This window comes from Pongo abelii, chromosome 18 (genome assembly GCF_028885655.2).
Source record: "Pongo abelii isolate AG06213 chromosome 18, NHGRI_mPonAbe1-v2.0_pri, whole genome shotgun sequence".
Lineage (NCBI taxonomy): Eukaryota > Metazoa > Chordata > Mammalia > Primates > Hominidae > Pongo > Pongo abelii.
The window spans coordinates 49,289,307-49,360,976 of NC_072003.2; the positions used below are offsets into that span (position 1 = coordinate 49,289,307).

Genomic DNA, 71,670 nt, shown 5'->3' on the forward strand with positions numbered 1-71,670 from the left:
GTAGGCCAGGCCCCAGGGGTTGACCATCTTTTGGGTTTATATTTCTCATTCTTCCCACAATGAGTCCCTAAAGCTCACAGGAACTGTAAGTGGATCAGAGACTGTGTACTAGGAGAATGGTGATGATTAACGCCAGTGTGAGTTATAAAAGCTTACCCAGCTCTACAGTCCTCCAGGCCTAAGGAAAGCAAAGTCCCACAGAGTTTCTGGGAAGACTGAGGAGGCTGGAGATGTGGTGTTGGAGGGACATGGCAGAGTGCTGTGGCCACATTGTGTATGTCATGTAAAAGGCTGAACCTGACTGTATAAGACCATGGGACTGTCTAAATGTTCCAGAAAATATTGATCTGAGTGTGTTGTAGGAAGGTTACATTATAAAAATTCGAAGTGGGAGGAACAGGAGTCTGGCAGAGCAGCTCTTTTTTTTTCTTTCAGATAGGGTCTCACTTTATGGCCCAGGCTGGAGTGTAGTGGTGCAATCACAGTTCACTGCAGTCTCGAACTCCTGGGCTCAAGCGATCTTCCCACCTTAGTCTCCTAAGTAGCTGGAACTACAGGCAAACACCACTGTGCTTGGCTAATTTCTAAACTTTCTGTAGAGATATGGTCTCTTGATGCTGCCCAGGCTGGTCTCAAATTCCTGAAGTCAGGTGATCCTCCCACCTTGGCCTCCCAAAGTTCTGAGAATACAGGTGAGCCACTGCACCCAGTCTAACCCCTTTTTTTTTTTTTTTAATTTGTCAGACCAATAATTGATGACAAGCTTATTTCCAACTTGTCTCAAGGGAAGAGGCTTCTAAGCAGTCTAATTCAAAAATTCCCTCTTGACAAAGATAATTTGCAGGAAAAAGGGATGGTTGATAATCATTACTTCACAGCATTTTAAAAAATGACTGGTGAAGGAAGATTAGACTGGTTAAAGATCACTGGGCTCCTTCCAAGACTGACAATTGACTGAAGGCGGCTCCCAGAAGGGCTCTTAAGCTCATTAAGTAAAGCTCATCATTCATTTTAGCAGCAATGGTAATTTATCACTGGAAGGAGTAACTAATGATAACAGACCACAAAGTTCTGCTCTAGCTATGGTATTTATATTTATTTATATTTTTTAAAGACTTTAGTTTTATTTTTTGAGACAGGGTCTCACTCTGTCACCCAGGCTGGAGCGCAGTGGTGTGATCTCGGCTCACTGAAGCCTCCACCTCCCACGCTTAAGTGAGTCTCCCACCTCAACCTCCCAAGTAGCTGGGACTACAGGCACACACCACCACACCCAGCAAATTTTTTAATTTTTTGTAGAGATGGGGTCACATTATGTTGCCCACGCTGGTCTTGAAATCCTGGGCTCAAGCGATCCAGCTGCCATGGCCTCCCAAAGTGCTGGGATTACAGGTTTGAGCCATTGAACCTGGCCAAAGACTTTATTTTTTAAAGCAGTTTCAGGTTCACGGCAAAAAGAGGGAAGTACAGAGATTTCCCACATACTCCCAGCCCCCACATATGCACAGCTTTCCCCATGATAACACCTTCCACCATGATGCATTTGTTACAACCATGAACCTACCTTGACATGCCATTATCACCCCAAATCCGTAGTTTACATTAGAGTTTGCTCTAGGTGTTATACATTCTAGACGTTTGGAAAAATGTACAATGACATATATCCACCATTATATCATATAAAGTATTTTCACTGCCCTAAAATTCCTCTGTGCTCATCTAGTTAAGGTTTTTTTTTGTTTGTTTGTTTTTGAGACAGAGTCTCGTTCTGTCGCCCAGGCTGGAGTGCAGTGGCATGATCTCGGCTCACTGCAACCTCCACCTCCCAGGTTCAAGTGGTTCTCTTGCCTCAGCCTCCCGAGTAGCTGGGACTACAGGCATGTACCACCATGCTTGGCTAATTTTTGTATTTTTTGTAGAGACGGGGTTTCACCATGCTGGCCAGGCTGGTCTGGAACTCCCGACCTCAGGTGATCTGCCCGCCTCAGCCTCCCAAAGTGCTGGGATTACAGGCATGAGCCACAGCGCCCAGCCTGAGTTTTGAACCACTTTTTTCTTGCTCATCCCCACAGTGAGAGAAAGAGGAGGAATCTGTTTCTGTCTCATCTAAATTCTCGTCATATTATTCCATCTAGATTTAATGCCTTACTCTTTCCTACGTGGTCTCTCCATTCATTCAAGAAATTGCATGACTATCTTGTGCCAGGCTCTGGACTAGTGTTGGGGATACCATGATGTGTGAAAATGGGCACTGTCTTGTCTTTATAGGTGCTAGTGTTCAGTTGGGGAGAAAGGCAATTGTATAACTGTTCACAAAGAAATTGAAAATTACGACTGTAATTTTGATATGTGCTTTGAAGCAAAGAAACGAGGTACATGCTGTCTCAAGGGAGACCTGTCTCTCAGTATGAAGTCCCTGTCTCTGCCTATGAAGACTGTGTTCATTAGTTCATAGGGTAGGGGCTGGGGTTTGTGCAAACCCCTGAGGCCCCATAGATGTTGGCTAAAAGAGCAAAATGAAAAGGTAAGGCTGGGGGCCGGGGTAAAACCCTGCAGCCCTGGTAAGATTTTGATCTTTATCCAAAGAGAAAGGGAAGCCACTGAAAAGTTTTTTGTTTTCTTTGGTTTGTTCTTTTGAGACAGAGTCTTGCTTTGTCACCCAGGCTGGAGACTAGTGGTGTGATCTGGGCTCACTGCAACCTCTGCCTGCTGGGTTCAAGTGATTCTCCTGCCTCAGCCTCCTGAGTAGCTGGGATTACAGGCCCACGCCACCACACCCAGCTAATTTTTGTATTTTTAGTACATACGGGGTTTCACCATGTTGGCCAGGCCGGTCTTGAACTCATGACCTCAGTGATCTACCCGCCTCGGCCTCCCAAAGTGCTGGGATTACAGGCGTGAGTCACCATGCCCAGCAGCCACTGAAAGGTTTTAAGTGAGGAAGTGAATACAATATAAGGAGAAAGGTGGAGGGATATTTTGAGATCATGCTAGCTGCTCAATGGATGGGGGACAGGCAGGGTGGAAATGGAGAGACCAGAAAGCCACGTGCTCAAGATAAAAGACAGTAGCCTAGGCCAGGCGTGGTGGATAACGCCTGTAATCCCAGCACTTTGGGAAGCCGAGACTGGTGGATCACCTGAGGTTAGGAGTTCGAGACCAGCCTGGCCAACATGGTGAAACCCCATCTCTGCTAAAAATACAATTTAGCTGGGCGTGGTGGCGTGCACCTGTAATCCCAGCTACTCAGGAGGCTGAGGCAGGAAAATCACTTGAACCCGAGAGGCAGAGGTTTCAGTGAGCCGAGATCATGCCATTGCACTCCAGCCTGAGCAACGAGAAAGAGACTCCATCTCAAAAAAAAAAAAAAAAACAAACAAACAAAAAAAAAGACGGTTGCCTGGACTAGGTAGGTGGCAGGCAGATCGATGGCCCAATAAGATATACAGGAAGTAAAACCCAGCCACATGTATTTAGTGGCTCCAAGGTTGATTTTTTTTTTTTTTTTTGAGACAGAGTCTCGCTCCATCACCCAAGCTGGAGCACAGTGGCGTGATCTCGGCTCACTGCAACCTTCGCCTCCCAGGTTCAAGAGATTCTCCTGGCTCAGCCTCCAAGTAGCTGGGACTACAGGCACACGCCACCATGCTTGGCTAATTTTTGTATTTTTAGTAGAGATGGGGTTTCGCTATGTTGGCCAGGCTGGTCTTGAACTCCTGACCTCAGGTGATCCGCCCACCTTGGCTTCCCAAAGTGCTGGGATTACAGGTGTGAGCCACAGTGCCCAGCCCAAGATTGATCTTTGATACGCCCAAATGCAACATGAGCTACACTTCTGTTACTCTCTAAAATTTGCCATAGTAATTAATGTTATTTCCCTTATTGGACAGCCAACTCTTTGACAGTAGGGTTACCATGGAATGGAACTTTTCTTCAGTAGAATGTTGACCTGAGCCTGGGAGTGGTGGCTCATACCTGTAATACTAGCACTTTGGGAGGCTGAGGTGGACAGATCATTTGAGATCATTTGAGATCTCTTGAGATCAAGAGTTCGAGACCAGCCTGACCAACATGGTAAAACCCCGTCTCTCCTAAAAATAATAATAAAAAAAAATAGCTGGGCATGGTGGCACATGCTTGTAATCTCGGCTACTTAGGAGGCTAAGGCAGGAGGATTGCTTGAACTCCAAGGCAGAGGTTACAATAAGCTGAGATCGCACCATTGCACTCCAGCCTGGACAACAGAGTGAGACTCTGTTTCGAAAACAAAAAGAAAAAAAGAAAGTTGACCCAAAGCTATGCATATATTGAGTACTCACTCGTTACATGTCTAATTATAAAGACCACCTAAGATTATCCTGTACTTTTCCCTCTGCTTAGTATTTACCACAATTATAACCAAAGTTATTCATATAATTATATATTCAACAGATCTCTCCCTGGACTGTAAACTCCATAAGGACAGGGAGAGAGCACAGGAAGCAAACTGTCTTGATTACTGATTACTGTTTTATTCCAATGCCCAGCACTGTACCTAGTACTCAACAAATATTTGCAAAAGAATCTCTTTGTTAAATAAGTTTCCAAACATTTACATAGTGCTTATTATCTGCCAGTCTCTGTTCTTAGCACCTTAAATATATGAACACATTTAGTCTTCGTAACAACTCCATGAGGTATATACTATCGATGTCCCCACTTCACTGATGAGGAAACTAAGGCAGGGAGATTAGGTTCTTAAGCGATTCTGTTTTATCAAATATAGACACACATTCGTTCCAAAACATTAACTCGTCTCTGTCTATGACTGGAGCTACGGGAGCTGCTGGGGACACAAAATAAAATCGTGGTTAATGCTTTTTTGAGTACCTACTATATGTCAGGCTTGGTGTTAGGCACTTTACATAACTTTATGAACTTTACAGAACTGAAAATAACCTTGCAATTAGGTACCCTTAATCACATTTGATTATTTGTAATCAGTGTTACTAACTTATTGATTGCTTGATTGATTGATTGAGACAGGGTCTCGCTCTGTCGCCCAGGATGGAGTGCAGTAGCAGGATCACGGCTCACTGCAGCCTCAAACTCCTGGGGTCAAGTGATCCTCCGGCTTCAACCTCCCAAGTAGCTGGGACTACACACACAAGCCACTATGTCCAGATAATTTTTAATTTTTTTGGTGGGGAGGGCAGGGAGTGGAGTGTTTTCATATGTTGCCCAAGATGATCTCGAACTTCTGGCCTCAAGTGATCCTCTCGCCCGGGTCGGCGTTAGTATTTTAGTCCAGCCTCCTTCTTCCCCGGTAAACCCACAAGACTCCGCCCCTTTGCCGAAGCTGGCCCCGCCTATGCCCTCTTCCACGCCTGCGCGCTCCGCGCGCCAACCCCCCCCCCCACCCCGACCCGGCCAACAACGCGCCGTGCGCCTGCGCACGGCTTCCCCATGTGTGCTCCAGCCGTCAGCCGGCCCAGCTGAGCAGCAGCAACGGACCTTGTTACCAGCGCAGCAGCCTCCACCGCTTGCTGTTGCCCTCCTCTCTCGGTGGTCTGTCCGCACAGCGCACGTCACCATGGGCAAGAGCCGGACGAAGCGCTTCAAGCGACCTCAGTTCTCCCCTACGGGCGACTGTCAGGCCGAGGCGGCTGCGGCGGCGAATGGGACCGGAGGCGAGGAGGACGACGGGCCGGCGGCGGAGCTGCTGGAAAAGGTGAGGCGAGGGCTCAGCCGGGCCGGGAGGGCGAGACTAGGTTACCCCGCGCGCGTGCGCACTGCGCTCCTTCTGACCCCGCTCTCATCCGCAGCTCCAGCACCCGAGCGCCGAGGTCCGCGAGTGCGCCTGCGCAGGGCTGGCCCGGCTGGTGCAGCAGCGGCCGGCACTCCCGGGCCTGGCGCGGCGAGACGCCGTGCGCCGCCTCGGGCCGCTGCTGCTGGACCCCAGCCTGGCCGTCAGGGAGACTGCAGCCGGCGCGCTGAGGTGAGCCGGGAAGGGTCCGGGGCGGTGCCCACCGCTGGCCTCCCCCGCGTCTGGGCTGCGGGCGGTCGCAGCGGTCAGCCAGCGCCTTATGTGTGCCACCAGGCACTGGCCCGGTCTCCCGTTTGCAGAGATTTGAAGCCAGTCTCCAGGCTCCGGAGAACCCCAGTATCCTCTCATCTGTCCACCTGGCTGCTTCACCTGCAGCGTCCATCTGCTCAGGCGTCCTGCCCTCACGCTTTGCGCACGTTTTACCCTCTCCAAAAGCCCTCCTTAGGGTCCGTTGCTTGGATGAACTCTTCAGTTCATGTGTCAGGGATCGTTCTAGATGCAGGGGATTTTGAGCAGCCAAGACTGTTGAGCGAGATCTGTTGACAGCCAAGATTCCTGTCTTGGCACAAGTCATGTTGATGGGGAGACAGGAAGCTAGTAAAAAGGTAAAACATAATATTAAATAGTGAGAATTGCTGTGGGAAAACGAGATGATGATGAGTTGGGGGTGGGAAGTTTGAATTGGGTGCTCTTGGGCCGGGCGCGGTGACACACACCTGTAATCCCATTGCTTTGGGAGGCCAAGGAAGGAGGATCACTGGAGGCCAGGAGTCCAAGGCCAACCTGGGCAACATAGCAAGACCCCGTGTCTAGAAAAATTTTAAACAAGTAGTCGGGCATGGTGGTGGGTGCCTGTAATCCCAGCTACTCAGGAGGCTGAGGTGGGAGAATCGCTTGAGCCCAGGAGTTCGAGGCTGCAGTGAGCTATGATCACACCACTGCACTCCAGCCTGGGTGATAGAACAAGACCCTGTCTCAAAAAAAAAAAAAAGGTGCTCTTTAGATGACTTGTGAACGGAGATCTGCAGGGTGAGAGAGCCAGGAGGCATGGGAAAATAGGGGGAAGAGTATTCCCCACAAAGGGAGCAGCAGCAGCAAAGTAGTGAAGCAGCAGGCGGCTTGACGTGGTTAAAGAGCAGAGAGGGTAGGTAGGTGGCTGAGAAGAGCAGGGGTGGGTAATTACAGGAGGTGAGGCTGGAGAGAGGGATGAGCTGTACAATGGTGTAGGGCTGATGACTTACTCTAAGCGGGGAAGTGACATGCTGTAACACATTTTGTGAAGGCCAGTCTGCTGGTTGTGCAGAGAATGGACTGCAGAGGGGGCAAGAGTAGAGATTAGTATTTGTAGTTCTTACAGCTCTGTCTCTGCTTGTTATTTATATTTCATTCACTGATATAGCAAATATGTATAAAGTGCCAACTGTGTGCCAGACACTGAGCTAGGCTGTGGGCATGGGGTAGTGAGCAAGGCAATGTCTCTTCTTAAGAAATCTTAAAGTCTATTGAGGGAGACAAGCATTAAGCAAACAGTTACATAAGTGTATGATTACAATGAATGGTAATGACAAAGGGTGCTACAAGAGGGTACAAACAAAGGGTTCAGGGAAGAAGACTCAGTGAGTGGTGCTTGAGGTGAGTTCGGAGGGATGAATGGGCATTCACCAGTTGATGGAGGGGAGATAGACGCTCTTCTTCCTTTAGGGAGGAAACAGCATGTGGAAAGCCCTTCCCTTCCTCCCACAGCATACACAGGCTGGGGGATCCTGGCCCATTGTGAGGGCATCTTCTGACTATCCATATCCTTAGGGACTAGCACAGTGCTGTGTACTCGGAAGTCATGTCTTTCCAATTAAAATTTACCCAGGGCTGCTTTAGGGGATGTCATTCTCAGTAGCCCCACCTTGCTGCCCTTGCAGTTCGCTTTTTCTTTTAGAAACGGGGTCTCCTGATGTTGCCCAGGCTGGTCTTGAACTCCTGAGCTCAAGTGATCCTCCCACCTAGGCCTCCCAAAATGCTGGGATTACAGGTGTGAGCCACAGCACCTAGCCCTGCCCGTGTAGTCTTGATTCCAAGAAAAGGTCCCTTCATACATAATGTGATTTATTCACATGAGAAAAGTCTCCCCTCTCCCCTTCTTGTAGCCATACACCTGTATACTGTCTCAGACCTCAAAACTAAGTTGTTATATGACAGCATCATCTGTTTATATCTTGTAGAACATGAATCAGAACAGATGGAAATCTCTGGATTGGTTCTGCAGCTTATGACAGAAGCAATAAGCTATTTCCTCTGGGAAACCTTAAATATGGCTAAAAATAGAAATAAATGTGAGAGGGTAGAAGTGTTCTGTGACATGTGATGTAAAAGTAAAACATGTTTTAAACTTCTTGTGTAGAAATCTCAGTGCTTGTGGAGGTTTTGAAGTTTGTGATAACATGGTGACTAAGGATATCATGACCCCTCTGGTTGCGCTGCTAAAAGAGGTATGCAATTTTTACAGTATCTTGATGGTAGCTTTTGGGATGCAAACTTAGACTTTTTTTAGTACTTTGGTGTTGGTGACTTTGTCTTCTATCTAAACATCTTATGGAAATTTCATTCCTTTTCCTGGAAACACCAATCTACTCTCATTATTGATACTAATCTCTATTATTTTGTAGCTTTATTTTTATGATAGTTGGAAAAGACTTTCCTAAAACTGTACAGACTCACTCCTTTAGATGTTAAACTTCTTAACAATAAAAATAATTAGTATTTAGTCATTGCTTATTTATGTGCCAGGTATTGTTTTCATGTTTTGGATATTATATAATTTAATCCTCACAGTATCCTATGAGGCAGGTATTATTCCCATTTTACAGATGACAAAGCCGAGGCACAGACATTAGGAACTTGTGAAGATTACAGTAAGTTCTCATGTTTGATCTCATTCCAGTCTTATTGCATGACGTAGTTAAGAGGTTAAGGAGTTCTCTCTCTGGAGTGCCTCTGGTCCGCTATTGTGTACTGATGGGTAATTTTCACTTAAGGCTACATAAAGGATATCCAATTTTGATGAGAGGCATCAGTCATTTTAGAGCAATGATTCTCAACTGGGTATGATCTTGCTTCACAGGGCGTAACTGGCAATGTCTGGAGACATCGGTTGTTACAGAGCTTGTGGGGTAAAGGTTGCCACTGGCATCCAGTGGGTAGAGGCCAGGGATGCTGCTAAACATCCCCAAATGCACATGATAGCCCTTCCTTCCCCAACAAAGAATTTTCTGGTGGAGAATTTCAGTAGTACCTGGATTGAGAATCCCTGCTTTAGAGGGTCTCCTTGGCTGTACTAGAGGGGCTTAAGAGCACCAGCTTTGGAGCCAAATGCTAGAGCCTGAATCCCAGCTTCACCACATGCTAATCTAACACCTTCAGCAGCCTCCCTGTACCTCACTTTCCCATTTGCAGCTGGAGATTGGGGATAATAATAGTTCACCTACCTCATAGGTTTATTGTGAGGATTAAATGACTTGATACATAAAATGCTTAGAATAGTACTTTAGAAGGCACTATGTAATAAAAAAACAGAAGGCACTAGGTAGAAGCTCTTATTTCATCTTTTGTTGCCTTCTTACTGTCTTTTATTACATTTACTAGGTAAAATACTTTGTATTGATTTTGTACTACTGCTTGTAAGGATTCGATTGGCTTGTTAACCACGGTAATTTCTGATGTCTAGCTTTTGTGTTTCATCACCATCATTACCCTATTTGTTTAATTCTTCTTAGGAACCAGGGTGCTAATCATGATATTTGGTTACAGTGTAGTGCTGGACTGGATTCAAATGAGATGTCTCTACAGGAGAAAAAAGATCAGAACAGAAATTCTATTGAGAACATAGCCAATGAGGCTGTGAACGTGCTGTGGAATATATGGTAAGATGCCTACCGAACACAGTCTCCTGCTATAGCAGTACCCAGGCTGCTATTCTCTGTTATACTGTGTGGGAATCTCTGTTCCCCTTGGTAGGCCTGTTAATCTGGGATGTTAAGACTTGGTAGGGGCTGGACATGGTGGCTCATGCCTGTAATCCCAGCACTTTGGGAGGCCGAGGCAGGTGGATCACTTGAGATCAGGAGTTTGAGACCAGCCGGGCCAACACTGTGAAACCCTGTCTCTGCCAAAAATATTAAAAAATTAGCCGAGTGTGGTGGCACATGCCCATAATCCCAGCTACTCGGGAGGCTGAGGCGGGAGAATCGCTTGAACCCTAGAGGCAGAGCTTGCCGTGAGCCAAGATCGTGCCACTGCACTCCAGCCTGGGGGACAGGGCAAAACTCCATCTCAAAAAAAAAAAAGACTTGGTAGGAGGCAGGATCAAGTGACCTAAGATCAACCCTCCTTCCCATCCGTTTTCTCACTTCGTCACTACATCTTTTGTTTTACGGCTTTCCTCTCCAGTCATTGCATCTGACAAAAGATAGGAGGAATCATGACCATTAGCACCTATGGCTCCTCCTTTCTCCCGACTTCTTGCACACCCTGAGCAGAATTTGTCTTTAAGCTGGTCAGTCCCAGATGCAGGTGCAGCTTTGGTTTGGCCTCTAGACTGAGATGGGGACCACAGACCTTGGCTGGTGTTTTTCTTCCTCTTCCCTGGCACTTACTGTCTGAGTGGGAAGTAGATGCCTAAGAAGAGCTCCCTTGGCCCCAGGAGGAAGAAGGCCACTCTCCATTCTGTGATTGTAGCAGTGGTGAGGGTGGAGTGGACTTGCTGCTAGGAATGGAAATGGCTAGAAACACAACCTGAATTTACTTTTTTCTGCCCCATTTTATGTCCCACATTTCTAGCAAGACTCTGTCACAGTTTCTTATCTTCAGTCAGCAGCAATTACAGTGGCTGACCTAAAAGCACAGATGTTTCTTGGAATACAAGATTAAGTTGGATCCATGCATTCCACCAGAAATATTAGAGAGATCAGATCTGAGGAAATGGCATTTGAGCAAAAACTGATGGGTGCTGTTTTTCTTTGCACCAGATAACTTTAAGTCATAGAAATTGTTGCATTTGGAAGTTTTAAAAAAATTTCCTTGAAAAGAATCTGAATGTATCTCCAAGGTGATTTCTCTTTTCTGAATACCTATGAGCCCTGTCTGTATCACTGAGTTACTATAATTTTTAACATTTTTGTTTTATCATTTGTATTTCAAATTATCTTTACACACGTATGCCTTGTCTTCCTGACTAGACTGTGGGCTCCTTCATGCTGCCATAACTGGATAGGTAGGTAGGTAGGTAGATAGAAAATATGAAATATTTTTCATTACATACCAGATTTAGTTTAATAATTTAGTCAGCTCTGTTAGCATGTCTTGTGTATGTTGTATGTATGGAAGAAACATATACAACATGGATATTTCCTCTGGAAACATGGATACGATTATTATAATTAGCCTTGTTAACTCGTATTTAACGTGTTTGCTTATTCATAACACTGAAAGCTGTCTGAGTCTTTTATTAAAAGGTAGTATAATTTAAAAAATACTTATTGTAATTTCTCTATTGTAGACTGCAAATTCTGCTTGATGAAATTATAATTGCACTCTAAAAGGCTTGAATAAAATATAATTTTATTTTCCTTTAAATGTGTGTTTTTGTTAATGTTCTAAAATATAGTAGTTTAAAAAAATAAAAAATAAATTTGTGTTTTTGTGTGATAAATATAAAGGCCTTTTATCCTCCTTTAACTTGTTATCATTGTGGTATAGAGGAAAGAAAAAAAAGTAGCCTGGACCCAGGGAACCTAGGTACTGGGCCTGGCTCTACCACTAACAAAATATGTGCTCTTTGATGGGCCACTTTACCACTTGGGGCCTGGGTCTTCGCATTTATAAAATGGGGAGTTGAATTAAACGATTTACAAGATCTCTTCCAGCTCTAACCTTCTATAAGGAAACTGGCATCATGGCAAAGAGATTGATGAAAAGGTCCCATTGTGATAGAAATAAAATATAGATAGCCAGTTCTCATGTACAGTGAATATGAATGGGTGTTAGTTCCTTCATCAATAAAAATGGTGGGTGTTTGATTCCAAGTCCTTGGTTTATAAAGCCTGATTTGTTTTTTATGGATTGCTATGGTTGATTTCCTACTGTTAAAATGTGAATAGTAAAACTTTTTTTTCCCCCTTCAATTTAGTGAATGCAGTAGTAGAGCAGTGTCTATATTCAACAAAGAAGGGTGTTTGGAGATTGTGTTAAAGTATTTAAGTAGGTTTCCTACCAATGTTGACCTGGCTATTTCAGTAGGTAAGTGAAGAAAAGGTGATGACTTATTAAGAATGTGTAGCCTTACTCAAAAATTTTTATGCAGCTTTAGCGTGTTTATTCCACTGGAGTAATTTTTTTCTCGTTGTATGTGAATGTGTAGCTCAGCACCTGTTTTTTCTGGGTCTTAAATCTGTGATTAATATTAGGTCTTTACCTACTCATTCAGTTTTTCTGCTTTTGGCTCTGAAAGGGAGAAAGGTAATTATGTGAGGATATGTGGTTTCTAGCCTGTTTCCATTCTTAGCAGCCTTTATTAATTCTTGAAGTTTTCATCTCCATTTACTAAGAAACAGTAACCCACAACTACCAGGCCTTTAAGTCAGTTAATTGGAATCTAAACTTACTTAAATGTATTGTGCTACTATCTCATACTTCCAGCAGAAAACTGACGGCCTGAGTTTTGTTGAGAGAAAAAGAGGAAAAGAAGTGATTGAAATTCCACTTAGGCCTTCGTGCCTTCCGTGAGACAGGGAAGGCAAAGTCCAGCAACTTCAGTGGCCTTGGCTGCCTCGCCTTCTCTTTATTGGGCTGGGGAACCACTGGGGACCCTTAGCTCAGTGGCAGGAGGCAGAAGTCAGAGCGTGGGCAACTCAGCAGAATTCTGGGTGGGAGTGGAGAAACAATTGAGGGAGAGCATTTCTTTTCTACCGATCATTACGGCGGGCATCCAGCTGTCCTTTTGTGGAACTGCATTTCTCCTGGGGAGGAAGAAGTGTATTCCCCTGACTGCTGTTTCTCTTGACTCTAATGGATATTTTTAAGAGAACAGAATTGAGGGAAAATAGTAGAATAAATACTACTGAGAAAATTTTAAAAATCATTTCTCCAGATGGAATCTTGGTGGGACTGGAGAGTTGTGAGTAAATGGGGATTTTAAAAATAATTCAGCCATTTTTAGGAAATTGATAGGTGACTTAATCTCAGAGGACAGTTTTTGTTACAATAAGAGAACTTCAGGAAAGTTAGTTCATATCTTTTACAAGAAAAATCACTTCTATTTTTGTGCCTTTAGTCTTATAGATTTATTTCTGTTTTTAGTTTTTCTTCCCCTTAATGAGCATTTTTGAAATGGATTAGAATAGTCATTTTGCATTGTATAATAGTGTCTTCCTTCTCCATGTAGCTAGATTAATGATCTTTTTAAATACATTATTATTTTTGCTTCTAAAGTCAAGCAGTGCTTACATATAGTAAAATGAACTTATAAGATTCCATCCCATGTATTCATATAACTTTTTTTGAACCTGTATGGTAGCAGTCATGGCTGTTGGCTAAAGTAAATTTAATTAGTTTCTTAATGACAAAGATACTACATTTGGATATATGTACAGAAATGCATATATATGGATTTCTATATAAATGTATTGTCAACCACAGCAGTAGCATGCATTTTGAGTAATTTTGATGGGCATGATTTAATATTTTACACATCTCTTAATTTGCTCATACTTTTATATAAACTACTTTTTTTCTTAAAGAACTATTGCTCCACCAAAAATAACCCTAACTTTGAAGGTCATGATAAATTTAAAGGAAGCCAGACATCCCAAAACCTAGGGCTGTTTGCTACTGGTCCTTGATAAGTACATAAATTGAGGGTAAAAATTTTTTTGTTTTGTTTTGTTTTTTGAGATGGAGTCTCAGCTCTGTCACCCAGGCTGGAGTGCAGTGGCACAATCTCGACTTACTACAATCTCTGCCTCCCGGGTTCAAGCTGTCCTCTTGCCTCAGCCTCCCAAGTAGCTGGGATTACAGGTGTGCATCACCATGCCTAGCTAATTTTTGTATTTTTAGTAGAGATGGGGTTTTGCCATGCTGGCCAGGCTGGGCTGCAACTCCTGACCTCAAGTGATCCTCCTGCCTCAGCCTCCCAAAGTGCTGGGATTACGGGCATGAGCCACCGCACCCGGCCTGAGGATAAACTTTTACAAACATTTATAGTAACGACATTGCCACATTTAAGAGTCTTTTTAGGCTGGGCGTGGTGGCTCACACCTGTAATCCCAGCACTTTGGGAGGCTGAGGCGGGCGGATCATGAGGTCAGGAGATTGAGACCATCCTGGATAACAAGGTGAAACCCCGTCTCTGCTAAAAATACAAAAAATTAGCCAGGCATCGTGGCAGGTGCCTGTAGTCCCAGCTACTCAGGAGGCTGAGGCAGGAGAATGGTGTGAACCCAGGAGGCGGAGCTTACAGTGAGCCAAGATTGCGACGCTGCACTCCAGCCTTGGCGACAGAGCGAGACTCCTCAAAAAAAAAAAAAAAAAAAGAGTCTTTTTAATTGTATTTTGTAAAAAGTATAGATCTGGCTGGGCATGGTGGCTCATGCCTGTAATCCCAGCACTTCGAAGGGCCGAAACGGACAGATCACTTGAGACCAGGAATTCCAGAACAGCCTGGCCTTCATGGTGAAACCCTGTGTCTACTAAAAATATAGAAATTAGCCAGGCATCGTGGCGCACACCTTTAATTCCAGTTACCTGAGAGACTGAGGCACAGGAATCGTTTGAACCTGGGAGGCGGAGGTTGTAGTGAGCTGAGATTGCGCCACTGCACTCCAGCCTGGGCGACAGAGCAAGACTGTCTCAAAAAAAAAAAAAAATATGTATAGATCTGTACAGGATTAGAAATTTAAAAAGAAAAGAAACATTTTTTCCAGCACTGATAGTTTGGGAAGCCTCATTTGCACATATCACCCTGAGATAAAGCATATGTATTTTGCAAAAGCTACATGTGTCTAATGAAGTGGTAAGAATACAACGTTTTATTGATGAGTTATACTGGTGTAAATTATCCAAAGCAGAATTCATTTGTTTCTAAATATTTATTTTTTGCCTCATAGCATATTGTTTGCAGACAGTGACTGAGGATAACCCAGAGCTGCTGAAGTCTTTCAGTGCTACAGCATTGAACATGCTGGAATCAGCACTGCTTTCTCCTGTCAGTTCCATGGAATCCCTTCTATTGAAGACATTGGTAGCAGGTAAAATTTAGCCTTACGGCATAGTATATTGTTTTAGTAGTTTTTGGTATGGATGCGGTGGGGGCAAAATTTAGTCATTCATTTCAACACATCAGGTCTTCTGTGCTTTTATCTGTTCTGAAAATTTTAATATTTGAGAAGAGACCCTTACTTCAAGAAGTTGTCTGTAGTTGTAAATCCTTGTAAAATAGATTTGTTTTGAATTTAACCAACTACTGTTAACCTGATAAAGAGATGCTATTGTCAGGATCCCCACTTATTTATGAACCAGTGATTTCAGAAATTGACCACTTAGTTTTCCATAAGTTTTTTTTTTTAACCACTAACTCTTTTCTCTCCAGAATCTCTGAATACAGAAGAAATTATCTGAAGGTCTGTTTAGTATGTACTTTATTTAGTTTATGTATCTATTTTCTTCTTGCCCTTTGGTCTTGCAGAGATAATTTTTGTTGAGAGATTCTTTTTTTAATTTTTAATTTTTTTTATTTTTTATTGTTTTGAGATGGCGTCTGGCTCTCTCACCCAGGCTGGAGTGCAGTGGCTGGCTCTGCAACCTCACCTCCCAGGTTCAAGTGATTCTCATGCCTCAGCCTCCTGAGTAGCTGGGATTACAAGCGTGCGCCACCACGCTCAGCTAATTTCTGTATTTTTGGTAGAGACGGGGTTTTACCATGTTGGCCAGGCTGGTCTTGAGCTCGGGACCTCAGGTGATTTGCCCACCTTGACCTCCTAAAGTGCTGGGATTACAGGTATGAGCCACTGCGCCTGGCCTGTTTTTTTATTTTAATAGTGGTAAAATACACATGAAATTTACCATCTTAATCGTTTTGGGTTTTTTTGAGACAGAGTCCTCCTCTGTTGCCCAGGCAGGAGTGCTGTGGTGCGATTTTGGCTCACTGCAGCCTCCACCTCCTGGGCTCAAGTGATCTTCCCATCTCAGCCTCCCAAGTAGCTGGGACTACAGGTGCATGCCACCAGGACCAGTTAATTTTTTTTTTTTTTTTTTTTTTTTGAGACGGACTCTTGCTCTGTCACCCAGGCTGGAACGCAGTGGTGCGAGCTCAGCTTACTGCAGTCTCTGCCTCCTGAGTTCAAGCGATCCTCCTGCCTCAGTCTCCTGAATAGCTGGCATTACAGGTACCCACCACCACACCTGGCTAATTTTTTTTTTTTTTGGAGACGGAGTCTCGCCCTGCCACCCAGGCTGGAGTGCAGTGGCGCGATCTCCACTCACTGCAAGCTCCGCTTCCCAGGTTCACACCATTCTCCTGCCTCAGCTTCCCAAGTAGCTGGGACTACAGGTGCCTGTCAGCACGCCCAGCTAATTTTTTGTATTTTTTTTTTTTTAGTAAAGGCGGGGTTTCACCATGTTAGGCAGGATGGTCTTATCTCCTGACTTCGTCATCCGCCCGCCTTGGCCTCCCAAAGTGCTGGGATCACAGGCGTGAGCCACCGTGCCCGGCCTAATTTTTTTTTTTTTTAATAGAGACGAGGTTTCACCTTGTTGACCAGGCTGGTCTCGAACTCCTGACCTAAAGTGATTGGCCCATCTTGACCTCCCTGTGCTGGGATTACAGGCGTGAGCCACAGTCCCCAGCCACAGTTAATTTTTTGTATTTTTTTTTGTAGAGATGGCATCTCACCGTGTTGCCTAGGCTGGCGTCAAACTCCTGAGCTCTTATAATCTGCCCACCTTGGCCTCCCAAAGCGCTGGAATTACAGGCGTGAGCCACAGCACCCAGCCTTTAATTGTTTTTAAATGTATACTTGAGTGGTGTAAAGTACATTCAGATTGTTGTGCAGTAAAAATCCGGAACTCTTTTTCATCTTGCAAAACTGAAACTGTACCCTTTAAACACAATTTTTCCCATTTCTCCTTCCCCCAGCTGCTGTCAGCCACCATTCCTTGACTCTTCTAAATACCTCATAGAAGTGGAATCATACAGAATTTGTCTTTCTGTGACTGGCTTATTTCTTTTTGCATAGTGGCCTCAAGTTTCATCCATGTTGTAGCATGTGTCAGAAATTCCTTCCTTTTTAATGCTGAATAATACTGCCTTGTAGGTATTATACCACATTTTGTTGATCTCTTCATCTGTTGATGGACACTTGGGTTACTTCTACAACTTGGATATTGTGAATACGGCTGCTGTGAAAATGGATGTAGTTTTTTTTGTTTTGTTTTGTTTTTGTTTTTGAAACAGAGTCTTGCTCTGTCACCCAGGCTGGAGTGCAATGGCAAGATCTTGGCTCACTGCAACCTCTGCCTCCTGGGTTCAAGTGATTCTAATGCCTCAGCCTCCCAAGTAGCTGGGATTACAAGTGCCCACCACCACGCCTGGCTGATTTTTGTATTTTTAGTAGAGATGAGGTTTCACCATGTTGCCCAGGCTTGTCTCAAACTCCTGACCTCAAGTGATCCTCCCACCTTAGCCTCCCAAAGTGTTGGGATTACAGGGTGAGCCACCGCACCTGGCAAAAATGAATGGAATCTGTTCAAGTCCCTGCTTTCAGTTCTTTTGGGTTTATAGCCAGGAGGTGTTCTTATTTTTGTAGTAATTTAAAAAAAAATTACTCTACTTAATGATAGCTCCTGTTCTTTTTTGATAATCAAAAAATTAAGAACCTACTCTCATGTTTATATGTCAGACCGACCTTGGAATTTTAGTACATTCCATTTCACTCTTGGAATATAAGAAGCTGCTGAGAAGAGCAGCTTAGGTTACAATGAAAGAAAGTGATGCCACTCACTTTGTCATTTTAAAAGAAACTTGATCAGTGTTCTCTGGGTCTGTTGATAATGCAGTGTATCAGAGAACGGTATTGTGTGCCAAGGAAGGGAGATGATTGTGCAGGTTTATAACTAAGGGCACTGCCTCAGTGCAGAACTTATTGACATTTAATAAATAATCAACAAAGGCAGTAGGGCTGAGATATTTTGAAATTACACTGGCCTTAAAAGCTCCAGTCTTGTGAAAACTTAATAAAATATTTCACAGGCATTTCTTATCCTTATGTTCATTTTTTCCCAGGCACAATTTGGAATCTAAAGGACATTATTCCATGCAAGAGTCAAGCAGAAATCATAAATGCCTTACTAAAGATCTTATCTGAAGTTTTGGGAATGGATGCTGGTGAAATGGTTATTCAAATGAAAGAGACTGAAACGCAGAGGTTAAAAACTGCTGCAGAGGCTGAGGAAATATTAGAGAACACTAATGGGGATGCTTTGATTGAAGATGATGAAATGGAAGGAATTTCTCATAAAAGAAAAGTCAGAAGGAAAACTTTCGTTTCAGATTTACTTCCGGTAAGTCAGGTTGCTGTTCTCAAATATGGATTAATACAGCTGTTTTTTTTTTCCCGCAGTTATCCTTGGCTTTGCAGAAAAATGTTATAGCAAAATTAGCTATAAAGTGCGTTTTGGTAAAAATGAGTCGTATTTTCCTGTTGATTCTCTTTATGTCATTAAAAATCTCCTAAAGGGGTAAAAAAATCTCTTGTCTAAAGTGAATAGTTTTATATACAGGAGAAGGTTTCAGAGATGGGGTAGACCTGTCCTTTTGGAACACTTTAGAAATAGATGATCATCTTCATAACTCTTGCATCTCCCCACTTCTGTTACATACTGTCTGCCAGACTGTCTTCAAACTAAAGGAATTTGTACTTTGCCTGAATTGTCCCTTGCATTCTTGCCTCTTATTTTAGTATTTAGCCTTATCAAGGTGGCAAACCAAACCTTCATTTATCCACTACTGATCCAAAGCGGTTGGGTGACTGTGAGATGAATGATGGTTTGTAGTTTTCTTGGAGTGGGTGATGGTGGCATACTTGTTGTGCTGGTGGTGTGATATTGCAGTAAAGGGGGGCAATCTTGGGTGCAGGAAGCATTTCAGGTGACACAGTCTGCAGAGAGAGAAAGTTCTCCCAGAGTGTTTTGGGAGAACACTTTGTTAAGGAGGAGAGCAAATAGGAAGACAGGGAACACAGTGAGTGAGGCTTTATTCATTCAGGTTCGCGTTTACTGTGCTCCTAATGTATGCCAGGCACTGTGCTAGACGCTGGTGATAAAAAGATGATTAAGACGCAATTTCCAACCTTCAGGAACTTCCTCCATGTTGGGAAGACAGACACATAAAACCATGGCTTTAAGGCCTGTGCTGAGAACAGTGCCGTGGCCATGCACAGATTTCTAAGAAAATGGTATCTGTAGAGTAGGCGCTTGTGACTCAGCCCCTGTGGGAGAGCTAAGGAAGAGGCTGCCAGAGAGAGCCGTTTAGACAGAACACCTGGGGCGTCATAAAGGAGGGGATGAGAAAAAGCAGGTTAGTGTTTGGAGAGATCACTCAGGCAGCTGGAGGAAGGCAGAGCACAGGGGCCTGGCAGCAGGAGGACCAGTCAGGAGGCTGCCGAAGGACGATGAAGGCTGAGTTGGGAGGAGGCAATCATGTCCTCTCATGCTTACCTGTGTTCGTGATGTCTCGGGAAGCGTAAATTGATGGTGTTTCAAAGAAATCAAAATGTGGATAGAACCACTTTTCCCCTCATATGAGCAAACTGTGGGTACAAACCACTGTGTTAAGTGCTGGGACAAATAACAGAAATGGGAAGGCCACCCTGAACTTGAGTTGCTCACAGTTTTGTTTTTTTTTTTTTTAGACAGAGTTTTGCTTTTGTTGCCCAAACTGCAATGCAATGGCGTGATCTCAGCTCACTGCAACCTCCTCCTCCCAGGTTCGAGCAATTCTCCTGCCTCAGCCTCCCAAGTAGCTGGGATTACAGGCATGTGTCACCACACCCGGCCAGCTTGGCATTTTTAGTAGAGATGGGGTTTCTCCATGTTGGTCAGGCTGGTCTCAAACTCCCGACCTCAGGTGATCTGCCCGCCTTGGCCTCCCAAAGTGCTGTGATTACAGGGGTAAGCCACTGCACCCAGCCTAGATCTTTTTATTTTATTATTATTGGTTTATTTTGAGACGAGATCTCACTATGCTGCCTGGTTTCAAGCGATCTTCCCACCTCGGCCTCCCAAAGTGCTGGGATTATAGGCATGCACCATGGTACCCAACCTGTTTCATACCTGTACATGGAAAGAGGGGATGTGATAAATCAGGGCTTATGGGATCATTTTCAACTGTGGCACCATCCTACTCAGGTTTCTGTTGATCCTATCTGATATACTGTGTTTGAAGGATCTGAAATCCCTTCCTGGGAATGAAAGAGTGGCATTCTTGTGTGATTATCTCCACCTCCAGCCGTGCTTCCAAGGACCTTCTACAGGGAGTAAGGTTGGGGGTGAGACCCAAGTCTAACAAGGTTTAGATAGAAGTGCCACTGTTGAAAAACGATTGATATTTAACTGATATGTAGAGATTTATTTTCTTATTACTTTTATTTTGGTGCTTATAAAAATGCAGTGTTTTCTTACAGTAAAAACTGGCTTTTTAAAGTCTTCTGGCCAGGTGTGGTGGCTCACGCCTGTAATCCTAGCACTTTGGGAGGCTGAGGTGGGCAAATTGCCTGAGTCCAGGAGTTCAAGACCAGCCTGACCAACATGGTGAAACCCCATCTCTACTAAAAATACAAAAATTAGCTAGGTGTGGTGGCATGTGCCTGTAGTCCCAGCCACTCAACTTGGAAGGCTGAGGCACAAGAATCACTTGAACCTGGGAGGTGGAGGTTGCAGTGGGTCAAGATCGAGCCACTGCACTCCAGCCTGGGCAACTGAGCAAGACTCTGTTTCAGAAAAATAAAACTAAATACAAATAGAAATAAAGTCTTCCTTAAGATTGTAGTGGTGGGCAGTGGTGGGGCAGGGGGTAGAGGAGAAAAAAAAGAAGAAAAGGAAAATAAAGTGTTCTTAACATAACTGACTAGACTGGATGATTAACATGCTAGTCGGTCAGCCAGCCAGTGTTTAAGTGCCAGTAGGATGCCAGGAACACAAATTATATTCAGCTGTGGTCTTCCACACTATCCAGTGTCTTCTGCAGCACTCCTTTAGAATCAAAACTGCATCATTTAACTTAAGAAGGTATAACCACAAAGATATAAAGGAAGAGCAGTTCAACCCAAGTTGGTTTTTTTGTGGGGGCACATGCAAAAGTAGAGTACCCTCTGCCCAGCTTCTACAGTTACCAGTTTGCAAAGTCTGGTCTATTTGATTTCATCTAGTTCCCGTCACACTGTCTTTTCTCTACTGATTATTTTGAAGCAAATCTCAGATGTCATAACATTTCGTCTAAATTGGTTCTTTATGTCAGCTTGATAGCAGTAAGAAGCAGAGAAAAGTTCTGAGCAAGGGAGTTACATAAAGAGGTGGAGCTTAATTTCAGAGTTCCTTTTAAGCCAGATCTTCGGCTGGGGTTGGTGGCTCACGCCTGTAATCCCAGCACTTCGGGAGGCCAGGGTGGGTGGATCACTTGAGACCAGGAGTTCAAGACCTGCCTGGCCAATATGGTGAAACCCTGTCTCTACTAAAAAGGCAAAAAATTAGCCGAGAATGGTGGTGCATGCCTGTAGTTCCAGCTACTCGGGAGGCTGAGACATGAGAATCGCTTGAACCCAGGAGGCAGAGATTGCAGTGAGCCGAGATCATGCCACTGCACTCCAGCCTGAGTGACAGAGCAAGACTCTGTCTCCGAAAAAAAGAATAAAAAAGAATAAGCCAGATCTTCATATATTTTAAGTGGATGAGAGCCCAGCAGCAACATGTCTTGTTTAGCTTTGAATCTCCTCTAATAAATCTATATTTAGTTGAATTAGCACACACACAAAGCAAATAGAAATGATTTTTATATAGGTTCTTGCTACCAATAAGTAGAATTCAAATTTAGGGATCCCTGAGCTGCATCTATTGAATTAGCAATTTGCTTTTTTTTTTTTTAAGAATATGATTAGAAGTTACAGTTAAATTGTTGGCACAAAGAAGTCACTGGGGCTGGACATGGTGCTCACGCCTATAATCTCAACGCTTTGGGAGGCTGATGTGGGAGGATTACTTGAGGTCAGGATTTCAGGTAATCCTAGGCAATATACTGAGACCCCATCTCTCCAAAAAAAAAAAAAAAACAGGTAAATTTTTTTTCTTTTTCTTTTTTTTTTTTTTTTTGAGATGGAGTCTCACTCTGTTGCGCAGTGGTACAATCTCAGCTCGCTGCAACCTCTGCCTCCTGGGTTCAAGGGATTCTCCTGCCTTAGCCTCCCAAGTAGCTGGGATTACAGGCATGCACCACCATGCCTGGCTAAGACCTTGTCTCTACAAAAAATTAAAAAATTAGCCAGGCATGGTGGCATGCACCTGTAGCCCTAACTACTCAGAGGCTGTGGCAAGAGGATTGCTTGAGTCCAGGAATTTGAGGCTGCGGTGAGCTATGAACGTGCCACTGCACTCCAGCCTAGGCAACAGAGTGAGACTCTGTCTCTAAGGGGGAAAAAAAAGACAGTTGAAAACTGAAGTTTGGAAATATTCAAATAGTAAAATATACATTATTTTTTAGCTCATGGACTGTTTTGGAATATCAGTATGGTTATTTCACTTTTCATAGACAATTTGAGAATTAAGGTTATATAAATTTATATTACCCATTTTAAGAAATGTTAGTTGATAATGTTGTTTAAGTTGGCGTTATATATTTTCAGAGAAAAAAAAGCTTCCTTCTTTCTTTAGTCTTAGAGAAATGCTTTATTATAGTCTTTAAAGAAAGGCAGGAAGCAAGTCTGTCTGCTCCATAGCAAGTTCTACAGGTCATATAAGGGCTCGTTAGTAGTGTATGTTAGTGCAGCCATTCCAAGAAAGACATCTAAGCTGAGCATCTAAAAGCAGATTTGTTGTTTGTAAGTGCCTGGTGTCTGAAATGAACTGTTGTTTAAATCTTAGTATGCCCAGCTACTTCTTGACACAGTAGATAAGTTTCAGGGTGAATTCCGTTTAGAATTCCTGAATATTTGTCTGTTCTCTCCAGCTAACTAAGTGACGCTTGGGGAATAGCTGTGCAGATAGATGGAAACCCAGTTAACGGGGGCATGCTCCACTGTACCAAGAGGAATTATAATGCTCGTTTGTACTTCTGGCACTTCATGACTTTTCTTTTACCTACCCCATTCCCCGTGTGCTCTATTCCAAGTGCAAAAATCTTCTAGTAGGCTTTCACTAAGGAAATTCCCCAAAAACATTTTCCCAACCATTGAGAGTTGGTCATTTACTTTTTTTTTTTTTTTTTTTTAAGCCCACTGACAAGGAACTGAGAGAGACTATAGCATTGCTGACAGCCCAACAGACTGCTCTGGAAATTATCGTCAACATGTGCTGCAATGAAGGTTTGTTAATGTTTACATTTAGACATTTTCCCCCTGGGCCAAGAGGGAAACTCCCGTGGAGATTTTCTTAACTATTCCAGTTCTGCGTGGTTTGCCCGCTTCCTAGATCCCTCTGATGACGAATGGGAAGAGCTTTCTAGCAGTGATGAAAGTGATGCATTTATGGAGAATTCTTTCAGTGAGTGCGGGGGACAGCTGTTCTCTCCCCTCTGCCTCTCCCATGAGGTTCACACGGCTCTCACCAACTACCTCATCCCAAAGAAGGTAATCCATTTTCATTCTAGGCTTACCGTGGAGCATGGGAAAGGCTTAAGCAAGGTATTCATTTTGTGTATAAAAGAAGCAAGCTCACACTTCCAGGTTGTAGATGGTGGTAAGATCTGAGACAAAGCTGAGCCTAACAGTGCTGGAAATAGGCGAAAAGGTCATTCTATATGAAGCCTAACCATTTCACTTAGGAGTAATATATTGGAATTATATAAGGGAATCATGCGTTAAATGACTACTGTTTAACCTTTGCTTTACTGCCTCTTTTAAATCTAGATTTTTGAGAAAACTGCCTTTCCAAACAGCATTGCAGTTGACCTATGTTCTAGGAACCCTACTTGGAAACCTTTGATTAGAAAGTAAGAACTCTTCTACTTTCAAAAACATTTGTCATTATTTTATTTTATGAAATGATGGGCCATTAAATAGAAGGTGCTAACTCCCCCTAGGACCCAGAAGTTTTGTTCCTGGGTATATATACCAGAAAAATATGTGTCCACATGTCCTAGAATACATGTATATGAGAGTGTTCATAGCAGTGTGTGTCACAGTTGCCCCAACCCATAAACAAACGTATTGTCCATCAGAGTTAGAATGGTAAATAAATTTTGACAAAATCATGCAGTACAATACATGCAGCAGTAAAAGGGATCTGAATTAGAACTACTTACAACTCGGATGGAACTTACATTGTTGAACCAAAAAAGCAAGACATAAAAGAATACACACACTGTGATTCAGTTTTTACAAAGTTGAGAAACAGGCAACATTGAACTATTTTGTTCAGGGATGCATACCTTGGTGATACCTATTTAAAAAAAAAAGAGGCAAGGAAATGTTTACCGTAAAAGTCTGTATGGTGGTTACCTGTAGGTGTCAGGGAGGTGGGATGTTATATGGAAGAGATACAGGGGCTTTCAGGGTCCAGCAGTGTTTATTTCTTTCCCAGGTGCATGGGTGTTGGCTTCATAGACTGTTTGTTAAACTCTCTATATATGTTTTGTACTTAACCGTATATATGTCACATTTCACAATTAAAAATAATTTTAGGCTGGGCATGGTAGCTCACACCTATAATCCCAGGACTCTGGGAGGCCGAGGTGGGAGGATCACTTGAGGCCAGGAGTTTGAAACCAGCCTGGGCAGCATAGCAAGACCCCATCTCTAGAAAGAAAAAAAAAAATACAAAAACTAGCCTGGCATAGTGGCACTCAGCTGTAGTCCTAGCTACTCAGGAGGCTGAAGTGGGAGGATTGCTTGAGCTCAGCAGTCTAAGGCTGTAGTGAGCTATGATGGTGACACCATACTCCAGCCTGGGAAACAGAATGAGACCCTGTCTGAAGAAAATTAGAATTTTAAGGATGCTACCCTACACAGAAATTTTTCTAAAACATATTCCTCATGACTCATGAATGAGTTGTGCATCAGAGGCCGTGAATATTCAAGCAGTTTGATTTGGCAGATTAACAGTTCACCTTATAATTCTAGCACTTTGGAAGGTCCAGGCAGGAGGATTGTTTGAGGCCAAGAGTTCCAGAGCAGCCTGGGCAACATAGCAAGACCCCTATCTACAAAAAATAAAAAACTTAGCCAGGTGTGGTTGCATGCACATGTAATTCTGCTCCTTAGGAGGCTGAGGCAGGAGGATCACTTGTGCTCAGGAGGTTGAAGCTACAGCGAGCTGTGATCACACCAGTGCACTCCAGCCTGGGCAACAGAGCAAGACCCTGTCTAAAAAATGATAATAAATTTTAGAAAACACAAAAAACAGTTCACCTTGTGATTCTTTGCTAACTCCCATAGATCCCTTGTATTTACAGATATTTCTAGTCAGAACCTGAAGCTTAGGCTAAAAGTTAATACTGAATTCTGATGGGCAACTTCTGGAGAATCAGACGGCATTGTTTCACTTCCTTTCCAGAATGAACACTATTCAGTGCAGAGCCCTCTTCTGTCTCCAGAGTCTTGTGTCCCTCCTGGATGTGGAGCACCTGGGAGGAGCCGCAGCCCTTCAGACGCTTGCACAGCATCTGTCACAGCTGCTTTTTTCTCAACCAGGTAAATATTTAGGCTTTATTGTGAAAGACTACGCAGATGGAACAGAATTTTGAAGGGGCAGGAATTTGGATTTTTGTAAATGTATATTGTTTGTCATCCAATCTGCAGAAACCTTTCCCAGACACAGGAATCATGTATTTATAGTTGCCAGGGGGTACAGAGTCAAAACAAGGTATGCAAGCAGCTCCTGGGCTTATAATTTTCTTTTTTGTTAAAATTGTTTGCATCCAGTTATATCAGGCCAGTCAAGGCTGAATCATAAATATCATAAAGGCCTCATTAAGGTATTTGGATAATTCTCAGCCAGGCGTGTGGCTCATGCCTGTAGTCCCAGCACTTTGGGAGGCCGAGGCGGGAGAATCACCTGAGGTCAGGAGTTGGAGACCAGCCTGGCCAATGTGATGAAACCCCTCTACTAAAATACAAAACTTTAACTGGGCGTGGTGGCGGATGCCTGTAATCCCAGCTACTCGGGAGGCTGAGGCAGGAAATCGCTTGAACCCAGGAGGCGGGGATTGCAGTGATCTGAGGTCGTGTCATTTGCATTCCAGCCTGGACAACAAGAGCAAAACTCCATCTCAAAATAATAATAATTGAGTAATTTTCTATTATTTTCTTTCCAGTTACAAGCATTTAAATTTGATTAATATATGTATGTAGTACAGAATTCAAAAGTTATTAGAGGACAGAAACTGGAAAGCCTCCCTCCTTTCTCCCACACCCAGTTCCTCTCCCAGAGTCAAGTTACTGTTATACCAGTTACTTGTGTATCCTTCCAGAGAGATTCTCCATGTATAAGAGAGCATGTGTATGGGGGCATGCGTGCGTTGTGTGTAAAGCAAACAGTAGGATACCATCCACACAATTCTACACCTTGCCATCATCTAACATGTATCTTCAAACACCTTTGCATGGTAGGAGCTGATTCTCTAAGTTACAGGTCTCTGATATGGATTAATTTCATATGCACACAAAGATCTATAGAGATACCAGAGTTAAATTAAATATTCTTTTAAATGACCTAGCTGTAGGTTTCACTTGGAGGAAAAAAACAAAAAAACAAAAAACTAGCTGTACAAAGTCCGATGCATGTTCTTCTAACAGATTTTCATAGTTCCTTATAGTAAAATCTTACTTAACTTGACCACATTAAACTATAGGAGCTCAAACCAAACAAAAACAAGAGAGACTGAGAGAGAAGAACAAGTGGTGTTTTCTATACTAAAGGAAAACTCTCCACGTTACTCCACCCAGCATCCATTGCTGGAGCGAGGGTAGCCTGGGAGGTGGGAATCTGCCCCTCCCTCTCAGCTGCTGAGGTTTCAGGTGTCTTTCAGGATTTTTTGAGGGTAAACATGAAGATATTTGCTTCTACACCAACTTAAGGGTAAATGTGAAGATACTTGCTTTCTACACTGGCAAATAAGATAATTCCATTGTGTTATATTCAGTGTATTCTTCATATATTTTATCCTCCTTTTCAGACACAACATTAAGTCCAAGAATTGAACTCCTAAAAGGTCAGGCCAGGCACGGTGGCTCACACCTGTAATCCCAGCACTTTGGGAGGCCGAGGCGGGTGGATCACCTGAGGTCGGGAGTTCAAGACCAGCCTGGCCAACATGGCAAAACCCTGTCTCTACTAAAAATACAAAAATTATCCAGGCGTGGTGGCAGGCACCTGTAATCCCAGCTACTCGGGAGGCTGAGGCAGGAGAATCGCTTGAACCCGGGAGGCGGAGGTTGTAGTGAGCCAAGATCGCGCCATTGCACTCCAGCCTGGGCAACAAGAGTGAAACTCTGTTTCAAATAAAAAGATCAAAAGAGAGTCACTTTTAACTAAATCCAAGTTTTTGTGTCAACATCCATTCAAGTGTTGGTCCCCAGTTCTTTAGACATCTGTTTTACGTTCCATCAAGTTCCTAAGAGGTGCTGTGTGTTTAATGGTACATGTTTTTCAAGTTCTAAATTAATCTTTAAAAATTAAGTAAGTAAATATTCAGAAACCCATATGTGGTTACTGAGCTGTCTCTGCCACCCTTTCAACATTGATTAGTTAACAGGTGTACCTTTCAAGTACTCCTTGGCTGTGCATTCATTGGCTGGAATGATCCCATGAAAGCTGTGCCCAGCCATGCCCAGGACAGGATATAGTCAGGATATGGGCAGTGCTAGTCCCATTCCCATTCCAAGGCAGGATGGGACAAGCACTGGAGTACAGAGGCAGCTCGTCAGTGTGAGCAGACCAGATGATGGCTGTAGCTTTGTATTTATCTCCCAGCCTTCTTCTAAACCTGGAAGAGATCTGGATGGTAAACGGGGAGGGGACTTTCCCCAACTTTTGCAAGCATTCTGGCTCCCATCAGCCCAGCAAGATGTCCTGTGGGGTGGGAGTGAGAGGGCTGCTGTTGCTCATGCCCACCCCCACCCATTCCCCTGGGTAGAGGCGGGGGGCAGAGCCAGGCAGGGAGTCCACAGCCAGGGTCCCAGGTGAGCAGGACCCCAAGTCTCTCACTCCTTCCAAGCCCTACCTAAGCTCCAGGTAACCCTGGCAGTCCTGGTTCCTCAAGCTGCCATCTCTCAGCTCTGGGCCATTTGTCACTGAGAGTCTGGTCCAGGTACCCCCAGTCCCATCCCCAGGAAGCACAGAGTTTATTTCACTGGAAACAAACTCCCTGTGTGCCTGTGCTATAGTGAAAGCACTCAGGTATGTTTCTCCTGGTTCTGCTGGTTATTTGTGGTCATTGAGGCCAGCACATTTATTAACTACAAAGATCGCGGGAAAACCGTCCCAAGCTGAGTCCTGGAGAAATAATGGAAAGTTTCTGAACTGTGGGAAAATATAACTAAGCACTTTGATTTTAAATAAATTCCTATTTCATGTCTATTCTTGACATCATCTTTTTTTTTAAGGTTCAGGAATGTGACATGCTGCTAGGTTAAGAATGCTTTTGTGTATCCTGAGGGTCATGATGTTATTTATGTAGAAATCACCTACCACACGTTACTGTCACAACAGTAATTTTGAAAATGTATTCACCTAATGACATGGGCTCAGTTACTTCCAGGGATTGGTAGTCTGAATTGGCCTTGCCTGTGTAATGGGTTTGGATGGTTACTGCTGGGGGAAGAGGGCCATTACAATACCTCTGGGCTGTCCAGCTTGCTTGGGGCCCATACTCGTATCCCATCTATGGCCTTCGTATCACCTAATATTGGCATTCGGAGAAATGGAGAATCAAAATGACTCGAAAAGTAGTGTCATTGTTATTTATTTTGGAATAACAGAATATTTTCTTATCAGAATGAATTTGATAAAGGTTAATCGCTTATATTTGGAGATGATATTCTTTTTTTTTTCTCTTATTTGAGACGGAGTCTTACTCTGTTGCCCAGGCTGGAGTATGGTGGCGCGATCTTGGCTCACTGCAATTTCTGCCCCCCAAGTTCAAGCAATTCTCCTGCCTCAGCCTCCCAAGTAGCTGGGATTACAGGCGCCTGCCAGTGCACCTGGCTAATTTTTGTATTTTTAATAGAGACGGGTTTCACCATGTTGGTCAGGCTGGTCTTGAACTCCTGACCTTGTGATCCACCGGCCTCGACCTCCCAAAGAGCTGGGATTACAGGCATGAGCCACCATGCCTGTCCTAGAGATGATATTATAATACAGTCCTAAGCATTTGGGATTTATTAATAATGTAATCCTATGGGTTCTATATGGATAGTGGGAACTGTTACAAGATAATTTAGTGGGGGCTGGCCATGGTGGCTCACACCTGAAGTCCCAGCACTTTGGGAGCTGAATTGGGAGGATCACATGAGCCCAAGAGTTTAAGACCAGCCTGGGCAACATAGTGATACCCTGTCTCCACCAAAAAAGGTTTTTTAATTAGCCAGGAGTGGTAGCTTGCTTGCGCCTGTGGTCCCAAGAAAGCTAAAGTGGGAGGATTGCTTGAGCCCAGGAGGTCAAGGCTGCAATGAGCTATGATTGTGCTACTGTACTCCAGCCTGGGCAACAGAGTGAGACTCTATCTCAATAAAATAAAATAAAAAAGGAGAATTTAGTGGGGAGAATGGGGCTAAATATCTCTGCTGTTTTGTGTTATGGTTGAGAGTTAAACGTATGATGGTTCTACTGCTCTAACTTGTTTTAATTTTAATGCTAAATACAGTTCTGAATACAGTAGTTATAACATTTGTGATACTCTGTACATACCTACATTTATGTTTGTGTCTGATATCAGAGATGAGGACATTTTAGTACAATCTGGTCCTTGCATTCAAAAGCACTAATATCTTTGTCTCCTTCATTAAAAGCTATTGGTTTTCAAAACATCAATGCGTTTTTTAGCAATGTCGTATTTCATATCATTCGGCTCTATTACATGAGTGCTGAAATCATTTAGGATTCTCTGTTTTTCCAGATTTTGAGAATCAGAACGTTCTTTTTTAGTTATAATTAAAATGGTAGTATCCCATTCTGGGATATATTTTCCATTCCATATCAGAATATTGAAAATTCAGGCTGGGTGGCCGGGCATGGTGGCTCACGCCTGTAATCCCAGCACTTTGGTAGGCCAAGGCAGTTGGATCACCTGAGGTCAGGAGTTTGAGACCAGCCTGACCAATATGGTGAAATCCCGTCTCCACTAAAACGAAAATTAGCTGGGCATGGTGGTGTGTGCCTGTAGTCCAGCTACCTGGGAGGCTGAGATAGGAGAACTGCTTGAACCTGGGTGGTGAAGATTGCAGTGAGCCAAGATTGCACCACTGCACTCCAGCCTGGGTGACAGAGCAAGACTCTGTCTCAAAAAAAAAAAAAAATTAATTAATTGATTAAAAATAAGAAAAAAGAAAATTCAGGCCGGGAGTGGTGGTTCACACCTGTAATCCCAGCACTTTGGGAGGTGAAGGTGGGCAGATCACCTGAGGTCAGGAGTTCAAGACCAGCCTAGCAAATGTGGTGAAACCCCATATCTAAAAATACAAAAATTAGCTGGGCGTGGTGGTGCACGCCTGTAATCCCAGCTACTTGGGAGGCTGAGGCAGGAGAATCACTTGAACCCGGGAGGCGGAGGTTGCAGTGAGCCCAGATCTCGCCACTGCATTCCAGCCTGAGTGACAGAGTGAGACTCTGTCTAAAAAAAAAATTAAAAAATTAAAAAAATTTAAAATCAGTCTGAAAAATTCACCTGAGTATAATTACTTGTGGGTTGATTATGTACCTACATTTAGACATGCTACAAATTCTTAAATATTGTTTGAAGTTGGCTGGGCACGGTGGCTCGCGCCTGTAATCCCAGCACTTTGAGGGGCTGAGACGGGCAGATCATGAGGTCAGGAGATCGGGACCCTGGCTAACACGGTGAAACCCCGTCTGTACTAAAAATGCAAAAAAAATTAGCCAACCATGGTGCCGGGCGCCTGTAGTCCCAGCTACTCGGGAGGCTGAGGCAGGAGAATGGCGTGAACCCGGGAGGTGGAGCTTGCAGTGAGCCGAGATCGCACCACTGCACTCCAGCCTGGGCAACAGAGTGAGACTCTGTCTCAAAAAAAATAAAATAAAATATTGTTCAAAGTTGTTGAGAGTAAAGACATTTTGAATCACCTCTTTGTGTGCAATTCATGAATTTATAAATTCATAATTTTATAGGGCTATACCTAGAGCTTTAATCAAATATACATTTCACAGTCAATATGGTAACTTTTTGAAGTTTAATAGCAACAAATTGGCTGGACAGAGTGGTGCACACCTGTAATCCCAGCACTTTGGGAGGTTGAGGCGGGTGGATTGCTTGAGCTCAAGAGTTTGAGACCAGCCTGTACATATGATGAGACCCTGTCTCTACAAATACAAGAAAAATTAGCTGGACTTGGTGGCACGTGCCTGTGGTCCCAGCTACGCGGGAGGCTGAGGCAGGAGGATTGCTTGAGCCCAGGAGGTCCAGGCTATTAACAACTTCACACTGATTTTTGAGTGCCTGTTAGGTACCATGTTTTATGAGACAGGCCTTGTTATTTCATCGTCCTGCTGAGGAAGCTGAGATTTAGGAACCTTAACTGAGAGGTTAAGGAACCTCTTCCAGGTCATTCTTTTTTTTTCTTTTTTCTTTTTTGTTTTTTTTTGAGACGGAGTCTCGCTCGCCGAGGCTGGAGTGCAGTGGCACGATCTCGGCTCACTGCAAGCTCCGCCTCCCGGGTTCATGCCATTCTCCTGCCTCAGCCTCCCGAGTAGCTGGGACTACAGGCGCCCACCACCACGCCTGGCTAATTTTTTTTTTGCATTTTTAGTAGAGACGGGGTTTCACCGTGTTAGCCAGGGATGGTCTTGATCTCCTGACCTCATGATCTGCCCACCTCGGCCTCCCAAAGTGCTGGGATTACAGGCGTGAGCCACCACGCCCGGCCCAAGGTGGTCATTCATTCTTTTAGCTTGTATTTATTGAATGCTTTATATCGTACACTGTTCTAGATGCTAGGGATCCAGGCGTGAACAAGATAGGCTAGGTCACTATGTTCGTGGAGTTTGCATTCTAGTATAAATAAATGTTTTATGTGATATTAGCTATGAAGAAAAAAATAAAAGCAGAATGATATGAGGCGTTGCACTAGGCCAGTTAGTGTGGAAAGGCCTCTGTGAGGAGGTAACGTTTGAGCCAAGACTAAAATGAAGGCAGGAGGAGTCACATAATTAGGTCAAAGGCAGCTCTGTATCCCAGGGCTGAGTGTGCAAAGCTCTCCTATTATTCTGTGATTATTATGGGAAATCCCCTATTTTGGTACATAATATATATCTGAAAATGAAAGAGCCAAAAAATACAATCAGCCGGGATTAGAATTTGAACACAAGTTGCCTCTCTTCCACCCGGGTAACCTAGAAGTGGGGGATCGGAATGGTATTGAGTCCCAGGCACTGTGGGGCAGGAAGTGAGTGTATCTATTGCTACATAACAAGCTATTCCAAAACTCTGTGACTTAACAACAACAACAATCATTTATTATTTCTCAAAGTTTCCTTTGGTCAAGAATTTAGACAGGGCACAGTGGAGATGGCTTTTTCCTATTCCACAATGTCTAGGTCAGTGGTTCTCAACCATGGCCACTTATCCCCTCCCACCTCCCACCTGGGGACATTTGGCAACGTCTGGAGCTATTTTTGGTTTTACAACTTGGAAATTGCAACTGGTATCTAGAGGGTTGAGGCCAGGAATGTTCCTTCACATCCTACGGTGCCCAGGAGACCCCTGCGCACACACAAAATGAAGAATTATCTGGTCCAAAATGTCAGTAGTGCAGAGGCTGAGAAATACTAGTCTAGGGCCTCTGCTGGAAGACTCGCAGAGTGTGGGCTGGAATCATCCGAAGTCTTGTTCACTCACGTGTCTGGCAGTTGGTGCAGGGGTTGTCAGGAAGAACACCCACAGTGACCTCTTCATGTGACGCAGGCTTCCTCATAACAGGATGGTTGAGTTCCCAGGGCAGAAGTCGAGAGAAAAAAGAGCATGCGCACATGCGTCAGGGCTGGAAGTCATACTGCCTTTTGTGACCTAGCCCGTCACTTCATATTCTGTTGGTTGAAGAAGTCACAAAGTCCCACCCTGATTTAAGGAAAGGAGAAGTAGATTTCACATCTTTATGGGAAGTGGCAAGGTGCTTGAAGATCACACAGGACTTGAAATATTGCTGTGGCCATTTTTAGAAAATACAGTCTACCACACCAAGCAAATCTTTTCCCATCAAAGGGGTTAAGGAGCCAGCTCCCCTGGGTGACCCTCACTGTCCCTTGCACGTGCCTGTGCCAGCATAATGGCTTACTGCTGGTGTTCTCGTTGTCCTCTGTGGGAAGAAGGGACAATAAGAAAAGTGTGCAAATAAGGAGTAGGAGTGGGAAGGAGATGTTGGATCAGTTAAAGTGATGGTGCCGTCATGTCCTGGCTCTGCACAAGCAACAGTGTGTGGCTAAGCAGTGGGCCTGGGTTGGCAAGGAAGCATTCTGACTCCACCAAAGGTAGGTCTACCCAGCACCCTGATGGAGATCTATGAATGACAGAATTCAGTCTGCAAAAGCTAGCTCAGGTTTATTATGTGCTAAAGTGTGAGTCAAATGAAAACCCAGTGTCTGGAAGTCAAGGACTGTCTGTAGAACACCTCCTTGCTGTGATTATTTTAACCACGATCATCTTTCAGACTTAGGTATAGGGTGTATAGGGGGCTGTTAACTAAATATTTTGGCTTAAATATCGAGGGGTTTTGTTTGTTTGTTTTATTAAGAATAGCATTTATTAACATTTAGCATGCTTTGTTTCGTTTGTTGCTTCTACAAAATAGCCTACCTTGGAGAAATGCAAATTTTACATTTCATTTTTGTGTTTTAGATTTTGCTAAACATGTTGACTTTCTAGAAGCCATAAGTAGTGCTTTGAGGGCCCTTTTGCAAACAATGGCCTCCAAGAACATTTCCCAGGTAAGAGTTTTAAAATTTTTTGTATGAAACTTGTAAAGATTCTGTATTATGGAGGCAAAATTCATTACTTCACTATTTTTAAAAATACATATTTCTGTTACAAGAATAATACGTGATCATTGTAAAAAAGAAAACAAAAGTGATTAAAATAAAAAGTAATATCTTTCTGCTCCCTACCATCAGCAACACACACAGGTGCTTTTAATTTAATTTTTTAAGTTTTTTTAATATATAGGCTTACTAGCAAAACAAGTGCTTTTTAATCGATACAGCTTAATTGATAGATATGTTGTAAATAATTTCTCTATCATTGGTCTTTTTTTTTTAATATTTTTTTTTTTTTGAGACAGAGTCTTCCTCTGTCGCCCAGACTGGAGTGCAGTGTCATGATCTCAGCTCACTGCAACCTCTGCCTCCTGGGTTCAAGTGATTCTCGTGCCTCAGCCACCCAAGTAGATGGGATTACAGGCATGCGTCACCACAAAATTTTTGTATTTTTAGTAGAGACGGGGTTTTGCCATGTGGCCAGGCTGGTGTTAAATGCCTGACCTCAAGTGATCCACCCACCTTGGCCTCCTAAAGTGCTGGGATGCCAGGCGTGAACCACTGTACCCAGCCTTTTTTTTTTTTTTTTTAAACATTTCATTACAGACTTTGCAAGCATGCCCTCCTGACCCTTCACAGCAATCCATGTGCACTTCATCTCCCATAGGTGCCTGACCACTTTTGTTACTTTTTACTGAGGAGATTTTCAAACATTCCTAAAAGCAGAGATAATTCTGTTGCTTTGTTTTTTGAGACGGGGTCTTACTGTGTTGCCCAGGCTAGCATCCTGGATTCAGTCCTCCCACCTCAGCCTCCCAAGTAGCTGGGATTACAGGTGTGCGCTACCATGTCCAAAGCAGAGATAACCCTATGAGCCTGCATGCACCGTCGCCAAGCCTCAGCAGGTTATTAGCAGCCTGTCATTCTTGTGACATGGTTTCATTCGTCTCACTGGGTCCTTATTTTTGTTTCCTGGAGTATTTTAAAGCAAATCATATTTGATCCATCAATATTTTATTATGTAGTTCAGTATGCATGTCTGACAGAAAATTAAATTTTTAAAAATCTTAACCCCAGTACCATTACCCCAAGCCTCCAAATTAACGGATATTTCTTGTTATCCTTTGGTTTGTACTCTGAGTTCAGTTTTCCTAGTTGCAGTCTAAATTCAGTTTTCCCAGATTGCCTTAAAAATGTATTTTAACATGGCCGGGCGCGGTGGCTCACACCTGTAATCTCAGCACTTTGGGAGGCTGAGGCGGGCAGATCACCTGAGGTCAGGAAGTCAAGACCAGCCTAGCCAACATGGTGAAACCCCGTCTCTACTAAAAATACAAAAGTTAGCTGGGCATGGTGGTGCACTCCTATAATCCCAGCTACTTGGGAGGCTGTGGCAGGAGAATCACTTCAACCTGGGAGGTGCAAGTTGCGGTGAGCCAAGATCATGCCACTGCACTCCAGCCTGGGCAATAGAGCAAGACTCCATCTCAAAAAAAAAAAAAAAAAAACCAGAAAAAGAAAAAAAAGTCTTTTAACAATTGGCTTGTTCAAATCAGGATCTAAGCAAGGTTCACGTGTTGCTTTTGGTTGATATTTTGGTCTCTTATTATCTCAAAAAAGAAGTTTTACTGAGATTTGATTCACATACCATGCAGTTTATCCATTTAAAGTATACAATTCAGGCCGGCTGCAGTGGCTCACGCCTGTAATCCCAGCACTTTGGGAGGCCAAGGCGGGTGGACCACGTAAAGTCAGGAGTTCAAGACCAGCCTGCCCAACATGGCGAAACCCCATCTCTATAAAAAATACAAAAATCAGCCGGGCATGCTGGCAGGCGCCTGTAATCCCAGCTGCTTGGAAGGCTGAGGCAGGGAGAATTGCTTGAACCGGGAGGTGGAGGTTGCAGTGAGCTGAGATTGCACCACTGCACTCCAGCCTGGGCGACAGAGGGAGACTCTGTCTCAAAAATAAATAAATAAATAAAGTGTACAATTCAGTGGTTTTAGTGTATTCTCACATTCTTAAATCTCTTAAATCTATAGCATTTCCCTCACTCCCCCCCCTTTCCCCATACACTTACCCATTGAAGAAACTCTCATTTTGTTCCGTAGCGTTTTCTGCACTGGCAGATTTGGCCAACTCACCATGATGGCATTGTTCAGCATTCCTCTGTCCCCCATGTTTCCTGTGAGCCAGGAGCTAGGTCTAGAGCCTTAATTAGATCCAGGTCCAGATTATTTTTTGTTTTTTTTTTTGTATTTATAATAAGTAATCTAGACAGGTCCAGATTTTTTGGCAAGAATAATTTATAGTGCTGTATATATTTCCTATATTTATATCACAAATCGTATGATATCATAAAATAGTGATGCTGAGATTAATTAGTGAGTTCACGTAATGGTTTTATAACCAGTGATTGTGGTTGCCTGGCTCCATTATGTCATTAGTGGGTTGCAGAATAGAGATATCCTAATTTTGTCTTGTCTTTTTTTTTTTTACATTTATTAGCTATGATTCTTTTTTTTTCTTTTCTTTTTTTTTTTTTTTCAGAATAGATATCCTAGCAATCTCTATAAGTGACCAGTGATTTTTTTTGCTTTTTAGTATCATTTTGAACTCAGGGTTTTTTATATGTTTGTATTTCATTCCATTACAGTCATGCTTTTTGCTGCCAAATTCATCCCATCTTTGGATAGTAGGAGTCCCTTCAAATTGGCTCCTGTGTCTCTTTTACAAGAATTTTAGGTTTTTGATCACTTTTGCTTCCAGGCATAGGATGTCCCAGGTTCAATTTGTAATTTTCTTGCTTAAAACCTGGAATCTGGCCAGGCACAGTGGCTCATGCCTGTAATCCCAACACTTTAGGAGGCCGAGGTGGGCGGATCACTTGAGGTCAGGAGTTTGAGACCAGCCTGACCCACATGGCGAAACTCCATCTCTACTGAAAATTCAAAAATTAGCTGGGCGTGGTGGCAAGCGCCTGTAATCCCAGCTACTTGGGAGGCTGAGGCAGGAGAATCGCTTGAAGCCAGGAGGTGGAGGTTGCAGTGAGCCGAGATTACGCTGCACTCCAGCCTGGGTGACAAGAGTGTGACAAGAGTGAAACTCCATCTCAAAAAAAAAAAACCCTGGAATTAGTTACTTCTCCAATTCTCCAAGAAGCTCTGATTTCTTTAGTGGGGAAAGTGAATTGTGGAGTGCTTATTGCTACCATGTTGCCATTGTTTCTAGGTCTTTTTAGTGGAAATAGCTAGGAAATAGGCATTTTTTTAGGAGACAAAAATAATGTTTATCCTGATAATTTCCAGTTTAAATAAAAAATGGTACAATGTTTTTACTTAATTTTCAATTTTATATTTGTATCTTTTTGTATCCCCCAAAAAGATACATTTGTACCCAAAAAGGTACATTGTACCCAAAAAGATACGTTAGTGACATTAAAATTCTTATTTGCAGCTGGTCTGATGGTAGTGGGTTATCAGAACTTATTAACATTAGTGTCACTGAAGTTGGTATACAACCCCCCATGCTAAGTTTGACTGGCTTTAAAAATAATAAAAAATAGGTCGGGCACGGTGGCTCACGCCTGTAATCCCAGAACTTTGGGAGGCCAAGGCGGGCGGATCACAAGGTCAGGAGATTGAAACCAACCTGGCTAACACGGTGAAACCCCGTCTCTACTAAAAAATACAAAAAATTAGCTGGGCGTGATGGTGGGCGCCTGTAGTTCCGGCTACTCAGGAGGCTGAGGCAGAAGAATGGCATGAACCTAGGAGGCAGAGCTTGCAGTGAACCAAGATCGCGCCACTGTAATCCAGCCTGGGCGACAGAGCGATACTCCATTTCAAAAATAATAATAATAAATAATTTAAAAAATTGAGAAAAGAAAGAAGAAGATTTTTTAAAAATTTTGTTGTTTGCTTTCTCCTACAGAATGTATTTTGTAGTAGTGACATTAAAAGACATTAAAATTATTTGCTATATGGTAATATTAAAATTGTTTGCTGTAGTAACATTAAAATTGTAGTGACATTAAAACTATTATTTGCTTTATCCTACAGAATGTACTTAATAGTATCAAAATAACAATGCTCTTGTTATTGCTAACAATACTGTTTCTTTTTGCTTCTTTATATAATTTTTTTCTTAATGCTTTTAAAATTTTTTTATACTTTATTTTTATTTTTTAATTTTTTAATAGAGATGAGGTCTTGCTGTGTTGCCCAGCCTGGGCTTAAACTGGCCTCGAGTGATCCTCTTGCCTCAGCTTTCCAAAGCTAAGAATTTTTTTGAAGAGCATAATTTGACCCTCAGTTTCTAAGAAGTAGAAATGGTAATGGGATGCATAGCCTGCCATGTGGCTGCTGGGTGGACCAGAAAACCTTATACTCTAGGGCCTATAGGAATATAAAGTATTTTTATTGATTTCCCCTGGTATGTAAGCAGCAGCTTATGGGATCAGTGTGATGGTTAAGGAAAATTACTCAAAGCCCATGTTCAGGGCCAGGTGCAGTGGCTCATGCTAATAATCCCTAACACTTTGGGAGCCTGAGGCGGGAGGATTGCTTGAGCCCAAGAGTTCGAGAACAGCCTGGGCAACTTTGTGAGACTTCATGTCTACAAAAAATAAAAATAAATTAGTCTAGTGTAGGGGCGCACATGAGTGATAAGTAGTGACGCTAGGATTTGAACCCAGGGTGTCTGGCTCCAGATTCCAAGCCTTTCATCACCACACCGTGCTGCTGCTTATAGGAGATAGTCTCGCTCTGTTGCCCAGGCTGGAGTTCAGTGGCACAATCTCAGCTCACTGCAACCTCTGTCTCCCAGGTTCAAGCGTTTCTTGTGCCTCAGCCTCCTGAGTAGTTGAGATTGCAGGCGCGAGCCACCACACCCAGCCTTAAACTGAAAATTATCCACTACATGGTAGAAGCACCATATAATGTAATGGTTTTTACAGTCTTTAATTATGATAATACAGACATCTCAAAGTAAGTTCTTACCTTGTATAGACTCAGCCAATTTTTTTAAAACTACACAATCCTATTTATACTTTCAAAGCCTTTTTCTTACCATTAATATTAAAAAGGAATTGGACTCTCTTTAGTCTGTGTACATCTGGAATGAAAGTCTTCATCAAATTAAATGGAGCCCCTTTGATATTAGATAACAATGCCGACACGAGCAGGGTTCACCTTAGTTCAGAATTACCAGCTCTGTCTGGAAGAACTGGAATATATATTAATAGTAACTTACCTGCCAAGAGTTTATGTCACTCTTAAAATCCTGTAGCCTATAGAGGAGATTCCTGTCAGTCCAGTTTTCGCATGCTGATAGAATTAATAGAGTTTAACATTATAAATACTGTCCTCTTCTCTTTCAACAGTGCATGACTCCTGATCAGCTGATGACATTATGCAAAGCAGGCATTCATAGTAGTAATGTCGGGGTTAGAGTGAATGTCGTTAGCATTTTAGGAATCACTGGCAGCGTCCTTGCCAAAGAAGATGGTACACTTGAAACTCTTAAGGTAGAACAATTTGCTTCTGACCTAACATGTTAAATAATTAGAAATGGGAGAAGAACTGTTGGTGTTAGGATTTCTTAAAACTTGTGTGGACTTGAAGAGAAGAAGTCATATCAAGTTGCTTTATTGAGTTATATTATTAGAATATACCTTTTGGCTTGATCTAACTATGTGTATTAATTAGGTAAGTATTTGAAAAATTGAGCCACATTTTACAATTTAACATTATTCCAGAGGTACCTTTTTAAAAAAATAAATCTGTCTTTAGTGAAAGGGCAAATTCAGAATTTTTAAAGATGCCTTCTGCCTTTGCTGTTGCATCCAGTGTATGCATGTTACATTCTCCTGCTGATGAATGAACAATCCACACCATTTTCCTTGCACACCAGGCAACATGCATTCTGAAAAATGCCACACAGTTAATTCTAATACCACTCCATAAATTTTAAGCAGCAACCCTGGTAGTGCCAATATACTAGGAGTTCCCTCAGCATATTTGCTCTTAGCAGTTAGCACAGTTGCTCACAAACTGCGCTGTTAGGAGTACAGCATCGCTAGTAATTAGAAGGACCATCATAGTAGAATTACACTTCGGTGTGCTAATAATTGCTGAAGTGTGAGACTAATGGATAATAAACTCATTATTATAAAGTACCTCTTAACCTGCTAAGAACTTTACAATGATGACTGATGTTTTTAAGAATCTATTTTTGAAAAATGATACTTGCAAAGCTTTTTCTTTTTCTTTTTTTTTTTTTCTGAGCTGGAGTCTCAGTCACCCAGGCTGGAGTGCAGTAGTGCAGTAGTGCGATCTCGGCTCACTGCAACCTCCCCGTCTGGGTTCAAGCAATTCTTCTGCCTCAGCCTCCCGAGTAGCTGGGATTACAGGTGCCCACTACCACACCTGGCTAATTTTTGTATTTTTAATAGAGATGGGGTTTCGCCATGTTGGCCAAGCTGGTCTTGAACTCCTGGGCTCAAGCGATCTGCCTACCTCAGCATCCCAGAGTGCTGGGATTACAGGCATGAGCCACTGCACCCGGCAACAGTTATTTCTTAGTGTGTCTAATTCCTGGTCCATATTCATAATTTTACAGTTGCCTCAAAATTGTCTGTTTACAGAGAGCTTGTTTACACTGCTGAAGTCCACATGTTATGTTTCCTGTGGGGTCTTCTCTTTCTCTCTTAATCTTGAACAGTTCCTCCCCGGCACCACGTGGTTATTCTCACCTCCTGGATCAGTTGTCGTATATAGTGTCCAACCTTCTGGATTTGTCTGATTGCTACCTTGTGGTGTTAAATTTGTTCTTTTATCCTTGTATTTCCTGCAAACTGACAGTTAGATCTACAGACTAGATTCGATTCAGATCAGTCTTATTTTACGTTTTTTAGATATGAGGTCTTGCTCCATTACTGAGGCTGGTCTTGAACTCTTGGGCTCAAGCGATCCTCCCGCCTAGCCTCACAAAGTTCTGAACTTACAGGTGTGAGCCACTTGCAACTGGCCCTAAAGGGTTTTTCTTATGCTTTTAAAAGCAGATTTTTTGTTGTCGTTGTTGTTACAGATAAGATTTCTATGCATCTTGACATCATGGAGAAAGCCTTTTTGAGAGAGGTAGAGGGGAAAATTTAGTGATTTCCAAAATCATACATCATTTATGGATTTTAATTCACTTTATTTATGAATATAAACTATAATATGTTTAATTTATCTTGCTTATACTTGGTATGTTTATAAGTATTTAAGTCTAATCTCTTAAAGTTTTAATTTTTCCCTGGCATTTGTATATAAAATAGTATGCATGAGTTATTGCCACATTCAAAGTTGGTACTTGTTTTGGAGACTGGTGTTAGTCATACTAAATGTGTTTTGTTGTTTCCAGAACATTGGGTGCTTTCTGCTTGAAGTTACCACCAAAGATCCTTCCCTTGTGGTAGCAGGAGAAGCTTTGGATGCCCTCTTTGATGTTTTTGCAGATGGTAAAGAAGCCGAAAGAGCCTCGATTCAAATTAAATTATTATCTGCTCTGAAAGAATTCCAGCCGGTCTTTAAAATGAAGGTTTGTAGCCATTTAACTTATAAATACATAAGTCTGAACATTCTGTGGAGATGAGGGTGTGTGTAGTTACCGCTGTGCAACTCAGAAGCATGTGCATGACAAATCCCCATATGTAGCACAGCATCCCCAGTACTTTGTAAAATGTTTGTTGACTGAGTCATAGCTCAACAGTGTGACTATTGAATCACTGAAACTGAAGCTAAAATGGTATCTGACAAGTTCTTCTTTTTTTAACAGTTTAGTAATTTTGACAGTGCTTCATATATGTCAGTATTATACTCTGTATTTTGCAAAGCACTTTCATACACATTTTGCATTTATTTAATTTTACTTTTTTTGTTGTTTTTTTGAGACAGAATCTCACTCTGTCGCCCATGCTGGAGTGCAGTGGCACGATCTTGGCTCACTGCAACCTCCCCTTCCCCGGTTCAAGTGATTCTTGTGCCTCAGCCTCCCAAGTAGCTGGGATTACAGGTGTCCACCACATCACCCAAATAATTTTTGTATTTTTAGTAGAAACGGGGATTCGCCATGTCATCCAGGATGGTCTCGAACTCCCAGCCTCAGGTGATCCGCCCGCCTTGGCCTCCCAAAGTGCTGGGATTACAGGTGTGAGCCACCGTGCCCAGCCATGCTGTTCTTAAAGGTTACAGTCCTTTAGATTTCTGGATAAAGAGCTTGCAAGATAAGAAAAAAAAATCCCCTATTTCCCTGCAGCTTCAAGGAAAGCAGATATATTAACAGTTAGAGTCATCAAACGCTGCAGAAGCAGGTGCTTAAAAAAGGTTAAACAGTGAACTGGGAAAATAACCCCTGACTTCTGAAAGGTCTTTATTCTGATTGATTTTCCTACTCAGTGTATATTGCTGTGGTAATAACATTTGTTTTTCTTTTATCAAAGATACAAAGCTCTAATGAGATTTCTTACTAGCCAGAGGCTAGCCTGTAGTTATTTATGTGAAACTCTTTTTTTTGCTAAATGAAGCCACAATTTGTATTAAAGGCTATTCAGTGTATATTTAGCTACAAAATGCATTTACGTACAACCAAGAACTTCTCTTGAGCAGTGTTTCTCAAAAGTGCCCTCCTTGTATCAGCAGCATCAGCCCTTGCCTGGTAACTTATTCAAAATGCAGGTCCTCGGCCCCAACTCCAGACCTACTGAGTCACAGACTCTGTGGATGGGACCACCAGTCTATTTTTCAACAAGCCTTCCAGATGATTCTGTGGATGGGCCCACCAGTCTATTTTTCAACAAGCCTTCCAGATGATACTGTTGCACACTAAAACCTGAGAGCCACTGCTCTAGAATAGAGGTGAGATCAAACTCAGATTCCATACAATTGATATAAAAACCACAAGCCAGGCGCAGTGGCTCACACCTGTAATCCCAGCACTTTGGGAGCCCCAGGTGGGAGGATCATTTGAGTCTAGGACTTCAAGACCAGCCTGGGAAACATAGCAAGAACTAGTCTCTACAAAAAAATTTTTTAAGTTAGCCATTAAGTGGTGGCTCATGCCTGTCATCCCAGCTACTCAGGAAGCTGAGCAGGAGGATTGCTTGAGCGCAGGAGTTGGAGGCTACAGTGAACTCAGTAGATTGCAGCACTGCACTCCAGCCTAGGAGACGAAGCAAGACCCATCTCTATTAAAAACAAAAAACAAGCAAGCAAACAAAACCAGCGCTGGGCATGGTGGCTTATACCAGCGCTGGGCATGGTGGCTTATACCAGTAATCCCAGCACTATGGAAGGCCAAGGTAGTAGGATTGCGTGAGCCCAGGAGTTCAAGACCAGCCTGGGCAACATAGTGAGACCCCACCTCTACTAAAAATTTTTAAAAATTACTCCAGCATGGTAGTGCACCGCTTCTAGTCCTAGCTACTGTGGTGGCAGAGGCAGGAGGATCACTTGCGTCCAGGAGGTCGAGGCTGCAGTGACCCATGACCACAGCACGGCTCTCTGGCCTGGATGACAGAGAGAGACCCTGTTCCAAAAACAAAAAAACCACAACACTACAGACCTCTGGCTAACAAAGGAATTTTTTTTTTAAGGTGGGGTCTCACTGCGTTGCCCAGGCTAGTCTCAAACTCCTGGACTCAAGCAAACCACCTGCCTCGGCCTCCCAAACTGCTGGGATTACAGGCATGAGTCTGCACCCAGCCTTACAGAGGAATTTCATTAAGGCTTTATACCTGAGAAGAAAAACAATTAAGTATTATTACCATAGCAATGCATACTAACAAGGAAAATCAGTCTGAACATCAGACCTTTCAGAGGTTAGGGGTTATTTTCCCAATTAATGGTTTACATAATTCCTTTCTATAGTTTATATAACTCTTACCACCTGCCATTCAGTCACCTTTGTAACTATCATTTTTAATAATGCACATTCTCAGTTTATTCTTTACTTACCGAGTTCCATTTACCTTGGAAGTAAAAACGTTTTTTCCAAATTCTTACAGCTGTCTGCTTCAGCAAATGGTTAAATACACCCTAAATTAAATACTTTATTTAAATGAATTAATAATATCTACCAAGTTACATACGATTTTTTGTTTTTTGTTTGCAGATACGTAAAGAAGGGAGAGGTAACTATAGCACAGATCAGCTCTGTGTTCTTGACAATGTGAAAATGAATTTGAGGAGATTTATTGCTTATCAAGAAACCGTTGAGAAAAGACTGACTTCTTAAACAATCCAAAAAAGAAACCAGTTCTTCCCCCAAAGTATTCAATGCTTAGAATACTAAAAGGTTTTCTTTGAATGTATATGTTTCTGAAAGTCATTTTTTAATGCTTACATTCTGTACGTTCTGTAAAAACTCCAAAACCTGGCCAGGCACGGGGGCTCAGGCCTGTAATCCCAGCACCTTGGAAGACCGAGGCGGGTGGATCTCTTGAGGTCAGGAGTTTGAGGCCAGCCTGACCAACGTGGTGAAACTGCATGCATGAGCATGGTGGCACATGCCTGTAATCCCAGTTACTCAGGAGGCTGAGGGAGGAGAATCGGTTGAACCTGGGAGGCAGAGGTTGCAGTGAGCTGAGATCACGCTACTACACTCCAGCCTGGGCGACAGAGGGAGACCCTGTCTCCGAAAAAAAAAAAATCTTCAAAACCTGTCAGAAACTCTGTTGTTGGGTTTTTTTGTGTGTTTTTTGTTTGTTTTGTTTTGTTTTGTTGTTTTGTTGTTTTTTTGTTTTTTTGAGATGGAGTCTCACTGCTACCCAGGCTGTATTACAGTGCTGCGATCTTGGCTTACTGCAACCTCTGCCATTCCAGGTTCAAGCGATTTTCCTACCTCAGCCTCCCGAGTAGCTGGGATTACAGGCACCCACCACCACACCTGGTTTTTGTTTTTTGTTTTTTGTTTTTTCAGTAGAGATGGGGTTTCACCATGTTGGCCAGGCTGGTCTCAAATTCCTGACCTCAAGTGATCCGCCCACCCTGGCCTCCCAAAGTGCTGGGATTACAGGCATGAGCCACCATGCCTGGCCAGAAACTCTTTTTCAAGTGTTGAGATCTGTGTGGCATTTCTAGCGCTCTCTAAATTATGTGTCTGGCATATTTTAATCACTGGAAACTCAAAGAGTGGAAGAGTGGAAGTGCAAAGGAATCTCAGGTAGCTCTTAACTGATTCGCCAGCAGTGAAGAAACTTCAATCATGTTTTCCTTGAATTTTGCAAAAAAAGAAAATCCAAAGCATTGCTTGGATGGTCTTTTAAGGCATTTTATATTAGCTGAACCTTAAACTGAAATATGAAAACAAGCTTTATAAACTAGTTTTTTGATATGAAGTATGTCAATTATGTTTGCCTTTTGTGAAGAAGTAAATGAGTTGAATTTGTATTTCACTTACTAGATTTTACTAATGAGCTAATGGGGTCATTGCCATCCTCGCTACTCATGACTTTGATGAGTTATTGCTGTAACATCACTTCTTGATTTAATTTGATATGGAATCAGAATTGGGAGAAGGTATTTTTAAATAAACAACTTTTTAATGGAAAGTTTTGTGTCTTACAAATCTTTTTTAAGATACCAAATAAAGGGTTATTAGTAGAAAATGAGATGATACTATTCCTGGATATTTGTTTGCTAATGGATATTGCTTGGAATATATGTGAGACATTAAAAAAATGACAGCATGACTTTGCAGCATTACCTCTCAGTGTCTTCGAAGTACTAGGTGACAGCTGGGGCTCGAGGGAGTTTCCATGTGCATCATTGTCTCGGCTGGGCCTCTGAACCGGCTTCATTGTCCATCCATTTGCCTGATGAGAAGGGAAATTTGAAAATTTGTGTACAGTTGATCTCAGTTGCCCTGATAAAAGGCCCAATCCCCAGTACAGGACTTAATTTTAATTCACTGCTTCCGTAGCAGCACAAAATGAGCTAGTAGTGTTAGATTTCATCTGCACTGTGATGTATTTTACAGTTTTTACCTATATGATATAGACGGTTGGGAAAACAAGGTTGTTTCCCAGCCATAAGAGTTCCTAGCCCATGGCACCAAGTAAAATAACCCAAATTGTGTATATGGTGGGAAAACGGAAATGGTATACCATATACGACACCGCGCTTTATTATGGTCCTTACTCATGAATTTTAAGGTATATGTGTATGTTTAGTGATCGTTTCAGCTAAATGATTGGCCCAAGCATGTCTCCTTGGAGAACGATTCTTCCAAAAAAGGAAGTATTAGAGTTCTCTCTGCCTCAGTTATTTATAAAATATAATTATTTTCAAGGAGAAGAAAGTTCCTCATTCTGTTTATTCTTCCCCACAGTTTCTGACCTATAAACAATATCCAGGATATTTAGAACAGGACCTAGTATATAGTCGACTCTTGATAAATATTTGTTGAGTAAATAAATGCTGGTGATTTTCTCGTTTTGTGTGTGATTTTCTGTTTTACTAAGCAAGCTCTAAAGCAGCTGTTGAATGCAGAATCATCCTTAAACACAGTAGAAGATGAGATGACACTGAAGATGTGCCATCCTAAAAATCTCTTAGATTCTGAGGCATGGATAATTGGGTCTGGATTTCTCCCATTCAACTTTACCACTCTAACAACACAAAAGAAGGGAAAACAACTCATAAATACAGCATACAGTTTTAACTATTCACATAATAGCTCAATAGAGCATGCAAATATTATTCATGGCACAGGATAATGGAGAACTTTTTCTGTATGACCATAGGGGGAAAAAAGCCTGCTTTAAAATATACTCATTTGAAAATCACCCAGAATAGCCCGTTAGAAATACACACTGGAGGCCAAGCATTTTGGGAGGTCGAGGTGGGCAGATCACTTAAGGTGAGGAATTTGAGACCAGCCTGGCCAACATAGTGAGATCCCATCTCTACAAAAATACAAGAACTAACTGGGTGTGGTAGCATGCACCTGTAATCCCAGCTACTTGGGAGGCTGAGGCAGGAGAATCACTTGAACCTGGGAGGTGGAGGTTGCAGTGAGCCAAGATTCCGCCACTGCACTCCAGCCTGGGCAACAGAGCAAGACTCCACCTCAAAAAAAAAAAAAAAATTAGCCGGGTGTGGTGGCCCATGCCTGTAATCCCAGCTACTCGGAGGCTGAGGCATGAGAATCACTTGAACCCAGGAGGTGAAGGTTGCAATGAGCCAAGATTGCACCAGTGCACTTTAGCCTGGGCAACAGAGTGAGCTCGGTTAAAAAAAAAAGAAAAGAAATATACACTGTTCAGGCATAGTGGCTCACACCTGTAATCCCAGCACTTTGGGAGGCCAAGACGGGTGAATCGCTTGAGCTCTGGAGTTTGAGACCAGCCTGGGCAACATAGGGAAACTTTGTCTCTGCTAAACAAAAAAAATTAGCCAAGCTTGGTGGTGCACACCTGTAGTCTCAGCTACTTGGGAGGCTGAGGCAGGAGGATGGCTTGAGCCTAGGAGATTGAGGCTGTAGTGAATCATGATTCCATCCTAAGCAACAGTGCAAAAACTTTCTTAAAAAAAAAAAAAAAAAAAGGTGGGGGCCGGGCGCAGTAGCTCACAGTTGTAATCCCAGCACTTTAGAAGGCCAAGATGGGCAGATCACTAGAGCCTAGGAGTTTGAGACCAGCCTGGCCAACATGGCAAAACCCTGTCTCTACTAAAAATACAAAAATTAGCCGGGTGTGGTGGCATGCCCCTGTAGTCCCAGCTACTGGGAAGCTGAGGCATGAGAATCACTTGAACCCAGGAGGTGAAGGTTGCAATGAGCCAAGATTGCACCAGTGCACTTTAGCCTGGGCAACAGAGTGAGCTCGGTTAAAAAAAAAAGAAAAGAAATATACACTGTTCAGGCATAGTGGCTCACACCTGTAATCCCAGCACTTTGGGAGGCCAAGACGGGTGAATCGCTTGAGCTCTGGAGTTTGAGACCAGCCTGGGCAACATAGGGAAACTTTGTCTCTGCTAAACAAAAAAAATTAGCCAAGCTTGGTGGTGCACACCTGTAGTCTCAGCTACTTGGGAGGCTGAGGCAGGAGGATGGCTTGAGCCTAGGAGATTGAGGCTGTAGTGAATCATGATTCCATCCTAAGCAACAGTGCAAAAACTTTCTTAAAAAAAAAAAAAAAAAAAAAAAAAAAAAAAAAAAGGTGGGGGCCGGGCGCAGTAGCTCACAGTTGTAATCCCAGCACTTTAGAAGGCCAAGATGGGCAGATCACTAGAGCCTAGGAGTTTGAGACCAGCCTGGCCAACATGGCAAAACCCTGTCTCTACTAAAAATACAAAAATTAGCCGGGTGTGGTGGCATGCCCCTGTAGTCCCAGCTACTGGGAAGCTGAGGCAGGACAATCGCTTGAACATGGGAGGTGGAGGTTACAGTGAACTCAGATCACGCCACTGCACTCCAGTCTGGACGGCAAGAGCGAGACTCTGTCTCAAAAAAAAGGGGGAGCTGGCCGGGCGCGATGGCTCACACCTGTAATCCCAGCACTCTGGGAGGCCGAGGCGGGTGGATCCATGAGGTCAGGAGATCAAGACCATCTTGGCTAACACAGTGAAACCCTGTCTCTACTAAAAATAAATAAAAAATAAAAAATAAAAATTAGCCAGGTGTGGTGGTGGGCGCCTGTAGTCCCAGCTGCTTGGGAGGCTGAGGCAGGAGAATGGCATGAACCTGGGGGGCAGAGCTTGCAGAGAGCCGAGACCGTGCCACTGCACTCCAGCCTGGGTGACAGAGTGAGACTCCGTCTCAAAAAAAAAAAAAGAAAAAGAAAAAAGGTGGGGAGCTGACATGGGTGTGTTTGGCTGTGCATATGCGTCATGCGGCCCGATTTTAAACTTACTGTGTATAAAGCTAAAGCAATCAAATCAGTATGGTTTTAGCATAAGTAAAGACATACAGATCAATGGAACAAAATTGAGTCCAGAAAAAGACCCATGATTATATGATCAATTGATTTTCCACTAAGGTGCCCAGTTAACTCAATGGAGAAACAATAGTCTTTTCAGTAAATGGTGCTAGAATAACGGGTATCTATATGGAAAAAGACATACTCAAGAGTCAAAGTTTAATAAAATTATTATTATTTGTTTTTTACTAATTCATCAAGTACAGTCTTGGGTGCAGCTTGCTTTGTTTTTCCTATAAGTGCATGATTGGGGAGAATGCAGTGATAATTAGTACAGTTTGGTGCCCATGCCCTGATTCATACTAGACACCAGCAGTTTCATCCCATCACTTTAGTGTCCACAGCCCCAATGTGCCACCACAGCAAAAAAAGGCAAGTCACATTTATTATTGTGAAAACAGTATTGACCTCATGAGCCCCCCGAAAAGGATCTGTGTAACAACACACTTTGAGAACTACTGGTCTAGAAAGAGCTGGAAAGAGAAAATAAGGAGGATTGAGACGAAGTTGTGAAGAAATCTAGTAAGTGCTGGCCTGGTTGGAGAATGAACCTGAAAAGAAACACAGAAGGAGTCCCCTGAGGTGTAGAAGAAACCAGAAGGCTGAGTGCAGTGGCTCACACTTTGGGAGGCCTAGGTAGGAGGACCACTTGAAGCCAGGAGTTTTAGACCAGCCTGGGCAACAAAGCAAGACCCCGCCTCTATATTTTATACATTTTATTGATTGATTGATTGAGACGGAGTTTTAGACCAGCCTGGGCAACAAAGCAAGACCCCGCCTCTACATTTTATACATTTTATTGATTGATTGATTGAGACAGAGTTTCTCTCTTGTTCCCCAGGCTGGAGTGCAATGGCATGATCTCAGCTCACTGCAACCTCCGTCTCCCAGGTTCAAGCGATTCTCCTGCCTCAGCCTCCTGAGTAGCTGGGACTACAGGTGTGCATCACTACAGCCGGCCAATTTTTGTATTTTTAATTTTGTATTTTAATTTCCTTTTTAAGGAAGTTTTTGGGCTCTTTACTCCCAAACCTCAAAGCCTGCTTACTGCTTCTGTTGGTTTACACACACACGTACACAATCAAGAGCTTCAAAATCTTACACAGTCTTGTTCTGTTGCCCAGGCTAGAGTGCAGTGGCATGAACACAGACCACTGCAGCCTTGACCTCCTGGACTCAGGAAATCCTCCGACATCAGCCTCCCAAGTAGCTGGGACCACAGGCACATGCCACCATGCCCAGATGATTTTTTTTTTTTTAATTTTTGTAGAGACGGGGTCTTGCTATGTTCCCCATGCTGGTCTCAAACTCAGGCTCAAGTGATCCTCCCACCTCCACCTCCCAAAGTGCTGGGAGTACAGGCATGAGCCACTGTGTCTAACAAGGTCTTAGTTTTAATGCTCTTTTTATCTTTTTTTTTTTTTTTGAGATGGAGTCTCACTCTGTCACCCAGGTTGGAGTGCCATGGCGTGATCTCAGCTCACTACATCCTCCTCCTCTGAGGTTCAAGTGATTCTCCTGCCTCAGCCTCCAGAGCAGCTGGGAATACAGGCACACACCACCGCACCTGGCTAATTTTTGTATTTTTTAGTAGAGTCGGGGTTTCACCATGTTGGCCAGACTGGTCTCAAACTCCTGACCTCAAGTGATCCACCCGCCTCAGCCTCCCAAAGTGCTGGGATTATAGGCGTGAGCCACAACGACTGGCCTAAAGCTCTTTTTATCTTGTCCCTTTTGTGAGTTAAAAGTACATATTAATTTATCTAAGAACAAAAAAAGTTATGTCTTCATATTGTGGAAGATTCTCAATTTTTGCTCATCAGAGAAATGTATATCTTTAATTGGGGCTATTTTGGTCCACTTAATTGAGCATTTTCTTCTTTTAGTGAACAGAATTAACTTGAGTCATTTTTTTCTATGCAGAGTGAGAAATTATAAACAAGTGGTTTCGAGAGTTTGCCTAAATGTATTTTTATCCCTCCTGCTCTTATATAGGAGTCCTAATTATGAGAAAACAGTTGCCCTAAAATTTTTACGTTTTCAGCAATGTATGCTTGCCCATGAAAAGAACACATTCTTTTTGAATAAAGAATCTACTATCTTCAATTTCTTCCATTTAGTAAGAGTGGATCACCATGGCCAGGTGCAGTAGTCACGCCTGTAATCCCAGCACTTTGGGAGGCTGAGGCAAACGGGTTCCTTGAGCTCAGGAGTTTGAGACCAGCCTGGGCAACATAGTGAGACCTCATCTCAAAAAAAAAAAAAAAAAAAAAGAGCGAAACCAGGAAAAACACTTTTCTACTCTCATTTGTGGGAACCAATATCGTGACTTTATTTAACATAATTAGTTATTCAAGTAAAATAAGAAGAAATGAAGTTTTTTTATTTTGTTTTGAGATGGAATTTCACTCTTGTTGCTCAGGCTGGTGTGCAATGGCACAATCTCGGCTCACTGCAACCTCTGCTTCCCAGGTTCAAGTGATTCCATGCCTTAACCTCCCAAGTAGCTGGGATTCCAGGCGTCCACTACCATGCCTGACTAATTTTTGTATTTTTACTAGAAACAGGGTTTCACCATCTTGGCCAGGCTGGTCTCGAACTCCTGACCTCAGGTGATCTGCCCACCTCGGCCTCCCAAAGTGCTGGGATTACAGGCATAAGCCACCACACCTGGCCTGAAATGAATATATTTTTGAATGAATGTTCTTGCATTAAAGGAATAATGGCCAGGCGTGGTGGCTTGCACCTGTGATTCCAGCCACTCAGGAGGCCAAGGCAGGAGGATTGCATGAGCCTGGGAGTTTGAGGCTGCAGTGAAAATACATAGATAAATAAAGGAATAATAGATTTGCTTTTAGGCCCATCAGATTTTAAATTACATACAATGGAACAGGTACAGAACATGGAGCTGAAGTGATTTTCACAAAGCTGTTTCAAATAATCACCTTCATTTTTTTTCATTTTTTAAAAGAATTTTAAATGAAAAAGAAATAGAGACAGGGTCTCCCTTTGTTGTCCAGGCTGGTCTCAAACTCCTGGGCTCAGGCAATCCACCTGCCTCAGCCTCCCAAAGTGCTGGGATTACAGCGATGAACCACCACGTCTAGCCTCCTTTTTTCTTTCAAAGATGAATGTACAAAAATGGAAATTAAGTTTAAAATCATTAGAGTCTTTAGAACATGACAACCTGCAATGAAATAGACAACTGCATATTGCACAATTATTTTCACGAAAATTTGCACATAAATTTAAAGCATTTCACAATTTGACAGAATATTCTCATAAACTACCAAAAAAGCTTTAAAGCTATATGAAAGATATGGAAATGTTCACTTTTGATCTGTCACTTTCACCTTAAATAATAAGGTAAAATAAGTTCTGAAAATTTCAGATGACATTTTCCATTGCTGTATTGAAAGCAGGTATACTTCCTTTCTATTTTCTTAAAGTTGTGTTTAATAAAACAGGTAATACCCATGCATGATAAACAGTTAAAACAATATTAGAAGAGAATTCTTTTTTTGTTTGTTTGAGACAGAGTCTCACTCTTGTTGCCCAGGCTGGAATACAATGGCGCAAACTCAGCTCACTGCAACCTCAGCCTCCCTGGTTCAAGCGATTCTCCTGCCTCAGCCTCCCAAGTAGCTGGGATTACAGGCACCTGCTACCATGCCCAGCTAATTTTTCGTATTTTTAGTAGAGATGGGATTTCACCATGTTGCCCAGGCTGTTCTCAAACTCCTGACGCCAGGTGATCCACCCACCTCAGCCTCCCAAAGTGCTGGGATTACAGGCATGAGCCACCACGCCCGGCCTAGAAGATAATTCTTGAAAAGTATTTTGGGTTGGGCATGGTGGCTCACATCTGTAATCCCAGGACTTTGGGAGGCCAAGGTGGGAGGATAGCTTGAGACCAGAAGTTTGAGGCCACCTGGCCAACACAGCAAGACCCTATTTCTATTGTTTTTTTTTTAAAGAAAAGTTTTGTTTTGTTTTGTTGAGACAGGGTCTGGCTCTGTCACCTAGGCTGGAGTGCAGTGTTATGATCTTGGCTCACTGTAACCTCCGGCTTAAACCAACCTCCCACCTCAGCCTCCCAAGTTGCTGGAACCACAGGCACGTGCCACCAAGCCCGGCTAATTTTTGTACTTTTTTGTAGAGACAAGGTCTCACTATGTTGCCCAGGCTGGTCTCAAACTCCTGAGCTCAAGCAGTCCACCTGCCTCAGCCTCCCAAATTGCTGGGATTACAGGCGCAAGCCACTGCACTCGGCCTAGATTTCTTCTCTTTACATTTGGAAAGAAAAATAAGAACCAGAAACCTGAGTATCCCTCTTGCGTTCTGGATTTTCTCCTTGCTTTAAAGAGGGCTTTAGAAAGAATGGGTCATCTAGCATTAGAGACGGGTTGGTGGGTGCAGCGCACCAGCATGGCACATGTATACATATGTAACTTACCTGCACATTGCGCACATGTACCATAAAACCTAAAGTATAATAATAATAATAATAATAATAATAATAATAATAATAATAAAAGAAAAAAAAAAAGCTTTGAAATACATGAAGAATCTTTGTTCTTACCAGCAGATGAAGAAAAAAATTAAAAAATAAAGTAAATGAAGCAAAAAAAAAAAGAAAGAATGGGTCACTGGATATCTGGAGGCCACACGTGATTCAGCGCTCACCACGCTGGTTCCCTGCAGGTGCTGGAAGGTGAGAAAGTCCCTGTCACTTCCTGCCTTCCAAAGCTTGCTGACAAGAATGAGAAGCCTGAGAAATCTCTGTGGTATGTGGGATGACACCGCCCAGTGAATTCTGAAAGAAACAGGAGAAAAGAGGCAATAAAGCCTATGTAGAAGCTTGAGGAAGAGAATGTGGCCTGTGCAGTTGGAGTCCCGCCTTCCTGCCCTCATCCTGACACTCTGGTGACACCAGCCTGACTTCCAGCTGCCACCCACTGCCATTTCCCTGCCTGAGGACTTCCTTGAGCCCCCAGGTCCTCCTTTGCCACAGGATGACAGGTCAGAAGTGCAGGGAGTGGACTAACCTGCCCCAATCCCTCCATGGATGACTGACAGATGGAGGTGCATAAAGGCCCCACGCTCCTGCCCCTTAGGCAGGAGGATCAGATGCACATTCTACATTGGCTCCCAGAGTTCTCTAGCAGATTAGGTTTTAGAGGCTCCCAGGGGATCCTGCTGGAAAACACACCCACTGTTGCTCCCATCCCTTCCCTACTGGAATTCCCCTCTGCCCACTGGTGTTTCTTGGGATTACCTACATCCCACAAGACTGGTTGCACTTGAAACCTTGGGAGAACTCAAGGCAACACAAGACATATTTGAGTTATATTGATAGACAGACAGAGGGAGAGAGTGTGTGTTTTGTTCTGTTTTTGTTTGTTTGTTTTTGTTTTTGTTTTTGTTTTTGTTTTTTTTGTTTTTTTAGTGCTGAACTCTCCCTCTCACCCAGGCTGGAGTGCAGTGGTGCAATCATAGCTCACTGCAGCCTCAAAAACTCCCAGGCTCAAGAGAACCTTCTGCCTCAGCCTCCAAGTAGATGGGACTATGGGTGCCCACAGCCACTCCTGGCATGTTTTAAAATTTTTTAATTTTTAATTTTTTTTTTTTTTTTTTTTTTGGAGACAGAGTCTTGCTCTGTCACCAGGCTGGAGTGCAGTGGCACAATCTTGGCTCACTGCAACCTTCCCCTTCCGGGTCCAAGCGATTCTCCTGCCTCAGCCTCCCGAGTAGCTGGGACTACAGGCATGTACCACCATTCCCGGCTAATTTTTGTATTTTTAGTAGAGGTGGGGTTTCGCCATGTTGGCCAGGCTGGTCTTGAACTCCTAGCCTGAAATGATCCTCCCACTTTGGCCTCCCAAAGTGCTGAAATTACAGGCGTAAGCCACGATGCCCAGCTTTTAAGTTATATTTAAGTTGTTCTTTGAAGTAGGGGAAATGTCTCTCTGTGTGTGTCTAAGATAAGCAAGTTCATAAATTTACATTCTGGGTATGTAAGAGTTCTATTCATTAGTCACACCTGTGGAGTAGTGCTTGTCAATGTATAGGGCAATTATATTAAATTTCTTGCCTTAGGATAGAAGATAATTCTCCTGGCCAGGTGCGGTGGCTCACGCCTGTAATCCCAACACTTTGGGAGGCTGAGACAGGCAGATCACCTGAGGTTAGGAGTTCGAGACCAGCCTGGCCAACAGGGAGAAATCCCATCTCTACTAAAAATACAAAAATTAGCCAGGAGTGTAGTGCACACCTGTAATCCCAGCTTCTAGGGAGGCTGAGGCAGGAGAATTGCTTGAACCTGGAAGGTGGAGGTTGCAGTGAGCTGAGATCCCGCCACTGCACTCCAGCCTGGGTAATGGAGTGAGACTTCATCTCAAAAAAAAAAAAAAAAAAAAAAATTAGCTGGGCATGATGGCATGTACCTGCCGTCCCAGCTACTGAGGAGGCTGAGGCACGAGAATCGCTTGAACCCAGGACGTGGAGGTTGCAGTGAGCCAAGATCATGTCACTGCACTCCAGCCTGGGCAACAACAACAGAGCAAGACTCTGTCTTAAAAAAAAAAAATCTAGACTCTGTCTAAAGAAAGAAAAATCTAGACTCTGTCTAAAATATAAATATGTGTATATATATGTATATATGTGTGTATGTATGTGTGTGTGTGTGTGTGTGTGTATAAAACAAAACTGTAGTAACCAAAACAGCATGATACTGACATATAAAAATAGACACATAGACCAATGGAACAGATTAGAGAACCCAGAAATTAATGCACTTATCTACAGCCAACTGATTTTTGGCAAAGGTGCCAAGAATACTCACTGGGGAAAGAACAGTCTCTTCAATCAATAGTGCTAGGAAAACCGGAGATCCATATGCAGAAGAATGAAACTACACCCTCACTTCTCATTCTATACAAAAATTAACTCAAAATGGATCAAAGGCCTAAATGTAAGACTGGAACCTATAAAACTACCAGAAGAAAATATATAGAGAGGAAATGCTTCAGGACATTGTCTGCGAAAAGATTTTATGAATAAGACCTCAAAAGCACAGGCAGCAGGAGACTGAGGCTGCAGTGAGCCTTTTGTACTACTGCACTCCAGCCTGGGCAACACAGCAAGACCCTGTCAAAAAAAGCATAGGCAGCAAAAATAAGTAAATGGGATTATATCAAACTCAAAAGCCTCTGAACAGCAAAGGAAACAGTCAACAGAGTGAAGAGACAACAAACAAATTGGGAGAAAATATTTGCAAACTACTCATCCACTAGGGGATGAATATCTAGAATATACAAGAAACACAAACATCTCAACAGCAAAAAAAAAAAAAAATTCCAATCTAAAAAATGGACAAACGAGGGCCAGGCACGGTAGCTCACACCTGTAATCCCAGCACTTTGGGAGGCTAAGGCAGGCAGATCACCTGAGGTCGGGAGTTCGAAACCAGCCTGTCCAACATGGTGAAACCCTGTCTCTACTGAAAAATACAAGTAGCCTGGTGTGGTGGAGGGCGCCTGTCGTCCCAGCTACTTGGGAGGCTGAGGCAGAAGAATTGCTTGACCCCAGGAGATGGAGATTGCAGTGAGCTGAGATCGTGCCATTGCACTCCAGCCTGGGTGACAAGAGCAAAACTCCATCTCAAAAGAAAAAAAAAAAGGACAAATGATCTCAAAAGAAGACACTCAAATGGCCAACAAATATAGGAGAAAAGTGTTCAAAATCATTAATCATCAGGGAAATGCAAATCAAAACCATAATGAGGCATCATTTCACCCCAGCTAGGATGGCTATTACCAAAAAGACAAAAAAATAATAAATGCTGGTGAGGATCTGGAGAAAAGCGAACTCATGCAGTGTTAGTAGGAATGTAAACCAGTACTGCCACTAAGGAGAATCGTTGGGAGGTTCCTGAAACAACTAAAAATACAACTACCATATGATCCAGCCATCCCACTCGTGGATATTTATTAAAAGGAAAGGAAATCAGTATACCAAAAAGATATCTCTGCTGGGCACTGTGGCTCATGCCTGTAATCCCACCACTTTGGGAGGCCGAGGCCAGCAGATCACCTGAGGTCAGGAGTTCGAGACCAGCCTGGCCAACATGGTGAAATCCCGTCTCTACTAAAAATACAAAAATAAGCCGGGCATGGTGGTATGCACCTGTACTCTCAGCTACTCAGGAGGCTGAGGCAGGAGAATCGCTTGAAGCCAGGAAGCAGAGGTTGCAGTGAGCCGAGATTGTGCCATTGTACTCCAGCCTGGGAAACAAGAGTGAAACTCCATCTCAAAAAAAAAAAAAAAAAAAAGACATCTCACCCCCTTGTTTATTGCAGCACTATTCTCAATAGCCAGGATATAGAATCAACCAAGATATGGTATCAACTTTATCCAGAAACAATAGATGAATGGATAAAGAGAATGTGGTATATTTACACAATGGAATATTATTCAGCCATGTTGTCATTTGTGGCAACAGGGATCAAACTGGAGGACATTATTTTAAGTGAAATAAGCAGGGAACAGAAAGTTAAATAAACACTGCATGTTCACATTCTTTTTTTTTGTTTTTTTCTTTTTTGTTTTTTTCTTGAGACAGAGTCTCAGTCTCACTTTGTTGCCTAGACTGGAGTGCAGTGGTGCAATCTCGGCTCACTGCAACCTCTGCCTCTTAGATTCAAGCAATTCTCATGTCTCAGCCTCTCAAGTAGCTGGGACTACAGGTGCGTGCCACCATACCTGGCTAATTTTTTTTTTTTTTTTTTTTTGTATTTTTATATAGACAGGGTTGCACCATGTTGGTCAGGCTGGTCTCAAACTTCTGACCTCAAATGACCCGCCCACCTTGGCCTCCCAAAGTGCTGTGGTTATAGGTGTGAGCCACTGCACCTGGCCTGCGTGTTCCATACTCATATGTGGAAGCTAAAAAAAAGTTGATCTCATAAAAGTAAAAATAAAACGGAAGATACTAGGAGCTAGGGAGGGTAGGGAGAATGGAGGGATAGGGAGACATTTGTCAAGGATACAAAATTTCAGCTACATAAGAGGAATAAGTTCTCGTGTTCTACACCTGTATAGGATGACTACAGTTAACAATAATATATTCTATAGTTTCAAATAGCTGGAAGGAGGGCCGGGTGCAGTGGTTCATGCCTGTAATCCCAAGCACTTTGGGAGGCCAAGGCAGGAGAATTGCTTGAACCCAGGAGGCGAAGGTTGCAGTGAGCCGAGATGCGCTATTGCACTCCAGCCTGGGTGACAAAGTGAGACTCCATCTCAAAAAAAAAGAAAAAGAAAAAGAAATAGTGAAGGGGCCAGGCGCTGTAGCTCATGCCTGTGATCCCAGCACATTGGGAAGCTGAGGTGGGACGATTGCTTGAGATCAGGACTTTGAGACCAGCCTGGGCAATATAGTGAGACCTCGTCTCTATAACAAAATCAAGAAAATTAGCTGGGCAAGGTGGCATGTACCTGTAGTCTCAGCTACTTGGAGAATGAGGTGAAAGAATTGCTTGAGCCTGGGAGGTCAAGGCTGCAGTAAGCTGATTTCATGCCACCACACTCCAGCCTGGATGACAGAGCAAAATTCTTTCTCTCAAACAAACAAACAAACAAAAAAAGGAGTGATGGGAGGGATGTGTGATTTTTGTTCTTTGAAATGTGTTGAGATAGGGGCTGGGTGTGGTGGCTAACGTCTGTAATCCCACCACTTTGGGAGGCCAAGGTAGGTGGACCACCTGAGCCCAAGAGTACAAGACCCACCTGGGCAACATGGTGAAATGAAAAAATAACCAAAGAAATTAACCAGGTGTGGTGGCATGTGCCTGTATTCTCAGCTACCCGGGAGCCTGAGGAGGGAGAATTGCTTTAGGCCAGGAGGCAGAGGCTACAGTGAGCCAAAATCACACCACTGCACTCCAACCTGGGTGACAGAGAGAGACCCATCTAAGAAAGAAAGAAAGGAAAGGAAAGGAAAGGAAAGGAAAGGAAGAAAGGAAGGGAGGAAGGAAGGAAGGAAGAAAGAAAGAAAGAAAGAAAGAAACAAACAAACAAAGAAAGGAAGGAAGGAAGGAAGGAAGGGAAAGAAAGAAAGAAAGGAATGAAGGAAGGAAGGAAGGGAAAAGAAAAGAAAAGAAAAGAAAAAAAGGGGGAAGGAAGGAAGGAAGGGAGGAAGGAAATATGTTGAGATAGATTATTCCTGATCATTCTTCTTTCCTCCTTCTCATCACTTGGGAATCTGAGGATATGGCAGCAGGACGCTCTGCTCCAGGAACACCAATTTCCCCACTTGAGTTACCCATCCTTTGTGTCTCTTCTCCAGGAGCTCGCACTCCAACCAATTAAGAAAAGATTTGGCTACAATGACACATTGGTTGGAAGACACACCCACAAACCCATGGACCACTGGACTGTGAGTAACAGTCCTTACTTATGCCTCCTTGCACCCCAGTGTTAAATGTTGATAGAATGAATAAATGAATGAATGAATGAAAGGCAAAGACAGCTATTTAGTCAAGTACCCAGATATTTCTTGAAAAGGACGTTATTGTGGCCAAGAGGCTGTGCACCACCTTATTTATTTATGTATGTCACCCAGACTGGAATGCAGTGGTGCAATAATAGCTCACTGCAGCCTCTAACTCCTGGCCTCAAGTGATCCTTCCAGCTTGACCTCCCAAGCTCTGGGATTAGCAGGTGTGAGCCACCATGCCTGGCCTAAGCATAACTTTTGATCTTCATAGGATCCAAAGTCATGAACTTGTAGCCATGTTGACAATTTGTCCAGATTGAACAGATTGAATAACCAAGCAGACATAGCCATAGTGTCACCTGTGAGAAATTGCAATATTTTATAGCTGCTTTGTTTGTTTTTTGAGATGGAGTTTCACTATGTGGCCCAGGATGGTCTTGAGCTTCCTGGACTCAAGCAATCCTCTCGCCTCAGCCTCCTGAGTGGCTGGAACTATAGGGACTCATCACTGTGCTAGGCAAAATTGTAATGTCTTACAGACACATACGCACACACACAAAAAACTAATTATGATTTAAAAAGCTAGACAGAGATAATATCTTATAACTCAAGGTATTTTAGCCATCAACACATAGATGTTGATTAATCATTCAACATTAATTATGGTTGTGTTTTTCAGGTCCAGTTTTAGAACTTTGAACAAGGTTAATAGTCTTGTATTGCTGTGGTCACAGTCCCTTGCTAATTACTGAAGGTAAATAAGATGTGATCACAAGAAACAGTCCACTCACTGTGTCTCACATATTCTCTGTATCTCTAAGAGAAATGACTTTCCTTATATTTTAAGTTAGTTATATTGGCTAGTTTCTTTCTTTTTTCTTTTCTTTTTTTTTTTTTGGAGATGGAATCTTGCTCTGTCGCCCAGGCTGGAGTGCAGTAGCACGAAGTTGGCTCACTGCAATCTCCTTCTCCCAGGTTCAAGCAATTCTCCAGCCTCAGCCTCCTGAGTAGCTGAGATTATAGGTGCCCACCACCACACCTGGCTAACTTTTGTATTTTTAGTAAAGACAGGGTTTCACCATGTTGTCCAGGGTAGTCTCGTTCTCCTGACCTCAAGTGATCCACCCGCCTTGACCTCCCAAAGTTCTGGGGTTACAGGTGTGAGTCATCACACCCAGCTATATTGGCTAGTTTCAAAACAGATCGGGGCTATCCATTTGAAACCGTCCCACTAACATGATATGACAAGGTTTGTAAGTGATAAGCTTGGCAGCTTCGATTTCTGGCACAAGGTGTGTGGCCTCCCAGAGCTCTAGCCTTTCCTGACTCAGTTTTTCTTGCTCTGTAATGGGTTCTGTCCATTTGTCAGCCCGCAGATTTTCAGCTGGATTTCTTTTTCATGTCAGCCAAATAAATACAGAAATTGCTCCCCCTACCCTGATTATAATCATTTGGCCACATTTTTCAAAGCTTACTCTTAGACCATCCCAAAACTCCAGGGTAACTCCATATTATTATTCAAATTTTTTCTCAAATTAAATGTCTGTTAGGCTGGTTACACAATCACAATAAGGGAAAAGCTTGGCCCTTTCGTTTTGCATTTTACCTCAGAGAAGGTCCTTGTGGCTTGACTTTGCACATTACTGGAAACAGAATTTGCCTTTCTGTTCCTTTGTGAGGTAGTCAAAGCACGACGTGCATGTGGTTCCAAACACATTTAATTCTGTAGCTATTCTTTTGTTGAAGGCGCTCACCACAAAACATCCTGGAGGGGGATTACGGGGCAGGTGCAACAGACGAGGGTGTTTCCTGGATGGGGAAGGCAGAGCGCCAAGTAAAGGAGTAAATGCTGAAGAAGGGATTTTACTTGAAATTGGAAGTCATAGGGGCTATTTGGTTTTGGGGGTGGATGTTTAAGTGATACATTTATAGAGTAAAAACGAAATTCAGGTCACATGCAGTGGCTCACACCTGTAATCCCAGTACCTGCGGAGTCCCTCCTGCCTTGGCCTCCCCCAAAAAAACAAAGAATTTCAGAGTCAATAGCACATTATGTTTTGACTACATCACAAAGAAGCAGAAAAGGACCAGGCGCCGTGTCTCACACCTGTAGTCCCAGCGCTTTAGGAGGCTGAGGCAGGAGGATCTTTTGAGTTCAGGAGCTCAAGACCAGCCTGGCCAACGTGGTGAAACCTCATCTCTACTGAAAATACAAAAAAATTAGTCTGGCATGGTGGCATGCACCTGTAGTCCCAGCTACTTAGGATGCTGAGACAGGAGGATAGTTCGAACCCAAGAGACGGAGGTTGCAGTGGGTTGAGGTTGTGCCACTGTACTCCAGCCTGGGTGACACAGTGAGACTCCATCTCAAAAAAAACCACCAAAACAAACAAATGACAACAACAAAAGCAGCAGAAAAGTAAATTCTTATTTTCCTCTTTTAAAAAAATGTCCTTTGTTTTAGGAAATCTTTTTCCAGACATGTGTAAAGCCAAGCCATGAGGGCCTTTTCCAAGGTAAAATGCAAAACAAGGGGGCCAAGCTTTTCCCTTATTTTTCCCTCCTTGCCTAGGAGTTCGAGACCAGCCTGGGCAACAGAGCAAGACCTCGTCCCTACAAAAAATTAAAACAAAAAAAAAAAAGTGGCTGGGCGCGGTGGCTCACGCCTGTAATCCCAGCACTTTGGGAGGCCAAGGTGGGCAGATCACGAGGTCAGGAGATCGAGACCATCCTGGCTAACACGGTGAAACCCCGTCTCTACTAAAAATACAAAAAATATTAGCTGGGCGTGGTGGCAGGCGCTTGTAGTCTCAGCTACTCGGGAGGCTGAGGCAGGAGAACGGCGTGAACCCAGGAGGCGGAGCTTGCAGTGAGCCGAGATGGCGCCACTGCACTCCAGTCTGGACGGAAGAGCGAGACTCCGTCTCAAAAAAAAAAAAAAAAAAAAAGTAGCTGGATGTGGTGGTGCATGCCTGTAGTCCCAGCTACTCAGGAGGCTGAGGTGGGAGGATTGCCTGAGTCCAGGAATTGGAGGCTGCTGTGAGCCATGATCACACCATTGCAGATCCAGCCTGGGTGACAGAGCGAGACCCTGTCCCAAATAAATAAATAAATAACAGTTCAGAAGAGTATAAAGTGAAAGTCTCAATTTTTCATGGATTTATTATGCTCTAGTTTTCCTCCCCCAGTCTTCTGTTACTTCCTTGTATTCCCTTCTAGAGATAGACTATGTGTATGCACATAGACAGGGCACTCTTATGACTGGTAACATATTATAACATTGGCCCACTTTGTTTGCTATTTTGCTTTTCTGTAACAATATACTCATTCAACAAATATTAAGTACCTAATGTACGCTTGAATCTTGTCCTATGTACTCAGGATAGAGCAATGAACAAACCAATCAATATTAGTTTTCTATTGCTGTGTAACAAATTGTTGCAAATGCAGCAGTTTAAAGAAACACATTTACTCTCTCTCAGTTTTTGTGGGTCTAGAGTCCATGCACTGTTTCCCTGAGTTATCTGTTTCAGGTTCTTGCCAGGCTGCAATCAAGCTATCAACAGTGCTGTGTTCTCATCTGGAGACTCAACTGGAGAAGAACTTGCTTCTAAGCCCACTCCGGTGGTTAGTGGACTTCATTTTCTTGTAGGAATAGGATGGAGAGCTTTGGATTTTTACCAGCTGTTGGCCAGAGGTCCTCAGTTCCTGGAGGCTGCCCCTGTGCAGTTGACAAGCAGCAGCTTGCTTCAGCCCAGGCCAGCAGGAGAAAGCATATCTGCTAGCAAGATGGAAGTCTTATTGGCCAGGCGCAGTGGCTCATGCCTGTAATCCCAGCACTTTGGGGGGCTGAGGCAGGTGAATCACCTGAGGTCAGGAGTTCAAGACCAGCCTAGCCAACCTGCCGAAACCCCATCTCTACTAAAAATGGAAAAATTAGCCAGGCATGGTGGTGGGTGCCTATAATCTCAGCTACTTAAGAGGCTGAGGCAGGAGAATCACTTAAGCCCTAGAAGCGGAGGTTGCAGTGAATGCACACTACAGCCTGGGTGACACAGCAAGACACACACACAAAAAAGGAATTATTTTTATATAGCTTTCTGTAACCTCGAATTTTTGGGCTCAAGCAATCCTCCTGCCTCAGCCTCCTGAGTAGCTGGGACTAAAGGCATGCACCACCATGCCCAGCTAATTTTTTTTTTTTTTTTTTTTTTTTTAGACAGAGTTTTGCTCTCGTTGCCCAGGCTGAAGTGCAGTGGTGCGATCTCAGCTCACTGCAACCTCCGCCTTCCAGTTTCAAGTGATTCTCCTGCCTCAGCCTCCTGAGTAGCTGGGATTACAGACATCCACCACCATGCCTGGCTAATTTTTGTATTGTTAGTAGAGACGGGGTTTCACCATGTTGGCCAGGCTGGTCTCGAACTCCTGACCTCGTGATCTGCCCACCTCGGCCTCCCAAAGTGCTGGGATTACAGGCGTGAGCCACCACACCTGGTCTGCCCAGCTAATCTTTAATAAACTTTTTATAGACACAGGGTCTCACTGTGTTGCCCAGGCTGGTCTTGTACTCCTGGCCTCAAGTGATCCTCCCACCTCAGTATCCCAAAAGGTTGGGATTGCAGGAAGGAGCCGCTGTGCCTGGCCAAGATTGAGTCTTATAAAGCGACATAATCATGGGAATAATATTCTATCACTTTGTCACATGCTATTGGTTAGATGCAAATCACAGGTCCCACCCACACTGAAGGAGAGGGAATTACATAAAGACTTGAGCAGCAGGAAGCGGGGATCATGGGAGAGGAGACTATCTTAAAGTCGGTCTGCCTTGCAAACCAAGCTCCTGTTCCCATGGAGCTTCCGTTCTAGTAGGGGAAACAGACAACCAATGAATAGGCAAATAAGTGCATGCTGGGTGCTAAAGATAAGTGCTAAAGCCAAACAATAAATTTGGGTAAATGGAGCAGATGTAAAGGAGTGTTACTTAGAAGAGGGCAGTCAGGGAAGGCCTCTGGGGCAGCAACATTTGAGCAGAGACCTGAAGGAAATGAGGAAGGCACAGAGATTACTGGGAGAAGAGGCACCAGCCTCCAACGAGCATGTGCACAGGCCCTGCCGAATGAGCATGCTGGAGGGTTCTGTAACAATGCAGAGACCCATGGGGCTGCAGCATAGTGATCCAGTAGCAGGATGCAAGGCTAGAGAGGAGATGGGGTTGGACCAGGTAGGGCCTTGCAGCCGTGTTAAGGATCTGAGTGTGATACAAAGACATTAGGAAACATGGGGCAGAGGAGAAACACTGGCTTTCCATTGCAAAGGATCACTTTGATCCTGGGATAAGAACAGATGGAAGAGAGGCATGGCTGGAAGGAGAGAAACCAGTCTTAATCATTTCAGCAAGAAACACTAGCAGTTTGGACCCAAGTGGTGCATTTCCTGGAAAGTAGGCAGCTGTCATCTAAAGGAAGAGCCTGCAGCATCAATGGTGGGTTGGATGTGTGGTGAGAGTGAAGAAAATGTTAAGGGTGATGCCAAGGATTTTGGCCTGAGTCACTTGAAGGATGGGGTCATCATTTATTGAGATGCAGAAGACAGTGAGAGAAATGGGTTTGAAAAGAAACAAATCCGAAGTTTGATTTGTTTCTTTTTGTGTTTTTTCTGGCAGACAGGTTGTTACTTACACTTGTTAGCAGATTCTGACTTCCATGGCTACCATCCTGCGTTGAGTTTGATTTTATTATGTGCTGTAAGCAAAGTGACATTGTTATTGTTTCTTTTCTTTTTTTTTTTTGGAGACAGGATCTTGCTCTGTCACCCACGCTGAAGTGCAGTGGTGTGAACACAGCTCACCACAGCCTCAATTTCCTGGGCTCAAGAGATTCCCCGGCCTTGGCCTGGCAAAATGTTGGGATTACAGGGTGGAGGGGGTTCCAAGCGTTGATGTGGATGATTCCAGACCCACAGTTGGAAAGATATGCAGTAGCCTAGACAAGAACTAGGCAAGTAGGGTTGGGGTAGAGGCTTCCAGCATGTCCTGGAGATATAATAGGGAAGGTCTGGGGTTTTTTGAATGTAAGAGGAACAGGAAGGTCATACTTGTCTCCTAGGCACAAAGCAGAAGGTGACTGTCAAAACAAAACAAGAACAATAATAAAACTGGGTTCTAGAAAACAGCCTTGGCAACTTCTTTTGTGACCAAGTGACTCTTTTTCGAGAAGGCCTGGACTGTGTTTCAAGCTATGTAAGCGCTGCTGAGAGAACATTCTGGAGTGAAGCGTTGACATTTAGTAAGGGCCTTTGTCTTTTTATTTCTTTTCTTTTTTTCATGCTATTCTGACAAAAGAGCCTTTGTCCGCCGGATGCGGTGGCTCACACCTGTAATCCCAGCAATTTGGGAGGCCGCGGGGGGCAGATCACAAGGTCAGGAGATCAAGACCATCCTGGCTAACATGGTGAAACCCCATCTCTACTAAAAATACAAAAATTAGCTGGGCGTGGTGGTGTGTGCCTGTAATCCCAGCTACTCGGGAGGCTGAGGCAGGAGAATCACTTGAACCAGGGAGCCGGAGGTTGCAGTGAGCTGAGACTGCGCCACTGCAATCCAGCCTGGCGACAGAGCGAGACTCTGTCTCAAAAAAAAAAAAAAAAGAGCCTTTGTCTTTCAAAACAGAATTTGCATGGTTGGATTGTTTACTGACAGAAGAGGTAGCAATTGTCAGTGAGCACCTTCTAAGGCAAGAACACCTTGTCTGGAGCCTTCTCCTTTATCCATAGACTACATGGCAGGGGTGAGTTGAAAAGGTAACATGGGGCCAGGCACGGTGGCTCACACTTGTAATCCCAGCACTTTGGGAGGCTGAGGTCAGGAGTTCAAGATCAGCCTGGCCAACATGGTGAAACTCTGTCTCTACTAAAAATACGGAAAATTAGCTGGGCGTGGTTGAGGGCACCTGTAATCCCAGCTATATGGGAGGCTGAGGCAGGAGAATTGCTTGAACCCAGGAGGCAGAGGTTGCAGTGAGCCGAGATCATTCCACTGCACTCCAGCCTGAGTGACAGAGTGAGACTCCATCCAAAAAAAAAAAAAAAAGGGTAAAATGCACAGCACTGCTAGGGTGTTGCATCTTGTTTGAGTTTCTGGGCGTTCTCTCCACTAGAGTGGCTGCCCAGAGACCAACACTTGCTTTGCATGCCTCTGGCCAAGGGCGCTACTTCCTCTAGTAACAAGAAAGATGGTGGAAGGATGGGAGGAGCTGCCTACATGGCCTTGTGAAAACCTGAATCTGAAAAATGTCTGAATTTGTTAAAGACCAGTCCAAAAATTTGAGAAAATGAACTCATTCTGGGAGTGGGTTTTTTCCACTCTCATTAGGCTGAGCTACCAATTCTTTTTGGGGGCCTTAGTGCCCGCCATGGTCAAGTTCTATAGCAACACCACTCAACACAGAGTTATCCAGAAAAGGCAAAGCTATCAAGATAGAAAGTAGATTAGTGGCTGCCTAGGGCTCATGTGGGTAAAGGAGTGACTGCAAATGAACCTTAAAGATATTTCTGGGGATGGAGGTATTTTAAAATTGGAATGTGGTGATGATTGCACAGCTCTGTACATTCACTAAAAATTATTGAATTGTACACTTAGGATGGGTGAATGTCACAGTATGTAAATTAAAATAAATCTCTTTTAAAAAATATTTAATCAGCCAGGTGCAGTGACTCATGCCTGTAACCCCAGCACTTTGGGAGGCCAAGGCGGGCTGATCACTTGAGCTCAGGAGTTTGAGACCAGCCTGACTAACACAGTGAAACCCTGTCTGCACCAAAAATACAAAAATTAGCAGGGCGTGGTGGTGTGCCCCTATAATCCCAGCTACTCGGGAGATTGAGGTGGGAGGATCGCTTGAGCCCGGGAGGCAGAGGTTGCAGTGAGCCAAAATCACACCATTGCACTCCAGCCTGGATGAGGGGAGTGAAACCCTGTCTCAAAAAAAAAAAATTAATTGACAAATAATAACTACATATCTCTGTAGGATGCAATGTGATGTTTTGATATATGTACACATTATGGAATAATTAAATCAAGCATATCCATCACCTCACATAATTATTTTTTTGTGGTGTGAACATTTAAGATCAGCTCTCTTGGTCAGGTGCAGTGGCTTGCGCCTGTAATCCCAACACTTTGAGAGGCCAAGGCAAGAGGATCACTTGAGCCAGGAGTTTGAGACCAGCCTGGGCAACATAGTGAGACCCTATCTCTACAAAAAATGAAAAAATTAGCCAGGCGTGGTGCCATGCACCTGTTGTCCCAGCTATTTGGGAGGCTGAGGTAGGAGGATCACTTGAGCCCAAAATATTGAGGCTGCAATGACCTGAGACCATCCCAGTGCACACCAGCCTGGGTGAAACAGCAAGACACTCTCAATAAAATAAAATTTAAAAATAAAATAAAATCAGTTCTCTTATAGGTCTTGAAAACTTATTCTTCTGTATAGTTGAAACTTCATACCCTTTGACCAACATCTCCCCATTGCCACCCCCCACCAATAGAGCTCTTAAAACACACACTGTATTAGACAGGGTTCTTCAGAAAAATAGACCAATATGATTGATCAATCTATCTGTCTATCCACCTCTATCTCTATCACTGTATTATCATCTATGATGTATTTTAAGGAATTAACTCATGCGATTATGGAGGCTGAGAAATCCCACACTCTGCTTCTGCAAACTGGAGACCCGGGAAGGCTGGTGGTGTAACTCTGAGAACTGGGAATCTGATGGTGCAAGTCCCAGGAGGGAGCAGAAGACTGATGTCTCCGCTCAACCAATCAGGCAGATGGAGCAAACTCTCCCTCCTCTGCTTCTGTTGTTCTATTCAGGCCCTCAGTGGATTGGATGACAGGACTGGATGAGGACCCCCACACTGGGGAGGGCCATCTGCTTTACTCAGCCACTGATTCAAATGCTGGTCTCATTCAGAATCACTCTCACAGACACACCCAGAAATAATGTTTTACCTAGGCACTCCATGTCCCAATCAAGTCAACACATAAAAATAACCATCACAAGTCTACCCCTTGTCAACTTGACACTCATCCTCATCTCCTGAAACCATACTTAATCTCCAAATAATGACAATAACAAGGTAATAATTGTGCCTAATATGATACATCTATCCTGTGTGCCACCGAAAATGCACAAACTCTTTCCCAGAAAAGGATGGGAATGAGTGATGTTTAGTCTTCTCTTTGATATTCTTCTGAAACTTAAATACTGCGATGTTGCGGAGGCAAAAGTGACTCCATCTTGAATGCTGATCTGCCATACTGAATTCTTACTAACCCCAGTCTCATGAATGTCTTCTGATTCCTACTTTATTTAGTGTCCTTGGTGTAAGAACATGTACACACTATAAATCCTGCCTTTAGGTCAAGGCAACCTTGATATTACCATACAAATCACAGGCTATGACGCACATAGCATTCTTGCCTGTTCTGGAGGGCTGCTGTGTTAGGCCGTCCTTGCATTACTATAAAAAATACCTGAGGCTAGGTAATTCATAAAGAAAAGAGGTTTGGGCTGGGCGCAGTGGCTCATGCCTGTAATCCCAGCACTTTGGGAGGCCAAGGCGGGCAGATCACCTGAGGTCAGGAGTTTGAAACCAGCCTGGCCAACATGGTGAAACCCCGTCTCTACTAAAAATACAAAAAATAAAAATAAAAAATTAACCAGACATGGTGGCAGGTGCTTGTAATCCCAGCTACTCGGGAGGCCGAGGCAGGAGAATCTCTTGAACCTGCGAGGTGGAGCATGCAGTGAGCTGAGATTGCGATTCTCCCACCTGCAGGCTGCACGCTGTGCAAGCATGGCTCTAGAATCTGCTTCTGGCGAGGGCCTCAGGAAGCTTACAATTACCGTGGGAGCTGAAGGGGGAGCAGGCATGCTACATAAAGAAAGTGGGAGCAGGAGAGACGGGGAAGGGGTGGGTGCCATACACTTACAAACAACAAGATCTCGCATGCAGTCAGGTGAGAGCTCACTTATCACCAAGGGGATGATGCTGAACCATTCATGAGGGATCTGCCCCCATGATCCAATCACCTCCCACCAGGCCCCACCTCCAACACTGGGAATCATTGCAACATGAGACTTAAAGGGGACAAAAATCCAAACTATATCAGTTGCCTTGAATTGTCTCTGTAGAGCATATAGCCCCTTTCCCTTTGGTAGGTGAGCCTTGGGTCTGGGGAGGAGTCGTGCTGAGATCTACCTGTCTTGCTGATGCTCAAGACTAAACTTCTGTGTATAAGTTCCCTCATAAATCACCCTTCATTGACAAACTGGTTCATCTGCCTCATTCCTTGGTTTCTCTGCTCCTTCGGCATTTGAGGGCTGCTTTGCATATATGACACTTTCAAAGAGCAGATGTAAAATTTTTGTTGTTATTGTTGGTTTCTTGTTTGTTTTCTATAGAGACAAGGTCTGGCTCTGTTGCCCAGGCTGGAGTGCAGTGGTGCAATGACAGCTCACAGCAGCCTCATCCTCCCAGGCTCAAGCGATTCTTCCACCTCAGCCTTCTGAGTAGTCGGGACAGCAAGTACATGCCACTACACCTGGATACTGTTTTTTGTTTTTTTTCTGTTTTGTTTTTAGTAGAGATGAGGTTTTGCCATATTGCTTGGGCTGGTTTCGAACTCCTGGGCTCCAGCAATTCGCCTGCCTTGGCCTCCCAAAGTTCTAGGATTACAGGTGTGAGCCACCATGCTCAGCTGTTGTTGTTTTTTGAGATAAGGTCTCACTCTCTTGCCCATGCTGGAGTGCAGTGGCATGATCATAGCTCACTGCAACCTCTACCTCCTGGGCTCAAGTGATCCTCCCTCTACAGCCTCCCAAGTAGCTAGGACCACAGGCAAGTGTTACCACGCCTGGGTACTTTTTTTTTTTTTTTTAATTTTTGTAGAGACAGGGTCTCCCTATGTTGCCCAGGCTGGTGTTGATCTTCTGGGCTCAAGTGGTCCTCCCACCTCCGCCTCTCAAAGTGCTGGGATTACAGACACGAACAACCACACCCAGCCAGATATAAAATTAACAATACTTAAATCCTATGATATAAAGTCAATACATCTTATGTTACATGATAAAATGAGAGGAAAGAAAACAAAGATATTTGCTACACAAACGTGTTCATAATAAAATAAGAAGGAGGCCGGGAGTGGTGGCTCACACCTGTAATCCCAGCACTTTGGGAGGCCCAGGTGGGCGGATCACGAGGTCAGGAGATTGAGACCATCCTGGCTAACACGGTGAAACCCCGTCTCTACTAAAAATATAAAAAAAAATTAGCTGGGCGTGGTGGCGGGCGCCTGTAGTCCCAGCTACTCAGGAGGCTGAGGCAGAAGAATGGCATGAACCCGGAAGGTGGAGCTTCCAGTGAGCCAAGATCACACCACTGCACTCCAGCCTGGGTGACAGAGCAAGACTCCATCTCAAAAATAAATAAATAATAAATAATAAATAATAAATAAAATAAGGAGGAAATATAACAATTACAGTCCTCATTTCTGTAACCAGTCATGTGGTCATGGCTGTGTATTTATTTATAACTATCTTCCTCCACTACCCCATTCTGTATTCCTTTTGCCTTCAGCAAACACCTCAGGTGGTCATGGTTCTTCATTTGGTGTTGTGATCCAAACCTTCATTCCTGAAGGACCTGGGCCATATATAGTCCTGTCTGGATTGGATTGTTGTATATTTTTCTATTCCACTTAATCAGAGGGCATGGTCATACTGAGAGATGCTCTACAGGATCTCATGAATTGCAGACATACTCTTTCTTACCTCCATTGTGGAGTAGTAGTCCAAGTTTCCCTTGGTAGTCAGCATCAATTTATCTAGCCACTAGAGGATTCCCTTCTTTTCTTGTTGATTCAGGGTGTTGAGGAGCCCAAAGTGGCTAGGCAG

The 71,670-nt window shown here is 43.4% G+C and overlaps 1 protein-coding gene across 6 annotated transcripts; it reads left to right on the forward strand.

The window, feature by feature from the left end:
* Positions 1 to 5,369: 5,369 nt before the first annotated feature.
* On the forward strand, positions 5,370 to 45,905 carry HEATR3 (HEAT repeat containing 3). 6 transcript variants are annotated; one of them, XM_024233121.3, is made up of 15 exons: positions 5,402 to 5,710; positions 5,805 to 5,977; positions 8,202 to 8,289; positions 9,608 to 9,720; positions 11,985 to 12,094; positions 14,959 to 15,099; positions 18,132 to 18,409; positions 23,328 to 23,418; positions 23,525 to 23,682; positions 23,962 to 24,044; positions 25,607 to 25,743; positions 34,119 to 34,207; positions 39,636 to 39,779; positions 41,660 to 41,836; positions 44,408 to 45,905. In XM_024233121.3, exons 1-15 carry the CDS (start codon positions 5,573 to 5,575, stop codon positions 44,528 to 44,530), a joined length of 2,043 nt encoding a protein of 680 aa, XP_024088889.2. In that variant the 5' UTR covers positions 5,402 to 5,572; the 3' UTR covers positions 44,531 to 45,905. The 6 variants fall into 6 exon arrangements, with proteins under 6 accessions (XP_054389861.1, XP_024088890.2, XP_024088889.2 ...); XM_054533886.2 differs by lacking the exon at positions 39,636 to 39,779 and having other exon boundaries at positions 5,370 to 5,710; XM_024233122.3 differs by lacking the exon at positions 5,805 to 5,977 and having other exon boundaries at positions 5,386 to 5,710.
* The last annotated feature ends 25,765 nt before the right edge of the window (positions 45,906 to 71,670 follow it).

Excerpts from the sequence above, each read along its gene's own strand:
- HEATR3 (XM_024233121.3), top strand. The coding sequence starts at position 5,573 with ATGGGCAAGAGCCGGACGAAGCGCTTCAAGCGACCTCAGTTCTCCCCT. Across the intron at positions 9,721-11,984 it reads AACGTGCTGTGGAATATATG|TGAATGCAGTAGTAGAGCAG; the intron begins GTAAGATGCCTA and ends CCTTCAATTTAG. Across the intron at positions 23,683-23,961 it reads ACTACCTCATCCCAAAGAAG|ATTTTTGAGAAAACTGCCTT; the intron begins GTAATCCATTTT and ends TTTTAAATCTAG.